We start from the raw sequence: 69,797 nt of genomic DNA on the forward strand, positions 1-69,797 counted from the left end.
AAACTTGCTTGTATTTAAGTGGAGGGTTGGAGGAAGGGCTTGCTCCTCTTGGAAGCATCATATGAAGAGTGAAGGTTCATGACTACTCATACTAGTCCTGTACTTACAGATGCATCTGTGTTTCTAATTATTTTAAGTTATCATCATCACATTATAAGGACCTATATTGCAAAGAACCAGAAGCTTCTACAGAAGCCCCTACACCTTCTTATTCTACACTGTAGGTTAAAATTTACAGCTCAGAAGACCCGTCTGACAAACCTGAGTTGGTGCATCCATACGCTGTTGGTCATCATCTCCTACCCGAAGGGAGCCTGGGGACTCATGTATACCATGACATGCGTTTCCCGTTATTTTTGCTGTGGCTGTTCTTGACTGGAGAAGTTGGAGAAGAATTCCTTCCCCACCAGCACTGCAAGAACAGTCTCACTGCTGGGCTCACCTCTCAGGCACAGCCAAGCGACTCCTGGAGACCCTGTTTTCTCTCCAGAAAAGCTGCAGCAGCAGAAGGGCACATGCATATACAGTTCTCTGCAGCCAAGCTATGCATGCTTCTATGTTTGGAAGAAACCATCTATGATTTCTCTAATCTATTCACAGAGATCTTTCTCTAAGTGGTGGTTGCGGTTCGCACTTTTCATTTACACTACGAGAGGAGGCACCCCTGAGTTGGTCATAACTAGATTATGATTTCAGTGTTTCTTTCAGAATCACAGGCCTGAAAATTTGATTCTTAATTCTTGAATACAAACCTGAGATTTTTATAAAAATGCATAGTTCCAGGATATGGGGCCCAGGAACCTGCATGTAGTAACTATGCTTGAATCCCAGGCTAGAAAAGGTAAGTTCTCAATGTCCAAGAAGAACTTAAGAAAACATTACTTAGATTGGGTAGATTTTCTAACGTGTTACTTAATAGGCTGAAAACAAGACATTATGATGGGCACTGGTACTTACTGGTAGTTGTTCCTTAATTTTTCCCAAATTTTGTATTTAGACACTGAAATAAGGAAATAATATTCCAATCTTAGATCTCCATTATAAACTTGTCTATCCTAAGATTATCCTCTTCTACTTGATAGGAACAGAGTACAAGACCACAGTTGCACATGACAATCAATCTCTTTCTAGCAGATCTACTAGCACTGGATCAGAAACATTGCAGCAAATGATGCAAAGTTCTGAGCTTGTACATACTTTTCAATGTAAAAAAAAAAAAAAAAAAAGTGAAGGTTAGCTTTGTCCTCGAAGATTTGATTATATGACCAAGCTGCTTTTACTTTATGCTGAATCAGGTATCTCTTGTGCTTTTACAGACAGTAGAAAAGACAATAGTCACTATGAAAGCTATCAGCTGCTTTGGTGGTGTGACAGAAATGCCATGCTGCATTCATGTTTGATCTGTTTTAAACATGTAAGGTGATCCACTATACAAACTTGGAGCCACATGTCCAAAGGTTTCTTCTGATATTTCTTCTTCTGATGTTCCAGTAAAGACCAGGATGCCGATTGCCCTTACAATACACTCATCATAACAGCTAGTAGATTTACTTAATTACAACACTATTCATGTAAAACATCCCATTTGTCATTTTTTTCCCAGAAGTTTTAAAAGTTGAAGACAAGATAAGATAGAAATAGATGCTTTTGAAGCAAGATCCCTAAGATCCAGATCCTACAAGGTATTTGTTTATCAAACTCCCATTCTAAATAACTTGAATATTTTGGGTTGAAGCAAATCAATGCTGTGAAACAAAAGAGTATTTTTTTCTGACTCATCTGGAAATCAGAACTATGGGCATCTAATTCACTCAATAAAACTATTAAAGTCTAAAGATAGTCTTTAAATAAAGATACAATTTTACAACTGTAGTGGCAGAGTTTCTACAGATAAGATTAAACTGAGTTGCACATTTATCTATAGTATGAACCAACGTATTTTAGTAAAATAATCAAGAACCTGGGATATTCATCACAGCTTCAAATGAGTAAATGGTGATATTTAATGTTCTGTCTCAAAAATCAGTTGGGCAATCAGTTTTTCACAGTTATTCCCAGAAAGACTCTGACAACTTTTTCTGGGAGGTGGGTAGAAATGGATTTGTAGTTGTATCTAAATACAAAATTTGAGACCCTGCATTGCCTGGGACACCCTTTGCTTGGAACAGTAGGTACGTTCACCAGGCTCTCTTTGTAGCGTGGATAGTTTGGCAACCAGTTCCTACGCAGATCCACACAGATCTTTAAACCTGCCGGATGTAGACAAACGCAAGGTAGAACAGATACGCCTTTTTACAATCCAAAACTCACAGCGGCAGCCTCCAAGAATATCAGGTAAGTGGACTGATGGATACTTTTCCTTCTCTGTTGTTTTACAGCTGGCACGGTGTGATGACATCTGAACCATTTGTTTTTCTATAATTTTAGTTTAATTTTATAAATTGACACTGTAATTCCTATCATTTTACCTAAAGTAATTTTGCCTACCAAGAAGACTTGTGCCATCTGTGAAAGTATTTCTTCATGGAGACTATTCAATTTTGGTCCCTCCTTGCTCTTTGATATCTCACTGCCTTTAATGTGAAAACAGTTACCGATTTATGCAAACTATCTGGAAAGCAAGTTTTACGGTTCTGTCTCTTTTACACAAGTTTAGAAAAAGAATCTTAGTTGGCTTTGATGGTCTTGCTGCATTCCTCTGCATGATGGGTACCTTTTCCATGTTTTTACAATGTCCTCATTTTTTGTCAATTCCTTTTTGTTCTGTTTGCCCCTCTGATGCTGGAACATGTCTATTGGGAAAAGTAGAAGATTTGTATCGGAATATGGAATATATTTTTATTTCTTCATGAGCTAAAACTTTTATCATATTGTCAAAATTATTTGCATCTAAGGATGCTAAAATAGGCTTCCCTCAAGTGGTTCTGAAACGCATAAAGAATGTTTTAGAACAGCGAATACAGTGCTTCTCACAGGCAGCTCTTGTCTAGGTTAAACACCGTCTGGATGGACTGTAGTCAGTGTTCACAGTGTTCACAGATTTATGCTTATTTTTCAAATAAAGTACCACCCATTTTGCACAGTATGGCCTTCTCAAAGTTTGCTTGGCAAAAGACAGTTCTTGCTAAGTGTAAAGTGTGAAATCTGGCAATAAAATTTTAAATTAAACCCAGCATTTTTCATCCTACATCCTGGCAACTGCTGTATAACTAAAAAGTAGCAATGTGTAACAAGCACTATGTGCAGAGGTGTGTGCGGAAAATTTCGCTGTCAAGAACTGAATGTCCAAAAGAAGACAAAGGAGTCCTAAAACTTTATTCGAATAAAGGGAGAGTCCACCAGGCATATCCTGGTGGGGTCTCTCCAATTGCTGGAGGACGCAGTCCCCCTTTTATCCTAATTTCCCGGCCAAGGGACGCCCTCTCCTTTTCCCCATTGGCCAAGGTACTCAGAAGTTACAGCCTTCCCGGCCCGCCTACACCGAACTCCGGCCTCCCGCCATCTGTTCTCACCTGAGCTCACCAACTCCTTTGTCCCCCTTGCTGAAGAATGTGGGGGAATTCCCCTATTTCCCTCCCTTGTAAAGGCCCCATCTCCTTGCAGGTGGCTCTTTTTGTCCCACTCGGCTCATGGCTCCGCTCAGTCTCCCCTCCCTTTGTCCTGCTCTTCAGCCAAACTGTGGAGAAGTCCCCTTATTGATGAATACATAAACTTGAGCATTCCGCTCAGGTGTAAGAGGGTGTAAAGGAGTGTTTGTCTTGCTGCATTTATTAATATATATTTTAATAACAAGTTTTAAGATCTTATAATGCAATACTCTGTACTTGTATTGGTAACAGAAATCCCAATAATGTAACAATTGGCTTAATATTTTACACTGAGATATCATTAAGAGTATCACATAGCTCCATTGTACTGATGAGTTTATAAACATCTTAATACCTGTTCCAAAGAGTTCACGTCTTAACTATAGTCAGTTTAACTTTATAGAGCTTTAATATACTAATGAATTTAGGGCTTAAAATGATTTCCAAGAAATAATACCTATTGGAAAATATATTGCAATTATAGTTTTAAATGAAATTAAGTGTTAGAAATTGTGTAAAAGAGAGCATGTGTAGTCACGTAACAGCTAACTCAGTTGTAGGATTTAGAAAGACTCAGTTAGTTGAGATTTCTAAATCTATCCCTAACCTAATGCTTACTTACCTTCCCTAATGCACTCATTGCTTTTCTCCTGTACTCTCAAAATTATTTTGAGAAAACCTTTAAAAAAAAGATAGCTAATATTATTAATATTACAATTAATAATATTACTGTTATCTGCTTTACTTCAAAACATAATTCCAATGTAGGTCATTAGCTAAAAATTAACTAAATAATAAGCATATAAAACATTGTAATTTATTTTTCTGTGAACCTTTAGAAATTCAAATAGCTGGCATCATCTTCTGGTTATAAAACCGTGGCACATTTTATGAAAGTATGCAAACAAGTAAGGTGGGGAATACAGGAGTGAGTAGTCACCCATCTGCCAGGTCAAGGCAGTCAGGGACAACCTCAGATCCGTAGCAGGAGACCTGAAGCGCCTTTATTTATTCATCTATTTATTAATATGTGGTGCTGGGCTTAGAAAGGGCCAGGCCTCAATGCAGGCGTCTCTGCAGGTGCCACTTGTTTACCAAAGAAAAGTATCAAGATGTCACTACCTCCTTCTTGAGTACAGAGCAAATTATAAGGCTGTGTAAATCAACTGCTTAGATTAGAAGTTAGAATTGATACAAACTGTAGTTTTTTTATATATATACCGTCTATAAATGTCCTAAATTTTGTCCCAGTGTCTTGAGCGGAATGCTCAAGTTTATGTATTCATCAATGAGGGTATTTCCCCACAGTCTGGCAGAAGAGCAGGACAAAGGGAGGGGAGACTGAGCGGAGCCATGAGCGACTGGGACAAAAAGAGCCACCTGCAAGGAGATGGGGCCTTTACAAGGGAGGGAAATAGGGGAATTCCCCCACATTCTTCAGCAAGGGGGACAAAGGAGTCAGGTGACCATAGGTGAGAACAGATGGCGGGAGGCCGGAGTTCGGTGTAGGCGGGCCAGGAAGGCTGCAACTTCTGAGTACCTTGGCCAATGGGGAAAAGGAGAGGGCATCCCTCGGTCAGGAATTTAGGATAAAAGGGGGACTGCGTCCTCCAGCAATTGGAGAGACCCCACAGGGATAGGCCCGGTGGACTCTCCCTTTATTTGAATAAAGTTTTAGGACTCCTTTGTCTTCTTTTTGGACGTTCAGTTCTTGACAGCGAGATTTTCCACACAGTCTCAATAAGACAGACATTTCAGACAGACATTGTTTAAAATCACTGGAATCTTATGTTATTTTAGCTGAAGCTTAAATTTGAAGTCTTTTTTACTTAATGGTCGTTTTCTTCTCTTCCATAACTCAAAGTTTTGCTCTCCCCATGCATTGGAAATGCTCTTAGACACGCCATCTCGGGCGCCCTCTTTAAAAATGGCAGTCAGGTGTCATTGTTCTCAACAGCGGTGAAGCCGCCTGCGCCCTCGGGCCTCCATTTTGAGAGTGGCGGCGCCAGTGGGCGCGGCGCAGGGCCTCCGGGCTGTGCGGTCGCCTCGGCCAGGCGGCCGCGCCGGGTAGGGAGCGGGGGTCTCTGGTTTCCTGTCCTTGAGGGGATTGCAATAGGGAGCCATTATTCATGGGGTGGCTTAAGGCCACTGAGAGCTGACGGATGAACCTTCCAGTTTTCTCCAGTTGAGAGACAAAAAAAAAAAAAAGTAATAGTAAAAAAATTAGTTAAACCATCGGTGCTGAAGAGGTATTAAAAACAAACAAGCAAATAATGGTAACACATCTAAAAGAAAGGCAGAGATAAGCATGTGTGTTCCTATGGTAGGCATATGGATGTGGAATAAGGGACAGATTTGCCAAATGCACATGTGCAAGTGTGTTTTGTAGCATATATTGAGCAGTGGCACAAAAAGAATTCACCTTTAGATACCAAACTGGCTCCCTATTGCACCTGCAGCCAGGCATGCTGCTGTTGGCATAGCCATCACCCTCCTCTAAGCTCTTCTTTCCTGTGCCTCCCCCTCCAGGTTTTGTGCCAACTGCAGCAGATATCCCCACTGCAGTTTATCCCTATGTCTTTCATGGAAGCACTTGCTGTGTGTTGGGATAGAGTCTTATGTTTTGATATTTTGAGGAGTTACCTCTTCTTCCTCCAAGCAGTCAGTCTTTGGTGGCTCCGGGTAACAGCAGAAACACAAAATAGCGAAGGTGGTCTTTCCACGCTGTCAGATATGCTGTTGTCCTTGCCGTTGACCTGTATCTGTATTTACCTGCATACGGTAAATTAGCTTGTATTTCTGCCCCGAAAGGTTGCCCTGGGCCACTGTTCAAGGTAACAAAGTGATAGCTGGACCCAGATAGTCTTAACCATGTGTGGTCACATTGGGTTCTCCTCTCGCTGATTATAGCAGAAAGTCCTAGCTTTACCTTCTCTCAATTCCAAGAACATACAATTCATATTTCTTTTGCTATTCTCATTCAAAGTGGGCATTGTTCTCCAGTTTCCCAATTAACAGCTTTAGCTAAATTTTAGCCCATGAAAGTATACATCTTCATGGTTTAAAATTGCTGAGTAGAGCTCCCATTCTCTATTTAGCTTTTGATATCAGCCTTGCAGTTGTCTTTACAACCAGCTTTGCTTGTGTTGACATTCTACTCAGTGCAACAGTGCTGTAATTTTGCTGCAGTATGTGGTGATACCTTTCCTGAACGTGGCCTTTCCAGCCCCAGCCACCAACGAGGTTGAGGTGACCTAGGCCACAGCTAGGTCACATAAAGATTCTCCCTGGTTATTTGAGAAAGCAAAAGTAAAAATAAACACAAATACATGATTATTTCTTATTTCTTCTGAGCCCTGCCAAATGCTGAGAAATAAAACTTTTTTTTTTTTTTTTTTTCCCCACAGAGAGCTCAGGCAAGAGTCAATCAGTTACTGGAAGCCAGACACGGCATCTTCTCTTACCAGTCCATTTTTCCATATTCAGGCTCAGATAGCAGTATTCCTTCACCCCCGGACCCCAGCCAGCCCACTGCTTCCTTCCCAGCCAGCTGAGCTGCCCTGTCCTTTTTTAGCGCTTCACTGAAGTCTGACATCTCTTTGAAGGTGCGTGACATGGCTGAGGAGGCTCCCCTGACTTTTCTGCCACCCATCACAGCCAGCAGAATGGGTCAGGACTGGGGTTGTTTGACAATTATTCTGGTCCTAGTTCTTCCCTAAGTATCTAAAAATTAATTTAATTTGAAAAAGAAAAGAAAAAAACAAGGCAAGTCAGTGACTCTTTGTGACCATATATTTCGTGTCTGGTTTGACTCTATGCAAGCATCACAGTGGAGTGTCACTGGGCTCCAAGTGCTTCTGGAGCATCACATCCTTTTCACACTTACTCTACGTGGTTTCACATACACTGAACAAGTGCTGTTTCACATCCCCCCTAAATGAGGTGTTCATCCCTAGCCAGGAGGCACATGTCCTGCCGTAGGCCCAGGCCCCTGTGTGTCCCACTGTGTAACTGCCTTGGGTTGTCACACGTGAGCTGCTTTGCACATTGTCCATCACAGTGTACGTTGCATTGAGATATCTCTTTGTTAGGCACCATCACATGAGCTGATCTGCAGGGTTGAAGTAGAGATATCTGGCTCATGTCTTTTTTTTTTTTTCTTTCAAATACTGTTCCTGCGTGTGGTACATGCAGTCCTCTGCTTGATAAAAGAAAAAAAAAAAAAAAAAAGTGACCACGCTGTCCCAATTTTTCTCAGAACTGGAGCACTAACTGAACATTATTTGTTTTGGGGATTTGTCCTGCTCACATTTCCACCATAGGATAACTGGGATTCTCTGTGTGATGATATGCTATTAACCATGGGAATATATACTTAAACAGTTCCTCCCATACGAGGATTCAGGGTGCTTAAAAGTTAATTCATACTACATTGTATTTATTACTCCTGTGAAGTAAGTAAATATTTTCACCAGTGCAGAAACAAATACTGAAATTAAGATTTCGTACACTATCATAGATGCCTATATAAAAATGGTCTTATTTTTGAAGGTACAAAGTACTTACAGTTTTCACTGAGTTTAGCATCTAATTTTAGTCATCTGCTTTTGAAAATATCAACTGAGATGAATTGTGTTGGATCCCAGGGTAACTGTAGGAAGTATCTGCCTCTGCTTGATTGGAAATTCAAAGAGAAACTCAACTTTAGCTTTCTTCACAGTCTATAACCTTCTCACATATCAAGAAAAAACAAAACAAAAAACACACACTGAGCTCATATATACAGTCTTTTCAAGAAGCTAGCAGAATATGACGCTATGTCTTCATTTTTTTTTTTTTTTTAAGAGACAGTACAATTCCTAACAGATTTCTTCATTGCTGGGCAACCAAGCAAGCTCACTGTGCTATGGATTTAACTCAGTAACTTGCCATACAACATGGCAGCACTGTATGGACCTGGGCGGGCAGCTTATTCTGCTCTGCAACTCAGTCCAGTGGTGAGGAAGCACTTCAGAATAACAATTCCCTGTAAATAGGCTTAAATGGGATCCCAACAGGAGCAGGAGTTGTGAGTGAAACACGTTTTCCCTGAGATGAGGCTGTCACTCATCTCAGGCTGCCTGCCCGAAGATATGTAGATAAATTATTATTACTTCTTGCTTGTTCAGTGGACTAATAACCTGCCCTTTCACTTTGTTTATCTAGGGATTAAAGCTCAGATGAGAGAGTTTAACTGAGGAGTTTGTGGCCTTATTTATGCTAGTCTGGAAAGAGAGATCAGTTTAGATGGCTTAAAACTTTGGGGGGGGGGGCGGGAAATGGCCTCAATGTAACCTTTTAACTAGGTTAAAAGTTTCTGACCGATTTGACTATAGCAATTCAATGTGTTAATCTCTCAGCTGTCTGCCTGGTAGCTGAGCTGCCTCCTTGCCAAGGAGCTTTACCTTAACCCCCAGAAGATCTGGCAGACAGAAGTAGGTGCCATGCCTCATTTGCTGCATTTTAGCCTCCTATGCTAGCTCAAGCCCACCTTCAGGAGCAGATTAATGCCAAGCTCTGTCCTTTAGCATGTGGTCCTTGCTGCCCAATGATCAGAAAGCTAGAAAGACTTGGAAATGGGTAAGACAGGCGTGAGAAACGGGTGAGAGAAGTTCTCAACCCCCAGAGCAAGATCTGCTGGTTTTCATCCTCAGGGGGCTTGTTCTAGGGCCAGGCTCTTTGTCATGCTCACACTGATGCATCCAACCGAGCTCCTGATACTGGTATCGCAGGAAACAGCTCTTTAGGGAATGTTTCTTCCCTCCCTTCAGGGAAGATGAAGCCTCCCCACCAAATGCCCTTTGAGACTAGCATGAAATGTACTATATTTACGTGCTAGCAGTACTCGCTTTGGGCTGGATTAATTCCCTGATCCAGTTCACACGTGCCTATGGAAGCAGCTGTTAAAATGAGTTCGTTACAGCAAAACTAATCCTGTATCTACCTCCTAGGCCAGGCAACACTTTGCTCTTAAACATCTGGCAACTAGCTGTCAAAATGATAGCAGGGTAAACTAGGAGAGCTTTGGCTTTTCAGTATTATGGCAGTTTCTAAAATCTTCTGTGCTATACTACAAACCACAATCTATCTTAAAAATAAGTAAGCAAAATAAAATTTAAAGTAAGTTTTTTTTAAAAAAAGTCAACATAGTGTTTCATTTAATCTGATAATTATTTCAGAGTTTAGGTAAAAATTTGAAGTTTTTGAATCTTTACTCTATTTCAAGATGGTAAAATATTTTGACCTGCTACAAATGCTGAAAGATTATAAATACTGTTTCTTGTCCAGATGTAAGAGTGATCAACAGATATGAGCAAAGTCAAAGACTTTTAGGTAAAAGTACTAGATAAACTGCCAAAAAATGAGTCCACATATTCCTGTTTCAGTTTAAATTTTTTCCTTTGCCAAACACAAATCCAGCAATTCTAGACTTAGAAAGCAAAAACTAAAAACACGGAGAAATGTCATATTTTTCAGGATTATGGTGAGCAGGTTCTTAAAACTGTTCAGATTTACAGAACATTTCCAGCTTCATTGAAGCTGTGGAGGAGCAAGTCAGTTCACAAAGAAATATTTGTATGCCCCGATTTTAAAAGGAACACAACAAACACACACACAAAAACGAAATAGCCCACGCTATATTGAGGTCTATTTTACCTCAACATCAACTCCCTAATTGCCAGGCATGTCTTGATCTTACGAAGCTTTGGTGCTTTAGAATCACAGACTCCTTAAGGTTGGAAGGGACCTCTAGAGATCATCTAGTCCAACCCCCCTGCACACGCAGGGACACCTAGAGCACGTGGCACAGGGCTGCGTCCAAGAGGGTTTGAAAGACCTCCAGAGAAGGAGACTCCACAGCCTCTCTGAGCAACCTGTTCCAGTGCTCCATCACCATCACTGTTAAGAAGTTTTTCCTTAAGTTCCTGTGGAACTTTTGGTATTTCAGTTTGTGACCATTAGATGCTATCTGTATCCTGGCATGTTTCACACATTTACGTGATACTCTCAAAATTGTCTTTTGGACCAAAGGCTCTCTGTCACTTCCTCTCTTGGTGCAATGCCACAGCCCTCTCCTACTCCGTGAACCAGTGCTCCAGATGTGGCAGGTCAGCACTTCCCTGCTCCCTGCAGCCAAACGAAGGAAAGCGGATTGTGGAGCAGGGGAGAGGTGTCCACCCTGCAGCAGGATCTGCCCTGCTTAGCAAGGTTCATCCTCAAAGATTGGTGGCATATTCCTGAGCTGCATCCCAGTGCCTTTGCTCTTCCCTTCTCATAAAATTCAGAAACAAATTCTTCATGAATTTTAAGTGCTGTCACAAGTATGGAAGAAGATACTTATGTATTTTTAAGTACCTAATGTCTTATCAATGGTATAGCTCAATTTTGAGTGATTCCAGTAGTGACTCTGCTGTTCCCGTGGCCTTGGTGTTAGTCAGTCAGTTGCTGTCCGGTAGAGGCCATAGCCACGGACAGGCTGGTGGATTCTCTGTGCAGTGCAAAATATGGGATCGAAAATAGCAGGCAGTTCTCTGTCATTTGGCAGTGCAGTTTTCACCATCTCTTTTGAGGGTTAAAGTGTCAGAAACTGGTTAAAATTTGTCCACGTCACGTGTCCTTCCTTCAGAGGAAGAGATAGGCTTTCTTGCTGGGGTCAGGAAAAGACAAACATGCACTAAGGGAAGTGCAAAGGGGAAGGCCTCAGGCACCTGCAGGCTATTTTAGTTGGGGTGATTTGCAACTGCTTGGGTTTGTGTTAAACGGCTCTGCAGAAAATGGCCTGAGATGGGTGGGATAGTGTTTTCCTTCTTGCTTGGAAGCTCCGGGCTTTAGAGTTATTTTTAGGTCTGTCCTGGTCACTTAAACAAGCTGCTCCTAGGGCCTTTCCCTCAGGAACCTTTTCTGTATCAAATGCTGATAACAAACTGAATGACTGTTCAAAAACAATTTAAGAGCTGAATTATACTTGGGGAATGCTTCCTCCAGGCCTTAACTTTCCTGTTTGGTTAGCAGTTAATTACTGCTCTTTTAGAGACTAGACAAAGAATATAAGCTGAAAAACTTTTGAAATGCATTTTGTTGTATACATTGATTATATTAGTGAGCAAAGTAGATTTGGAAAAGACAGGGAATATTTGCCAAGCCTGTATGACGGTCTGACAATCACACTTTCATCTTTGACTCCAGTGTTATTTTAAAGAATAATGCTGACTTAGATATCTAAGTCAGAAATGGCTTTTCATTCACTTAAAAATTTATTAATATGGCATGTATATAGGTGTTTAGCAACTGTATAAGGTTAGGGTTTATAGATTGTTTTACAAACGTGATTCATGCATATTTTTCTCCACATAAATACAATAAATTCACGTTGATGAATTGTGCTAATACTGAGGAGAACAGAGAAAAGAGGTCTGCCCACCTAGATTAAAAATAGAAAATCCAAGTCATCCTATCCATGTGGGACCAGAAGAGAGATAATTGTAGTGTAGTTTTTCCATGTTTCTTTTCACTCAATTTAAGGTTCTAATGATAATTCCAGTACTTGTCACCAGATGGCACTTCAGTGACATTATATTGTAACCACTCTTAATGCCCCAAGCGGTATTACGATGAGGTAGTATGGAAAAGACTTGCGTATTTATAGAGCACACATCACTTCAGATGACATGAAGCAATCCTTTTTCCACACACCGCTTGTGTTTATACCAGCAGGTTTGCTGGCACAGCCATGTTAGCTAGTCTTTTTTATTTTTATTTTTTTAATTCTTAAGTAATTTAACTTTGTAGGCAAAACTCTGAAGTCCTGCACTAAGCTACATTTGTCCAGATATTGCCATGAGTCGTATTTCAGGCAAACGCTGTCTTTGGTGGCTAGAGATGAAGAGCAGCAGCGATGCCCACCTCTGTGTCAGGTCGTGCCCATCTGAAAGCGGAGAGGTGCCTCTGTTCCCTGCACAGCCCCATCCCTTCGGAGGAGCATCCCAACTCCAGGCTGTCACTGTCCTCTTGTAGGCCCCATATTTCATTTTTTTTGCTTCAATGCAGAACTCCAGCCCCACGCTCTCCCTTGTTTCCTGCTTTCTCCTACCGTCTAAGTCCAAACGGGATCCCCTGTCCATGCCCTAATCTAGCTCATCACAGTTCTGACACTCCCTGGCTTATTCCATCATGATGCCAGAGTTTGAGTTAAAAGTTCCAGTCTTAATCTTGACTCATTACAGACTCTAGGATGCAGAAAAAATAAATTAGGGAGTGGAGAGGTATGTTGGGTGGCTAGTTAACTGCTAATCATCTCAGGCACGGTCCTTGCCATTGTAAAGAAGCTTTTTTTGGTGTTGACACAGCTGCACTGTGGAGTGAAACCGAGAGCTACTATTGCTGCTGTTATCTGAGCAATCATTTCAAGCGTGTTCCAGTGGTAAATACACATAGTTCAGGGTCTTTACACAGGTCAAGGTGTGTGGCATTTATAAGCTTGCAATACAAAGTTACTCTCACAACTTTTTTATTTGTTTTGTCAGACACCCCCCTGATTTTCATCAGGACCATAATACTTGATGATATTTGGCAGGGGAGTAATCCTGGGATATAGTTAGTCAAAAGCTAGCAGTCATTTTGTTTCTGACTGTTGTGTATGGCACCATGCTGTGTGGTGTGTATTTTGGAAGTTTACCCATGTGCCCTGTTAGTGATAACACACTTTAGCATACACCAAACACAACCTTCTTCTGTAGTAGGCAAAAGGAAAAGTACTGGTACTTTTCATAATTCTGCTCCTGTTTTCTTCCATTAAAATGTCTCTTTCCTTAAGAAAATAGTGATTATACCAAAGACAGTGCATATGCAGAATACGCTACTGATGTTAATAAATACTTCAACATCCATTTAATACTTCAACAAATACTTAAACATCCACTTGCAAATCATAATCCAAGGCCATGCTTGCTTCAGAAAATGAGTCTGGTAGTATGTATATGGTCAGTATATTATGAATACCAAGCAAACAGCCGAAAAACTTTTAATGTCTTAAAATTCTATGGCAAAGAAAACTTTGTTAGTACAAAATTAGGGTTGTCTGTTGTGGCCTTTTTACAGGGTGAAAGCAAATTACCATATGATCATAACTATTGCTCCCCATGACTTTCATGCAGTTTAGCTGCTTTCACACTATTAAACATAACTGCACTAAATGTACAGTAGCTTGAACAGTTTGGTAAAACTCTTCTGTGATATAAGGTGGAATAAGTAAGTCAAAACAATTTAAATTAAAGTTTTAAGAAGAAAGAAAACATTGGAACATCATCTTTGTGGGTCCATCTTGCTGCTTTTCAAAACCGTTTTCATTATCTGATGTCGGTGGTAAAGTATAGCGAGGTAGGAAATGAACTGCCCATGATTGTGATGATGAAGGAGCAATAGCCAAGTGTTAGATGATACAGTGTAAATGAAGGTGAGAGAGATTAAATATAGCATAATTCAGGTTCCTTGAGTATGGCCCTGTAAAACGTTTGACAGTAGGACTTCAGCAAAGCTTAAAAACAGAAGGCAGGTACGTGTGTTATACTGTGACTCGACTAATGAAGGCAAGTTAAGGATGCATGAGCATCCTGTATGAAATAACTATCTGTTTTTGGATATCTATTTATCATTTCATTGTTTCTGAAAGTTGGAATTTTTATTAGTGTGAGATAATTTTTGATCTTTTTTAATTAAGCCTTTTATCAAGCAAATTCCTAGAGTTTGTTTTTATTAAAAAAAAAAAAAGAAAAACCAAGAGAAATGTTTCTTCTAGCAGTCAGTAATCATTTGCTATTGAGACGTTGCTGTAGCTACAGAAATGTAAAAATGTTACGGAATTTCTACACACCCCTTTGTCCATTCTGTTCATTTCTTACAATACATAGAAAATTATTGTTTTGTATTTAAGTACTTGCAAATTTTATTACTAACATGATTTGGAAGACTGTGTCTGAAAATCTTGGCAATTTTTTTAGACAGTAGTGGCAATAATACTATGCATCTCCTTTTTTCTCACTTACTGTAGTGCACTTTCTATAGTGCATAGTCCCATCACTATTTCTAACATTCCCTCAACTCCTCTTACTTTTTTATTGGAACCAACCAATACATTGCAAATTACAGTTTTTTGGACAGTCAAGGTAATAGGAGTTTCATCCTGTTCTTCTGTATCCCTCTTGTATCTCTGCTACAGCCTGACTTCCTGCCTTTACTTGGAGTAACTATCCTTCCTCTCTAAAGGATAAATATTTTCTGATTTTCAGAGCTTTACATCTTTGTTCATTTCACTACTTTATGCCTAGGAGTCTCTACTTCAGAACAGGTGGTCTGAGAAAGAGACACTGTTTGGGGAACCCATGGTTTCTCCAGATCCTGATACACGCTTACAGAAATAGAGGAAGGTGATTGAGATTCTTTCTTGTACCTCAGGTGGAAAACAGGCAGAAAAAAAATAGAGCATTTCCCAAGAGACGAGGAAGTCCCTAAGCAACAGGTTGATACCTGACTGGTCTGCTAACAGGCGTCATGAGGCCCATTTCCACTCAGATTCATCTCGCACATCTAGCCCGACAGCTCCTTTCGTGCAGCGTCCCCGTATCCCCAGGGAGAAGGACGGGGCCGGGAAACGCCCGCCCGCCCCAGCCCTCAGCGCCGCCCCAGCCCCAGCGCCGCCCCAGCCCCCAGCGCCGCCGGGCAGCGACAGCCGGGGCAGAGCCCCCGCGCATGCGCACACCGCCCCCAAGCGGCCGGGCGGGCGGCCAGTGCGCAGGCGCAGCGGCCGTTGGCAGCGCGGCCGTTGGCGGGCGGGGCTTCGCTGCGGGACGTTACAACTCGTCGAGGTTGGCGGCGGCGCCATTTTGAACTGGCTGCGGGTTGGAGGTGGTGGTTGCCGAGCGTGGCTCTGCGTCCCTCGAGAAAAGCGGCGAGAAGGAAGGGAGCGAGGCCTGAATATGGCAGCAAATAGGAACTTGAAGCAAGTGCGGATTGAGAATAGCTCCCCAGCGACGCCGCTGGGCATGGTGGGTGGTGGCGGCAGCCTGAAGGGATTGCGGGGCCTAGAGACGGAGAGCGAGGCGGCGGCGGCAGCCATGGCGGTAGTGCCGGTCAAAGAAGAAGCTGGCGACGAAGAGCAGGAGGTCGGGTTCACCATCGACATTAAGAGCTTTCTCAAGCCGGGGGAGAAGAGCTACACGCAGCGCTGCCGGCTCTTCGTGGGGAACCTGCCTACCGACATCACTGAAGAGGATTTCAAACGCCTCTTCGAACGCTACGGGGAGCCCAGCGAGGTCTTCATTAACCGCGACCGAGGCTTCGGCTTCATCCGCCTGGTGAGGGCTCGTGGGGGCTGCCTTTGTACGTGGGAGATGCTTCCTTCCACTGCCTCCCCCACTGCCTCCTCCTTTCCCTGCTGACATCAGTTAAGAGGACAGGGTCTGCCCGGCATTCTTGTCCTCCCTTTGCCACTAATGCAGCTTTCTTGGCTTCCTCTTCCTTCCCCTTTTTGCCTCCACGCAACACGCCTGCCTTTTAGCAGCCTTCCCAAGCTTCTGGCCTTTAGGCTTCTGCCTCACTACTCGGCATCTCCGCTGGTTTCAGCGTGTCTCTGTCAATTACCGTTTTCATGCTGCTACCACGGGTGCTCCTGTGGCTCTGGCATGAATGATAGTAAGTGGGAGAAGTGTTTGCACAATCTCCTTGGTGTAACACTGTCACGTAATAAAATACGAAATTTTGCATTAAACGCATTTAATTGGGAGTCTCTAACAGTACTTAAAAAATGGAAGCTTTCTTTTGTAGTGAAGTAAATTTCAGCCCTGTATGGTTTACTATCAATATAGATTGCAGTGTATGAAAAAAACAGATAAATTTTAAAAGCCCTTGAGCAAAGGGGGTATAATGTTGTTTTAAAATATTGCTGCTTAGGCAAGCAACTGTTTATCAATTTAATGTGCAGGATTACTTTCTATGGCTTCCATGTTGAAAATGCATTGATTTATATTGTTACAGGAAAAGCCTTACAATGCTTTGGGTGTCTCTAGTTAGGATTTTTGCTATGCTACCCTATTTAGCTTTTTTGTTTAGTTGTCATTTTAGTGATGATTTCAGAAATGTTGCTGTATGATTTCTCTTGACAATCCCCTGGTCTCAAAGGGTTTTTTTTTTTTTTTTTTAAGAAAGTGCAGTAGATTTACATGTGTTATTCACATGCATGTGTAATACAGATTGGGTATTGCGTTTATCTAAACTTCTCTTAATGGCAATTATATTTAGAGAATGGATTATTCTTTGACAAATTATCTAGTCAGATGAACTGCAGACAAAATGGCTATGATCTAAAGATTTTTTTCTTTAAGTCTAAACAGTTGCAGGTATCAAGCTAAGTGAAAAATCTCTGAAGTAAAACAAGGATAGTCATTAACGAAGACTGTCTCAAGGATCTGGGTGGAGAAAGTACATGTGTAGAAGAGTAAATTATTTGTTGATAAAATTTGAAATACATATCCATTAATGTTCATCCAGCAGAACTGATGTGTGATAATGCCAAAATAGTCATTCATTTAAAAAAATGAAATCTTAGATGCTTTTGTATAATGTTTCAAAACACTTCTTCCTGATATACAGAGATAAGGATGCAGGGTATGCACTTTTCAACTCTACTTAAAATGCTTTGCAAAGCAGAACACATGAAACTAATATACATAAAAGTAAGTTCATGAATGTGCAATTAACGTTTGTGCATAAGGCACTTTGAGTAAACATACAGAAACACAAGGGTCTATTTTTAATCACTGGAAAGAAATTTTTGAAAAATATTGTTGAATAACTTCAATGTGCTCAAGGTTAAAATATGCACGCACATGCACATATTTTCCTTGGGGGAGAGGGATTGCTGTTTGTTTTTTTTTTTTTTTTTTTTTTGAAAATAGTGCATAAAAATATTTTATATTTTGAAAAAGGAATCTAGGACACTGGCTGAAATAGCAAAAGCAGAACTTGATGGTACTATTTTGAAGAGCAGACCACTTCGAATTCGATTTGCCACACACGGAGCTGCCTTAACTGTGAAGAATCTTTCACCTGTGGTTTCTAACGAGCTGTTGGAACAAGCATTTTCTCAGTTTGGCCCGGTGGAAAGAGCTGTTGTTGTAGTAGATGATCGTGGCAGAGCTACAGGAAAAGGTTTTGTAGAATTTGCAGCAAAACCTCCAGCACGGAAAGCTCTAGAAAGATGCAGTGATGGCGCATTCTTGCTTACAACGTAAGTTCATAGTTTTTTATTTGAATTTGTGTATTTTGTTAACATGAAGAAAAGCAGCATTTGTGATTGTTCTCTACTTCTTCTATTTGCATCTCATGGAAGCAATGAGATGAGGAATTAAGGTGATGAATATTCATAATACTCCTAATTTTTGGTGACTTTAACTTACTATCTGTAAGTATTGTAATTACTGTGTGGAAGCCTGTCAGTGAAATTATTTTTTGTCAGCTTTTCTCTCTCTACATAATAGGGCTTTTTTGTTTTGTTTTTAATTTTTCATTGATTGTGCTATTTATCCTTATAAGATTGGGCAAAACAAATTATCTTCCTCTCCCTCTCTCTTGGTGTGAGACTGTGCACTGAGTTATTAATGATATTTTTGTGGACTCAGGAGTGTTTTTGCTTGCTTCTCTAAGTTCTCAAAGTTCTGCTTTTGACTTGCTAGGACATATTTATGTATTTTGAAAATGAAGACTTAGATTCTGTAGAAGTCAATGGCAGAGATCTTTGAAAAACTTTGTAATTTTAGGGCACACAATCTTGCACATTACAGCACTTATCTATATCTCATTTCTTGCTAAAGAGATACCAGTCTTAAGAACTATACTTTTATATTGACATGTCCAAATGCTTTCTTAAAGATTGTGTGAAATAATAGGTATTCAAGAATATATTTCACATTTAATGTTCTTTTTCTCACTTGGCAAAGTAAATTTGTGGTCCCATAGGATTGAAGATGCTCTGAGTAGTTGCTGCCATCCCATTGGGGGAAGTCCTGGTACTCCTCTTTCTGCCCTGATGGCGCTGTTGATATTTCCCCCTCTTGAGAACTGGGTTGGATAGTTGTATAAACTGCCTAAACTTCGGGAAACAACAGAAAACTGTTCATCTGTTTCTGTTGGTTTCATTTTCTCGTTGTTGCAGCAAGTGCAAGCAATACTACCTAACTCGGGTAGTATGAACATCAGGAGAAAAAAAGTTTGTTTGTTTTTTTTTTTTAAACTGGAGAAGATCGCAAGATAGCCATTGTGGAAAGGATCTGGTGCTCTTCTTTCTGATGCCAATGAGCTCTTAAATCTGGTCTGTCACTGAACTGCATCCTGATTATCTGGATCAGTGGCTGCATAGTAAATTTAATCTGAATAAGTCTCTCCTCATATCAAAAAGTACCAGCAATTTGCTCTTATCCCCAGATTTTCTTGGCATTAGTATTTGAATGGCAGCATGGTGAGCCAAAACAGGCAACAGATCTAGTTCAGTGAACACCAGTACTATGTGAATGTTATTGTTGGCATGAGGGATGTGGCGTGGGAGAAGCTAAGATGTAATGAGGACGCCATGTTTTCTTGGTTTAACTCCATGGTTGTGTTGGTTTGAAGTGACTGTCTAACCATGGCCTGGGTGAATAAGTTGCTGATCTCAGTCTTCCTTAGGAGACTGACATGTTCTGTAATGAACATTTTCAATATAATTAGTGTGATTCTGCTGGTGTAATATTTACTTGGATAATTTGCTTTGGAATCCAATATTTTACATTTTTAGCTTAAGTTCTAAGAGTCTTCTAATGTATGGACCAAATATATCAAACCCATGCATTTGAAACATTAATTTGGAGAGAGACTTGTTTTAATCGTAAACATACTAAATCTCCAGTTTAGCTGTATTTAAATGTCAGATTTTAAAGTTGTCATACTGATTATTTAAGAGCAGTAGCTGCTGAGATGAACTCTGGGTTTCCAGATTTCATTTTTTTTTAAACGTTCTTTAATGTCCAAGTGTTCTTCAAATGTATTGATGGCTTTTTTTTTTTAATCCTGTGAAGAAGTTTTGCAAAGTGATGTAAAGGTGTGGAATGCTATAATTTTGCTTTTGGTCAATACTTGCTCTGCTTCAAGAAAAGGAGGAAGGTGTTCTGCAAAGTGAATTGGGAAAATGGATTTGTGAGACTATGATAGTTCTCAGAATGGATTAAAAATAACTTAGAATTTTTTTTTTCTAATCATTGGAGTATTAGTGTTAAATTAGCGATCTGTTTTTATTTGTAGAATTATTTTTAAGAATAAGTAACATGCGCTATTCCATGTGACTATGAATATGGTAAGCGTTAGTCTGTTCTGGATTTCTTTGGCACTTCTCAATATAATTGTGGTTCAAACTACACTACCTCACCAATGAAAATAAAAAATAGTTCCTAAGTTTTTTGTAATTGTTTATAGAAGACTTGGAGTTTTTTTAATATACTCTTAAACATTCTTATATTTGACATCAGACAGAACTATATAATGGAAGAAAAATGTGTTTGCTAGGCAAATAGCTTATTTTGAATATAAAACAAATAGATTATAGATAATATTTGTAGTTACTTTTCTGGAGTACTTCCTCAAAATACTAAGGTAAATACTAATTAAACACTTTACAAAGTACTTAATTTATGAATCAATTATTCAATTGAAATTCTCTTGTAGAACACCTCGACCTGTTGTTGTAGAACCAATGGAGCAATTTGATGATGAAGATGGACTCCCAGAGAAGTTAATGCAGAAAACACAACAATATCACAAGTAAGTTTGGTATAGCTTTATTTTATAGAAGATGATTTACTTGGTTGACTTAAGAAATATATAGTAGTTTTGAATCTGTGGGGTAAAAGCAGATACAGTATTTGATTTGTAATGCTGTCCTGTGTCAGATGACTATAGGACCTTATCAAGATTTCCTAATTGTGCTAAAATTCAAACTTGTTTAGCGTTTACTGAAGTATTTTCATTTCTGGTATCCACTGAAATCATATGGAGCTTAGTGTCAGATAAAAATGGACTTTTGGGCGTTAAGGGTATGTGGTCTAATTTTGCAGATCTAATCTTGTGGTCTAATCTGTATACCCACAATTTTGTGTCTGGTGACTAGCCCCTTTATTTATTTATTTATTTTTTGTAAAGCTAATGGGATCCAAGTCTCTGTAGCTCCCTGGCTACAGATACAATTCTACTGAGTATGGTATGACAAAGAGTCTTGACTGTGAAGTGAAAAAGGGGATACCTAATTAATTTGAGAAAATTAATATTTAAATATTTGGCAGTTTGGTTTGAAGTCAGAACTGCAATCAAGATTGCTTAGAAATTCTTTGCCTGCTACTTTTATTGATCCAGGTGTATGATTCTGTACCTTTTAACTGCAATATTTTTGTTAGGGAAAGAGAACAACCTCCACGTTTTGCTCAGCCTGGAACGTTTGAGTTTGAATATGCTTCACGGTGGAAGGCTCTTGATGAAATGGAAAAACAACAGCGTGAGCAGGTTGACAGGAACATTAGAGAAGCCAAAGAGAAACTAGAGGCAGAAATGGAAGCAGCTAGACATGAACATCAGCTGATGCTGATGAGACAAGGTAAAAATGAGAACCTGTTGTTTGAAGTTTGTTTTGTCACGGATTTTCTTCATATAGCATATTGAACTGTTTGGTAAACTTAGTAGTCTTGCTAGACTACTTTAAATTGAATGCATAGAACAGAGAAGGGAAGTAATATTTCAGCTTAAGCATACTTGATTATTTGCAGAGATGGATTGAGAAACAGATACCTATAAAATAAACTGTAGGAAAACGCGATTCCACAGATTTATTTTCTTCACTTAAAAATCTGTCTAGTTTGAGTGGCATAGATGAAAAAAATGAAAGGTGATTTCACATTCATCAGTACAATTTGTTTTTCAATTTTACTGCTGTATTATGGTTCTAGACTGGACTAAGTAGTGTTTGTGGGCCCTGTGTAGGAAACCATGAAAAAATGGCTGGCACTTTTCATTACCGTTTTGTACACCTCTCAAAGATTTCAGAAGCTTATTTTGTAGGATCTTTCTCTTTTGAAATCCAAATGAAAAATCTCATACATGCAGGTAGGTGTAAAAATAGCTCAAGGGCATATTGTCATTAGTTTTGTTCATCCATGAAACTGCAAAACTCTGTATCCATCCATGGGCATGTTTTCTACCTCACTCCTACCCTTCCGAGCTTTGGGGCAAGCAAGCCCACTGGCAAATGCTTTTCAGCCATTGCCTTTGAAAATGGGACTGGGTGAAGTTTTTTTTCTTGGATGGAGATGAAGTAGCAGGGCAAGTAACTAGGAATCTGCTCCTTACCCTCCTCCCCAGAACTCTGTAGACTTGTAATTATTGCTTTTGACACCGTTTTCCACTTGAAAACCTTTGAGTTACTTCTTTGGTTACCCCATAAGACTTCAAGAACTGTAAGACTTTTGATTGGATGAAGGGATGTCAAGGCTTTTCGCACAAATGAAACACTGAAAGATTTTGTAATATGTTAAAATTTGTTAGATTATAAGACTAAGTGTACTAATTGGTGTGATAGGTTGAATTAAGAATACTTTGTCATTTTGAAAGGAATTTGAAATTCTTGTGATTGTAGGGAATGCATTTCAAGCCTTAAATCCAGATAACTAATATGTAAACTTCATATTACAGTTTTGCTTTACTTAATGGTTAGCTTTTAAGAAAGGATGTGTTGATAGTGCAGCTTTGATCTGTGGCTGATTTGTCTTCTTTTTTTTCCTTTTTTTTTATTATTATTTTTTCTGATGGCCTGATTTGCATATTGAAAATCTCCATATTGGCTGGATTAGCCTGGAGGCTTCAAAGAACCTAAATGTCTAGGTTACTTTGTTTATTTTTGGTTTTAAATTTTTGGGGTCTTACTCTTTTTTTAACTGAAAAAGTTTATACAACATATTTTAATTTTAATGAAATATGTAAATCTACTGCAGATGCAAGTTGTTATTTAAAAAAATTATTTTCCCTTTTCTAAATGGGGATGTTTGGTTTTTGTCAGAAACCTTAATGTTTATATAAGATCTTTTGCTGAAATACAAAGCAAATACTAAAAATTAATCAGCTGCTTTAAAATGACTTGATTATGTTCATTGCTGACATAACTAATTGTTAATATTTGATTGTTCAAATGATTCATACCACAATCAATACGACTAGTTTATTGGAATTTCTTCAGCAGTTGAAGGTAAAAGGATTATTTTCTCCTAAATCTTTGCGTGTGATACATGTTTTAAACTGAGACGAGAAGACTCTGACCTGCTTTGTTAAGATAGGAAGTCTGAACGGGAAAAGATGGGACAACAGCTATGTCCTGTGGATTTGGGGTTTTCCTTTAGGGACAACAGGGAAAAAAAATTCCAACTGCAAGAATTCCCTTTTTGAATATCTGCTAATCTTGTTTTGATATGATGGTGTGATAGTGGAAAATTATTTCTTAGAATATGGATGTTTTTGGTGCTGATATTAAGGGTGAAGAAACATGCTCCTTGCTAATGTGGAAATGATCCATTCCTTCCCCCACACCCTTTTCATTTTTGTTTAGGATATTTCACTTTGGTACTGAATAATTTGAATTTTTGTGCTTAGTTTCAGACATTAGCTTCTTCTAAATCTTTCTTGTTTCAACTGAGTACCTGGACCCAGGTAGTTAAGAACACACAAAGATGATCTATCACTATGAAGTTTTTCAAGAATGCGTCAATGAAACTTTTAAGCATCAGAACCTAGTATGAATATTTCTGTATACATAATGTCTATGTCACAGGTTTCGAAGTGTTTTGAAATAGTTGTCCTCAAATATGAAATGTAAAACTTCAATATTTTAAATGTCAGCAGCTAAAAAGAAGATAGGTGGATTGTAGTTTATATGTCTGCTGATGAAGCATAAAATAAGCTTTTGTTGAAATTACTTTTTCTGATTTAGAAGGACTAGGTCATGTTGACTTAAGTACTCTTGCTTTCTTGGCATATTGTTACTGAAGGTAGAGACTTCATTCTTTTGATAGGTGTAATTTTTCACTTCTGACTGTTTTGAAAGAATATGAGTCAGAAGTAATTTATAAAGCAGAATACATATTTCTAGGTATAAATAAATTGACATAATGTTTCTAGTCCACATATTGCTCAAATGCTTCCAAATTTTCTCAATATTTGCTCATACTGGATCGTTAGTTTAACAAAGTAGTAGGAAAGTGGTAGTGACCAAATTTAATCACAAATTTACTCTTTCTGAACCATATAGAAACTTGGCATTTGTTTTCTAGTTCTAGAACCTGAAAAAATCAGTTAATTTAAAAATTGTTTTGAAGTTGGTGATCCTGCTTACGGGATTAATTCCTCAGGTGCAAGTGTACTTTTACCTTCTGCACTCTTTGCTCTGCAGAAGATAAGAGTATAATCAATTGAGATTGCTGAGTATATATCAATTGAGATGGCATATATATATATATCTTTTTAAATACAAGATGCAAAAGCATCCTGTGCTTGCAATGCTTTCCCTCCCTCCCTCGTTTCCCAGATATCTGCTTTAGTGGTATTCCCTCTTGTTCAAAGTAGCGTGTGTTCAATATGAGTCAGTCCTGAACTATCAGCATTTCAGATCTCTTAATGTGTGTGGCTCTGTCCACAGCCTGAACTTCTGCATCTATATTTTTATTTGGTTAGCAGAGCTTTGTACTAACATTTTGCCGTGGTCAAATGATACTGAGTCATAAATTAATACGTTGAGTTTGAGAGTACTGACAATTCCAGGAAAGGCAAGAATTCTTTTGCCATGAAAATACTGGGAAGGAATTGAAAAAAATAATTGAAGTATACACCTTAGAATAAAGGGGAGGAAATGATAAATTCATAGCAATAAATGTAGAGATATAGTAGGAGATGCTGTTTTCATGTATAGCACAAGGAGTGTGCTATATAAAGGAATAAAGGAAATAAAAATTGAGAAGGAGTAAAGGCAGAATTGCAAAGGAAACTGCTTGTCCCAAGTGTTTATGGTGCTGTCCAAGTAAAAGGATAATTGTGGTCAACTGGTAAATGAAGTACTATTGAAAAGAAATAGCCTCAGATTTTGTCATTTGAGTGCATACTCAATATAACCATTATTCTATTAGTTAGTTTTGCAGAGCAGCTGGGAAAAAGAAGCCTGCAACATTTCCTTACAAAAATAAGATAAAAGTCAGTAAGATAAAAATCTGGGAATCTTATTTGTTAGAAAATAAAAGCAATGCACAGGATTTTTGTTAGAATGTACTGGCCATTGTAGTTTTTGGATAGTAAAGGACAAGGTCAAATTGTAATGTGTGCTGATGGAGGTTTGAAAATAGTCATGTGCATAGCTGGTAAAGATGCGTTAGAGGAGCTAAGAAATACATAGAGCAGTGGTATGATAGACTGGTGTGGTGGAACTTTCCTCATGGTGTCCAAAAAAACCACCATGTTGCTGAAGTCCTGTGAAGACAGGGAAATAAACTTTCTGGTCCATATCCTGCTTTGGAAGCAGTGTCTGTCCTGTGCCTTTCCATGCATGCCTTCAATCCTAGTGTGTTTTCTCATATGCCTGTCCTCCCAGTTCCTTTCCATGAAGTTAAATAATATCAGTTAAAGGCACTGAGAAATTTCATTAGTTCCGAGATTGAATTTCAGGACTGTAGGCTGATGGTAACAGCAATTTTTGTTGTGTTCCAATATTGACTGGTAACTTTTGTCTTTATTGCCTTTTTAATGCTTTCAGATCTCATGCGTCGCCAAGAAGAGTTGAGGCGTTTGGAAGAACTTCGGAATCAAGAACTTCAAAAACGCAAACAGATACAACTGAGGTACTTTCTCTTGTGCTGTGTAAATTTGTGACAATATTTAAAACACGTAACTAGTGCAGGTTTGCATTCAAATATTCCGGCTCCTAGAGCTAGATACCTTTGATACCACTATAAACATTTCTGTTATTTAAGATTTTTTTTATATACTCTCAGTTTTTCCTTTCAGAACTGGTTTGCAGTTATTTTCAGACATCCGATAAATTTTAAAAAATAGAACACATAGCTAGTTTGTTTATGAAAATACTTTTTGTGGCAAATGCTTTTCAAATTAAATAATAAAAGAAAAGCATATGAGAAGAAAAAGAAGAAAAAAGAAGATGATAAGGCCAAACACTTTGCAGAATTAACAATGTGGCCTTTGGGAGTATTGAAATATTTTACTCTGTAGTGTCATGTGCCCCCACACCTCCCCCTCTCCAAAGAAACAACAAAATCCTAGTGCTTTAATATTTAACTAGAAATGGCAGGTGCATAATTATTAGTGCTGTGAATAGCTTGCTGTGCACTGTATAGAATTTTTAACAATTAGTATTATTATGATTGATGTCATGCTCACCCAATAAAAGCTTGAAGAAGTCAGGAGTCTAAATGACTTTATTTTCTGAAATATCTTGTAGACATGAAGAAGAACATCGGCGTCGAGAAGAGGAGATGCTGCGCCAGAGGGAACAGGAGGAATTAAGACGACAGCAGGAGGGCGGATTTAAGCCGAATTTCATGGACAACGTAAGTAGAGTTCTATCTGATTGAAGTCCAAATTGTAAAAGACTATTTTCCATGGTTATGTTTTTGTGTATATTCTAGGAGAAGTCTATTGAGCTGCCTTCCTCTCTTTTTAAGTGTTTTCCTTCAGGATTTCATCATTTTCTTAGTGGAATAGTACGAAAGTTAGTGGTGTAGCTCTTTTCTTGTATCATGAAATCACTATTTTTTCCCTCTCACACAAGCTGGTGATGCGTGATTTAAGCTAAGTAAAGATCTTCAGAAAATTCTTTGTCTTTTTAATTCAGAAAGTTAAATTGCTGATTTTGTCAAAAAAACTTTCTTTGTAGGAGGTCATATAAATATATTATGTCCTGATGACGTAACCTAGTTTGATTGAAGATAGACATTTTAAACCAGTTTAGTTTGGGTTGGTGGTGGAAGCTTGTTGAAAATTACTTTGTTTTAAACTTCAAAAGCAAATTGGGCAGTCAACTGCATATGGAGCTTAATTACTGTCTACCTTAATTCTACTGTAAAAGTGATGAGGAAAATCTCTAGGCTGTTACTAAAGAAAAGATAATTTACAAAGAAAAATTTGGCATTTACACTATTTATATCAGTACGTTAGATCTCTTCTACCTCTGAAGACTTATCCTGAAGACTTAGCAGAACCGTGGTATCAGAGGTGTTAACAGATTAACACGAAATTAAAAGAGATTTTTGGTGTAAAGTGTTGTTTTGTTTTGCTTTCCTAAAAAACAAAGCAGTTAAATTAGCACAACCTGTATTTGAAATGCTTCAGTAGAAAGGATGCTTTTTACTGTTAAGTCTCTTTTTGGGGTGGAAGGAATGGATAAGCTATACCCACAAGGGTTTTTAATACTGCTAAAATTATAGCTATTGTAGGGAATTATGCTACAGTTTAGAAGTAAATTTCACGTATGAAAGAATAAAAAATAAACCGTTGGTTTATCAGCTACTTTCTGATTGTTATGCAGAACAAATACTTTATGTTCTGTGCCATTATATATATGTTCTGTACAATTGCAACCTCCTAAGAGACCTCCAAAGAAAAGCTGGAAAATAGATTTCCTGCCCTCGGAAGGAATTATTTTCTACCATCCCATCTCCCTTAGGGTTTGTAGTAAAGATAGGTAGGAGAAGTCTTCCTCTGATATTGCTACCTGCTGTCGGTTCATTTTGAGGATTGTACTTAAGCTTGCAATAGAAAAGTCAATCATTGACTTATGTACATGCTTACACTATGAAAAAGAAAACTGTTTCGACCTTGAGTTTTCTATGGAGTGATGAAGATCTCAAAATAAAAGCTTATACTACCAGTTAGTACATACCAACATATTAAGCTGTAAGTAATATTTTCTGAAATAACATCTTAATAATTGTCCGGTGTGATTTAGGAATAGCGTTTAGCGATTGTGACTTTCCTAATACCAAACTTGAAGCTTCATTTTATTTTACTCTTCTAACAGAGAATCTTTGGGATTGGCAAAACTTCCTGACTCTCTGAACTGTGTGTGAAGTTATTATTTGGCTAGGAGCCGTGAGAGCCCTGCTACTCACTCGAGAGAGCTGCGGGGAAGGGAATGAGATGGCAGGAGTACTCTCAAATCCACTGATCTGTTACATGATATCAATGGCCTATACCTTTCAGCATGGGTGCTTGCAAAACTAGATCATGTTGGTCATGGCACCTTTTTCTGGTTTACTTCTTGCAGCTATATGGAGTCACCTTACTTAGGTTGCTTGAACTGCTGTTTGGCTGCCCTGCTGCTTATCTACATAATGTAGTTAAATTCTTAGACCTGAGTAGACAGTGTTCATGCCAGTATGTCTGACATTTCAAAAACGTGATGTAAGAAGGAAAGAGGAGTGGTTGAAGTGGAAAGCACTTCAGTTACCTGAATAATTCTTGTGATTTCTATATGATGAAATTTTGGGGAGGAGGTGAGAGTGGGAGAATTCAAAATGTTTTGGAAGAATTTAAGTAGTTCTCCTACCAAATTGCCTCATTGGAATTGTATGTTCATCTCCAACAGTACACTGCAAGAATATATAGATACAGCTGCATAGTGACAACCCTGCCAAAAATGGTATAAATTATATGTAGTAATATATAGCATAACTTTTACTGGATTTTTTAATGTCAAGTGTACTTAAAATGGCATTTACAACAATTTAAACTGTTATCTCTCTAGTCTTAAGATTTTTTTTCTGTTCTGGTCATGCGTAGACTTCTGTTTTAATGTCTTCTGCACTTTAAAAGAGGAAGAATTAAAAAGGAATTATTTCCTTTTTTAGCAACAATTTCTTATAAGGTCAGTTGTGAAACTCTTGAAGGTGGCGTATTATTTTGTAAGCATTTATTATAACATGCTTAGATAACTATTTAAGTTATAATATGTGATTGGAACTTCGAAAATACCTTTGTTTTGGAGCAGACTAGAAATGTAAAACATTTGTGGATGCATCTATTTTTCAATTTAATAGAACTTTTATTACCCAGTTAAAATTTTTATTCATTATTTCTAATACCTTTTTGCTGCAGGGCTTCCATCTGCCAGTTCTTTCTAGTCTCAGATTGCCATCATACAAATTGTGAAGTTACTCCTCTCTTTTAAAAGTTTAAACCTTGCCTCTCTACAAAACTATTTCATAATATTAATGGATAGTATTTACCATGTCAGGACTTGGTATGCTATTAATTTTGGATAATCCCTGTAATATTTTATAGTCGTCTGCCAACCTCATATGTAGAAAGAAAATAATTTTCTAATAATTGTTTTTGTTTCTTAAAAGCTTTGAAAACTGTTTCCTTCACTTTTATCCTATCCTTTTTTTACTGTTCAGGATAAAAGGAGGGCATAACTGGTAAGTGCAGTGGCAGCTGGAATTCGAAGCCCAGGCTCCCATGTTTTAAGTTTTTTTCCTTTGTCTTTCTCAATGTGTTAAAACTTTGATGTTTGACTTAGACTTCTTCTGAAAAATGTCTTTCAAATTTAAAAGGAAAAAAAAGTCCTAGTAAGCACATCAGAATCAGTCTTTTTTCTTGGTCTAGTTACAATTGGCTTTTTTAAAATTATTGTTATATGAGGATGTTCTTTTCCTGAAGCTATTTTTGAAGACCTAGTTCATAGTGATGCTGCATTTTTTTAATGATTGAACTCAGATTTAATGGCCTAAGGCATTTATTATGCCAAGTGTATGATCTCTACTAGATAGAGTTTTTTTTCTTGTTGAAACTCTCCATATTGGTTAGGGTTTTCTTTTTTTTCTAAAAGTTGGTTAGATGAAATCTGCTGGTGTATAGCTCAATATTTCAATTCCAAATGAGCTTAATAAGTAAATGTTTTTTTTCATGTAATGCTTTGCTAATTGTAATTTTGCATACATACTATTTTTTGCTAAAGTGGAAACTTAGTCATAGATATTGCAAGCAATGTTTTCTGTGTGGCACAAGTATCTTTTTAACCAAAAATGTAGTAGTGTTAAGTGCTAGTAATATTTTAAGCAGCTAAACAGTACAGTGGCTAGTAGCCAATTGCGAATGGCTTACACAGATTAATTTTGTATTCATTTTTTATACCAAATCATTCATTCCCAGTACATGGGAATTATTTTTGTGTCAGTGATCTAGGGAAGTGGAAGGTTAATGATTTGGATTTACTGGTGTTAAAATCATTTTTCTCTATCTACAAAATAAATCAAAATAGTCAGGAATTTTATTCTTGGAGTTTTATGTTGCACAGGTATTTTTCATTAGTAACATTGTAAGATAGTCAGGTGGTTATTGTAGTAAATTAAAAGAATATCGTAACTGTTGGTTTACGATACTGCCTTTACAGATTTTACTGATGATTTTAAAAGGGAATGAGCCTTTTGGTCTCTCTCTGCCCAAGTCCCCAAAATAATTCTGTCCCTTTTTTCAAATGTAATTTGGACTATGAGAAACTCTTTCTCCAAAGCTCTTGAGTTCATACTTCCGAATGATTTCTCTTCTCTCAAGTCAGATTGTCTCTTGAGTACATGCATTTCTTTTGTTTCTTATTGGTTTTTAAAAATCAAGTAGATGTTCATTTTACTTTCATCTTTGTTTTTTTAAAGAAAGCTCTACTATTCAGGTGTCTTGGCAAGTATCAGTCAGAAGACCCCCCCAAATTTTGGTCTTCTATGATTTTTTGTTCTTATTTAGAGGAGTTTATAAATGCAACTTCCACTTCCCTTACTACTTTGAGCCTATTGAGGCACATCTTATTTCTTGTACATTTAAGTACAACGGATAAAGCAGATACTTTTTTGAAAAGAGGATCACTTACATTTCCTTAGACTTCTGTAATCCAAATTTGTGCTTCCTGAATCTTGAGCAGAACGGTCTGTTAGACTTTTAAATCTTTTATGCTTCAAAAGCTGCAATTAAAAAAGAATTTTAAATTCTTACTCAATATGCTATTTCTTACCTTGTTCAAAACAGTTAAAGAAACTTCCAGTAATAAATTCATTAACTAAAAATCTGCTAAGATCTTTTAAAATTTGATCTGTTTTCCACTAGTGATAAATTCTGGTCATATCTTTATCTTGGCAGCCTAGTGTACTTAATAAAGCTGACTGCAATGTAATCTGCAAGATAATCCCTAACAGACTGCTGTAAAGTTAAAAAAAATTACCTAATAAAAGCGCTTTTGAAGCGGTTGGTTGGCAAAGATGATTTTCCTCCTTACTGCAGTCTAGTATACATGTTTGTCAAAAAGAAGCAGTTAATGTTTGACACCTTAAATGACTTCTGAAGATAAAAGCATCTTGGTGAAATGCAATTCATTAAATGTAAGAAAAGGATCATAAAACTGTAGTGTTTACTGCAGTGATCAAGATTTTTCCTACTAGTATAGCAACTTGGATTAGGAGATTTTATTATAGGCAGTCTGTGTTTGTGTGTCTTGGTTTTGGCAATGAGGTTTTTTATTTTTGCACATTGCAGTGATGCATACTGTTAGGCAGATGTTTAAATCTTGATCTTGCATTTCTTTTGTGCCCCAAACAGCATCTGAAACATTATATTTGATGTCTTAAACAAGAATTGTAATGCCTTAACAGGCTTCAAAATATTCCCATTGATGTTTTCAGAAACTAAATAAATTAGTTTTGAGATCTGGCAACAAAATAAAGGCTGGAAATAACTATGCTGTCATATATGCTTATAGTATAAAAAGATGTTGCATGAAAATCGTCTTTAACCATCTTTGTATAGAATACTATGTTTTATGTATATGTTTTTCATACCAAAGTTATTTTTGAAATCAGATAACTTTTGGGAAATAATTAGAATTTTTGTTCTGACCTTAAGTTGGTTCATAACTGAGTTTCCAGATTTCTTTAGTGTGTACGAAGGAGAGTATAAATTTTTCAGTAAAGCAGCAAATAATTGTTACAGTGTTAGCATCATTTCTAATTTTGTATTGCAGTATATGTAAACTGTGACTATTTAAGGTACAGCGATTAACTTCCCTTATTTTAAGTCATAATGTATATATTTGGGAAATACATTTTGACCTTTTAATTCTGTTGCAATCAAATTTTAATGTCTGCACAAACTCTTCAGAATATACTATGGTTTGTTTATCTTGAAATTGTAAACAGAGTAAGTGACCACTTGTAAATAATTCTGTGTCCGTCAATGTGCTGCAAGATGTGCATAAATCTCCAGTATGAATTCAGGTGGTGCAGTACTGCTAAGCAGCTCCAGGTTTGTTCTGTTCCACAATAATTGATTCTTGCACATGTCATTTTAGATTATCTGGTTTTGTTTAGAAATTAGTTTTCTTTCAGTAAGAATGGTGGTTGAAGAAACTAGAAATATCCCTCTGAAAATGTTTCTATATGGTGGCAAAATTGCCATCAGCCCTTGCCAGCCGTAGTGTATTTCATTAGGCTTCGCATGCACGTAATGCCATTTTTGTTGAACTATTTATTGAAAGCCCTCAAGTGCACTTCGTGTGCTTGTTTATAGAATATCCCATTTGTTTGCTTAGTTTCTCATGCTTTACTGATTTTACAGATGCAAATAAAAGTTCTATTCCCCATTAAAGAGCAGTTTTAATTTGAATGCAGTTCCTTTCCATATCTTTAATGTCCTTTGTGAATATTGTTACAGCTGGCAAGCTAAAAAATACATAAGTTAAATCAAACTTCTTCAAATATTGAGTTCTTCATTTTTTCCTCCTCTGGCAAGTAAGAATGAGGCTTCTATTATATAAGGTTCTCATTTACTAAAGTAACTGTTTTGATGATGAATGTTGTATGTATTTTGAAGAAGCTAAAGTTAATATTTGCCTTAATCATTTTCATTTTCTTTTCCTCAGCTACTGGAATTAATGTTTGACTTGGAGTTTGTACTTGTATTTATCCAGACTAAGAAGAGATTAACTTTCAGTCCTAGATCTTGTCTACTTGCTATCTGGTTTGAACTGGTGTCTGCCTATCTGAATCACGAGGTCTTACTTGATGGCATTGAGAGCTGCAGCCAAGATAAGCTACTGTACCTAGAAAGGGTTACTGGTTTTGAAAGGCTTCTTTCCTTTTTAAATTAAAGAAAACCAAATGCCCAAGGAGTTAGGAACTCTTTTTTTTTTTTTTTTTAATGTGTGTAATTCTGTCAGTGGATCTGAGTGAATTGGTGAGTGTGAGAAAATCTCATTTTTAGGTCTGGTTGCTTTCTGCCAAGATGCAGTACCTTCTGAGGAAATTTTCCTTTCTTGGTGTGAGCAGTAAGCTTTGACCTTTTGAGTGGTCTCTAATGCTTTACACCAGCACCTTGAAGTATGGGAATTTGATGAGGTCTAGGACCTAGAAATGAGCCTGTCTTAATTGGATTGTCTGTCTTTTGACACCAGGCTCAGTGCTCTTCATTGATAAAAAAAATGTTTAATTTTTTTTTCATGAATCTTTGCAAATCTCATTTGTGTAGTGCTGTAGACATCAAATATATTTATCTGATTTCAGGAGCTATTTCTCTTTTGGATAATTAAAACTTCTATGAGCATAGGAAATTTAATTCTGATAGATCTGTTTCCCACTGAACATTTTGTTAATTTCATGTTAATTTTTCAAGGTTTTGCTGTTACTTTTAGGTTACTTAGTTTTTTTTTTAACATTGTTTTTTGGAGGGGGGAGAATTTCAGAAAAGTTTCTGAACAGCTTTTTCTTTAATTGTTCAAGTGGGGAATTTGATGGCTTGGTTGCTGTAAACAGATTTTTGAAGTTTCAAAGGAATGAACTAAATTCATTAAAGGTTTGATTTTTTTTTTTCTCCAAGTAGTTAATGGTTCCACAGTGGCTAAGGGCTCACTAATTTGTGCGACATGAGTTATTTATGTTGCCAAGACTTGATTGCACTGCTTTTACTAATGTTACTTAATGCAATTCTGCTGTTTGTTCTGTTAATGGAAAATCTTAGGGTTTTTTAGACAGAAAACGTATTTTTAGAAAAGATTTACTGATAAGAACACTCTAAGGTCAAAAATACACTCATCAAGCCTTCTTTCTCTTCTGCATGGGTTGTTGAAGCTTTTTAAAAAGTTGTTCCTTGTTCCCTCTCTGCATACCTCCTTTTCTGTTCTGAATTATTTAACATTTGTTCATGTGAACTTCTATGTTTTCAGCTAAGAATAAGCAACTTTTGTTTGTTCCTATTACATTCTGATTCCCACTATATTCCCTAATATGTTGCTGACTATGGCACCTATATGTGATACTGGGGTGGTGGGGGGGTTTTGTTTTTTGTTTGTTTTGTTTTGCTAAACTTCTTTGGAAGCAATCACTGTAGCAGGAAAAGTTACTGAATTGGGGATTGAAACATGAGGTTTAACTAGAAGCCAGTGTTTTTCTTACTCCGTTTGGATTTGTTCAAATGACGAGTTTCTTAAAGTTTTGGTTAAAATACTTCGGCAAAAATGAACTGCCTTTGATTGTTCTGACTTAGAACTGTTTAATTCAAATGATTGGTCACAATCTTCATTCAGCACTACTTAATCTCCCTCTTGTTCAATAGTAAATGGTCTCCAGGTTTTATAATAGTGCTGGCTGGAAAGCTTTGGAACAGTGCACGGGAGTGCCATTTTTTTTTGCCAGGAAGCTTCCTTCTTGCCAGGTACTCTGTTGTTTATGTTCTGTATTTGTAAATTCTGTATGTGTGACTGTCCAGAAATGTGCTAAGAAAATAGCTAAACACCAATCCACTCTGATCTTAAAAAACATTGGTAACTTGTATATAAAAGACTTGGATATTTTTATGTTAGAAGTTTCTTCTGCAGGATCTTTGTGTAGTGGTGAGAATGCACTTCCATTTCCATTTGAAAGTTTTGCTTTCAGTTCCTTTTGGCAAACACCTGCATTAATCACTTGGTGAATCAGGTCAGTTACAGAATAGTTTCTACAACTGGACTTGATATTTTTCAGGTGTTATAATATAATAAATATAGTATCTTCTTGTTAGAAGAAAAAAAAGTTATTTTAGGAGAATCTGGAAAATAATTATTTAATGTCATTATAGTTAGTGCTGCTGTTTTAATAACTTCAACTCATTTAGCAAGATTGTTAGATTTGATGTATTCTTCTTTGACTTCCAAGTATGTCTTGTCCACTTCATGTCATACTTGATCGTGAAGTTGAAGATAATTGTCTTTTTGAAATATGTAGTGTTATTCTATCAGTTTGGAGATTTACTTCGACTTGTTTCATGTGCAAAATACCCTCTATCCAAAATCTAAAATATCGCATTGTTTTATAATGCCCAATTTTCAGTTAAGTATTTTACTATATTTATTTTAGCGTCAACTCTTGTACAGTGGGTTCATTTGTTGTTGCTGATAAAACAGCCTTTCAACTCTACAGCCACCAAGAAGTGAATTGTGGAGTAATGTCTTAAATGAGCTGATTTGCAACTTGTTTTTGTGAAAGTATCTTCTATGCTTCCAATGATGCATCTCTTTTACTTTGATGTTTAAGTATTCTCATGCCATTCATTTAGCTAAAATAAAAATAGAATGACTCTTAAGATGAGCTTCAACACAAAATCCTCTTATGCTTCATGAACTGGGATTATATTGCAAATGTAATGTGAACTTGGTGATGTGGTGGACGTAGCTTTCAGAAAATAGCTTTACAGGTAAGTCAAGACTTAAATGTCTGAAATTGCTTTTTTAGTTTGTTGGAGGAAAATATTTGCATTATGTTCAGCTATTGAACTGCATTTAACTTGTGTCTTTCATTATTCCCATTCATTAAACGAAGCTAATATGGAATGGGCAAAGCAATTTTAAATATTGATTCCATCTTAGGCAGATTTTGACTCCTGATAAACCAAGTTCCTTAACAGAATGTCTTAGCGAGCAATTGACTATCACGAGTTATTGTGAAAAATTCTTAATTTTTAAGTGACTTTCAGATTTGTGAAACTATTTACTTGTTCTGACCTTCTCTGTCCTCTGAAAAGTTTTAATTTGAAATATTTCCAAATTTTATCTTTTAATGGAGAAGCAACATTTTATTTTTGTTGCAAGTAGTAGTTAGAATTTAGGGCAAGATTTGACTAGTTTAAATACCTCTGATTTTAGCTGGTAGATAATGTTTGCTGTAAGTTGTGAGAAAATAAACTACGACTAATTCACCTTTTTCATTGAGTTTTATTCTGTGTTGCTTTATGCGAGAGGAAATAGGTAGTGAGAAAATGTCAGAAATTAATGATGTCTTAAGGCAGAACTTTAAACAGTATTTGTCAAAATACAGAGAAAACATCAAGTAACTGCAAGGCAAAAAGGCAAAAAAACCAAAATATACAGAAGAGCTAAATTTCAATAGGGAGTGAAGTTGTATGCTTAAAGTAGGCTTTACTCTAAATATTTGCTATTTTTAGGTTATTATGTATTTTAACAATCTTACAGGTTGTCATTTGATTTTTTTCGCCATAGTGAAACATTCTCAAAATATGAGTTCTGTGTATAGTGAAGTTTTAAGTCATGAAAAATTTTCATCTCTGTATGTAACTTGCATAGACTCAGATTTTCCTCATATCTGGTAAAATGTCTGAAGAAAGAATTATTTTTTATAATAAAAATGATTTCATTGGTCTTTTTAGTCAAGTTGCTGAGATTTCAGATTTTTCTGAAGAAGGCTGCAGTTGCCAAGCTTTGTTTCTGAGGTCGCTACAAAATGGCGTTTAGAAAAACCTGTTATATAGACAACTTCTGTAGTAGCAATGGCCATTTTTTAATATTGGAGAGAGAGGAATATTTCTGCATGCTAATTGGTGAATTCTCAATTGACTCTATAATAAAATTGGGATCCCAAGTAGTGATTGATGAACATCTTCTATGAAAGTTTTATATTACTATTTTCTGCTTTAAGCGTTCTGTTCACTTGCTCTGACTTTTTTTTTTTTTTTGGTGACAGCTGTTCGCTTTTTTCATGTTGAGGTTGTCTTGTCTTCTGTAGCTTACTTGCCACACTTCATATACTTAGAAAAGTGGCTATAATCTCCTTCTCGCTAGGCACCAGTGAGAAGGTTTCTCAAAGCGTAGAAGCTTCCTAAGCATAGGTTTCTTCTGGTCCATTTCCTAATTCGGTTTCTGACTCTGTTAGCCCTTACACTAAAACTTCGAAAAGCTCATTTGTTGACAGTTACTTTAATAATCTACTGACAGTAATTCCACACTACAAAGAGGGTTCACTCTAAAATAGTAGCAAGTTTTAGTTGATTCTTGAAAGAATTTCGGCCAGCTCTTAAGTTGTCATCTTGCATCAGCGTATGTTTGTTTGTTTACCAGATTTTTTTTTTGGTGTGTGCTCTGTGAATCAGTAGCTGAAAAATACTTCCAACCAGGAATAAGACCAATGTGCCCAAAATACGGGATTCAATTCCAGCATAGCAGTGGTATTTGGGAGTTCTCACTGTTTGACAAAGATACTATTTCCTCTCTGATGATATTTTAGTCCACATCTTGTGTAAAGAAATGATATCTCTGATCTAGTTTTCAGTTTTGATTGTAAAGGAATATGTATATTTGTGTTCTTCCAGATGTTACAGCCTCTCTTATAGATAAAATATTTTGCATTTAAAAGGAATCAAATAATAGATAGTGATATGAAAAAAATCTGGTTGATGAACTAATGGCTTCTAGGCATTACGAAGAAGATGAAAGAGCATGTGGACTACTGTCTCTTAGAAAAACTGTATCTAGAAAGTATGAAATATAATATTTCTTGGGCAGAACACAAGAACAGCAAGTATACTGTGTTAATAAACTCAAGAGACTGGTGTTGGGTTAGACTCTGAGGACAACCTAAAATCTTACAAATCATATTAAAGATCTTAGAAAAGATGGTTTACAGCCAGCTCTGAGGCAATAGCAATATAAGGATTCTTGAATATTATCAGTACTTGCGATTACATTGCATTAATAAAACTTCAGCTGTGATAGATGGCTAATTTTGAGCGTTAAAATGTACTTCTGGCTTTTAAGTGTTTGGTTAATGAAGTAGTGTCCATTGAGTAGTGTGATAGCTTATCAAAAAATGACATGTAGAATGTACTAGTATGTGTTACAAAGCATGTAAAAACTAACATTTTTATATGATGCTGTTAGTTGCCTTGCATGTTGCTAACATAAACTTAATTTTTCTTTGGTTTCTCTTTTAATACATATGATATGCCTGCACAGAATAGATGCACAGAAATCTTGCATGTTGAAATTAGGTCAGTGTTTTTCATTTACAGTTATTTAAAGTTGCTTCCTTTAGGATGGTTGGAACTATTTTTGGTTACTGCAGCTTTAGAGATTTTGCATGCAAGTCCTAATATATGAGTAAAAGCTGAGAGTGAAAGATAAAATGAGGGGAGGAGGTAGCTTTTTCACTTTTACTCCTAACTGGTAGCTTAACTTTTAATGAACTAGTACCGGTAGAAGAAATTCTAAAGAAAACATACATCATGTGTATTCAAAACTATCTCATACATTCTAGTTTTTTGGTCTGAACAGTGATTTTAACAGCTTCTGTGATTCATGTCTTGAAAATAGAACACCCTTACAGTAAATTACAGTGTTGTATGAATCAGTAGCTGGTAGTTACTGTTCTCGTCTGTTAGTCTATTGTGGAAGGGAAGAAAATTATGATTAAAGAAAGCTAAATGAAAATTAGTTGTGCTCCCTAGAAAGACGTTTGGAAATAGCTTTTCTTACCTGGAAAGACTTAATGAAGTAAACCAATCTTAGAAGAAGAAAACACATTATTATAAGAGGTACATAAGTGTCAAATATATTTTGTCAAATAAGAAGTTTGCTAGAAAGCAAATTCAGGTTCCACCTAATGAAAACAGGTAACAAAAAAAAAAATCAGTGGTGTGAATTAATATTTTCTGCTGAATACAGAACTTTAACTGTGCTAATTTATGAGGTTACTGGTTTTTCTTTAACATATAAATTACGCATTACATAGGAAATGTGTTTTAATTAGGTTTTTTTTGATGCCGTGTCTTATTTTGGCCACCATTTCTTAGAGTAGATAGCCTTACATGAATCAGGAATTGCATTTCTGAGCCACAAACACTTGAAGGGAACTGTATAATCTGTCTTCTGGTATGAACAGATACTTAGTATTTCTGTTGATATCTTTTTCATTTTCAAAAGTTATTCAGTGGTACATACCCATTTAATTTTTTTTTGACAGTTGTATTACAATAAATACTTTATCATTTGTAGACAAGGTTTTTAATTTCTTTGGGCGCCAGAAATTACAAGGCCTGTTCCCAGAAATAAAAAAGTCATGTTAAATGATCAAAAGAATGTCAGTGATGTTGATTTAAAAGCAAGAATTTGTCAGTTTTGTAACTACTTGTGTTTTCATTTTCAATGCAAGAGAGGAATGGTGTCTGCTGAAAGCTCCCCTGTATGTCATCCAGGATACTTTTCAAAACTAATAAATTTTATGATGTTATGGGGAAGCGGATTCAAGATTGTACTAGTATTTTTTTTAAAAAAAATCATCAACCTGGCAGTTTTCTGTTTGCTTAGACTGCCGGTGTCAATCCTGATTGAAATGTAAGAACATTGTTATGCATAATACATGTATTGAGTGTCAAGAAATCTAATTTACAGTGCCTGTAAAAGGCAGAATCCATAAAACATAAAATGTACAATGTTTATGCAATTCGAAAACTGGGAATATTCAGTATTTCAATGTAGATCTAGTTTCTACAGTTAGCATTAAAAGACATTGAAAATGGGAGGAAATCTCACTTATTTTTAGTACATGCATCTAAATAACTAGCAAGTACAATGCTGTGGGTAGTTGCGATGGTATCAAGTTTTCTAAAAGCAAATTGTTCAGATGTCAGACCGTTTTGAGATTTGCTGGTACTGAGTTCTAAAGCATCTTATTAGAATCATGCAGAAGAGAAGTTTGTAGGAAATTTGGCTTTTGGCTTGTGTGAAGCTTTATATTACACTTTATTACTTTGTCTTTCATGTTTTAATTTCCCTCCTGTAATTGTCTATTATCAATTCTTCTTGTTCTCTTCCAGTTTGCATCATTTTACCAGTCACTATGCAACTTCAGAGGTTTTTAACCATCTCCCTATTTCTCTAGTAACAATTTAACCCTCTTCTTTCTAGCTGCTCATTTTTAACTCTCTTATAGCTACTTAACCGGTGGCTTCAGGAAAAGGGCTGGAGCAGACTAGTACTCAAGAATCACACAGTGAGAAAAGAAGCCTTGAGAAGAATATCCAGTTTTATCCTTGTGTTTCACAAAGGGTTTGAGTGTCTTAGAGGAGAATCTTCAGGTAGGCTAGAATATCAGCTGGCCATGGCTCACCTGCTTTACTCTGCCTGGCTAGTGGTATTCCCTTCTTGGTGGTGTTTTAGATAAATGCATCAGAATGATGAGCTTAACTGAAGTAACTTGTTCATACCCCTGTAGGAAATGGTTATTTAGGTCACAATTTGTGTGGGACAGAACTGAGGCTTTTTTGTTAGCATAGGGCTCATTTCAAATATGAGGTTTTGTAAATAATCTTATTCAAATATTTTTTCATAATTACTGTGTCAAATGTTTATTTTAATCCTGTATGTTCTCAGTTGACATCTGAAGCTATTTCTTTTGATTAGGGTTTTATCTTACTAATTCAGTGTTAATTTTATAGATGAAGAAATTCCCTATGCTAAAAATTCAACAATGCTACAAATTGTGAAAATACAACAATAGGAAAAGAAGAATGGAATAAGAGTTTTTAGTAGGCACATTGCCAGATTAATAATCATCTGAGATCATGAGGTACTTCAGTGGATCTTGATTCTAAAGCTGAAGTGTTTTTTAGATCCTAATAAGTCAACACCAGAGTTAAAGATGCAAAATGGCAAATACCTTGGCTTATTGTTACGAAGATTAAGTTAGTGGGAGGAAAGTAAAAATTCCTACAGTCCTCCATGCCTTTCATTCCCTTTTCCCTCACATTTATTGTACTTATGTTTGATTGAAATCTTAGAGAATTTCTGGCAAACTGAGAAGTTAAGTGTGCATCCAAGGTTACCAATGCCGCTATCCTTCACAAAGAAAACTAGTTAAGTTTAGTAATTAGTACCCTTCTATACCTCTCTATTTAATATTCTTCTCTGCCTGGTTTTGTACTACCTGGCCCTGCCTTGTGTAGCATCTCACAAGTACTGTGCAGTGCAATCTGACACACTTAAATTCCTGAAGAATTGAAAATGTCCCAAATTAGATTATAGGCAGTAATTCGAAATTGAATCCAGTGAGTTATAGTAAAGAATGGCCCTTGTGGCTTCTCTGAGGTAATTGATTTATACACACTCAAATGCTTGAATATCCATGATAGATGCAAATAGCCATGGCTGAGATAAGGATTGGTGAAGAAACTCTACATTTTTTCCTTCAATCTCCTAATGTGAGGTTGAGGTATAATAATAGACTGATAACAACAAACTTGTATGCTGATTTTTGTAACTAACTAGCTAGTATCAATTTATGGATGTGATTGGCCTTTGCCAGGGATATTGCTGCTACGTAAATGCTAGTAGACATTGCTCTGAAAAGTTTGCATGATTCTTTGGGATGGAAAATTGCGTGGTTCTTGAGGACAAAAAGGCTTAAGTTGGGTTATTGGATTGGAAGAGGAAGTCCATAAGATGTTCAGCAATTGACTTCACAGCACGACCTGAAAACCTATTTCTGTCTTTAGTTATGAGCCCTACCTTTTGCTCTCTTCATTAAATAGCATTTCATCCAAAACAGAGTTTAATCATTATCCTTACTATTAAATACATTTACTCGGCTAATATGGTTTACCGAAGCAAAACTATTGACTGAGAACCTTTTGTCATGTACGTGATGACAATTTCCTATACCAGAATATATTTACAAAACTATTTATTCCTTTCTGTCATTGTGATGGTTGTTGCTTTAAATGTGTGAAGGTAGAAGACTCTCAGATTTGTCATCCAAAACATGATTGAATGAGAAAGGACCTTTGTGAAACAGTAGAAATACTCTGACTGGATTTCGAAATGGTAAATAAAAGAAGTTTAAAAGTTATTTTAGCAAGACTGCTCGAGTTGCTCGGGATAATGGAGCTCGATTCAAAGGGGTAAATCATAAATGGAATGATTTTCAGAAAATCAGGTAATATTTGTCTTTTCACATATGCTTATTGTCAGGGTGCATGTGTGTGTTCACTCAAGGGTGGAATACACTTTGGCATTTTTGTGGAAGATTTTAATTAAGAAAAAATGTTACTTTTTTGGTACTAATTAAATTATTTTTTCATTTTGAACTGTGAAATTTGTTATATTGAAATTGTCTAGAATTTTGATTATCCGTGATAGGTATACCTTGTTCTCCCCTAAGTGATTTTTGCCATTCTAGTTCTACTTTTAGTTCTGAGTATCATTGTATTGCGGGCCGTGGTTCATGATCAGGGCTGTCAGAAATCTTTTTTTCTGGTGGGTAATTGAGAATCAGTTGAATCTGGATCAGTTCAGTGTGTCACATTGTACTTCTCTGTTTAGCATAAATGCATGTTACATGGCTTGATGCTGCCTTTTATGCCAACTGCAAGAAGAGGGTCACTGATCTGGCATAACAGTAGCATGGTTTAAGCAATTCATCAAAAACTCAGTGCCACCACTGAGTTAATAGGCAAAATTATTCGATTATTTAATCTGGCAGATTGACTTTATATGCTATAGTATAATCCATGTATTTGTTGGTTTCAAACTACAAAGCGTTCTTGAGTCAAAAAGCCAGATTGACTGTATTAATGAACCACGGCCATTAGGCAACATGGTTACAAGAAATCTTTATTTACCTGTCAATGCATAAATATACTGCTTTTTATTAATGAAAATAGTGAATTTGGTCGTATTATTTTTTGGAAATTTAGATGGCTTCATCTGATAAACTTGTGATAATATTCTCCTTTAGCATTGAGCAAAAATGCAGATTGTTCTGTTGAACTTAATACTTCCATTTTGTAAAATTAGGGGAATATATTTATCTTGTGCACTTTTGTAATCAATGGAAACTTTTAAAACTTGAAATTCTTTTATTTTCGTGGAGTAAATTGGAATGTTTAAGTTCTAAGAATCCTAGGTTGACCATGAAAACTTATGTTTGCTTTCAGAGAGAACAGGAAATGAGAATGGGTGATATGGGTCCTCGTGGAGCAATAAACATGGGAGGTAGGGATCTGAAGGAAAAAGGCTTCTGTAATTTAAAATTTAATTTCTTTGGGACTGTACATGTTACTCATAGGTGCTATTAATTTGTGACAAGTACTGGTTAAAAGAAATACAGAGTTTCGTATTAGGAATTACAAAATCTCACTTATGTTGGTTCCAAACTGCTGATTTTTTTTGAGTGAACGTCTGCTTGTTGGTATATTATTTTGAATACATGGAGAAATTTTGATACACAAGCTGGAAAAATAAACAGGCTAGAAAAGATGGGAAGGGGGCTCTTGAATTCCTCCGATCTGATATCTGCCTTAGCTGGTACAGATATCTGCATATCTGATATCTAAATCTTCTGTTGCTTAAGAACGGTTCAGAGTTGCTTTGGGGGACTGCCCAGTCAGAAAAATCATGACAGTAATTGCATGTTTTGAAATGGTTTAGAATTTAAAATAGGTCATTTCTTGCTGACATACTCATCCAAAGGTTAATGAATAATGAGACTAGTATAGTTATTACTGGTATACTAATTTATTTGTACTTGCAAATATTCTCAGTTAGCTTTCGTGATTTATAGTATTGTCACTGCTAAAAACTGGTACTGTGAAGGCTCAGTATGTTCCTAACAATTAGCACTTGTTCCATATATTAAGACTGAAATGATTAGGTGTTTTTTTGTTTAATCATAATATCTGCTTTTAAACAATACTGAACTTAGAATACTTCTTGAAAAACAATATTGGAAGGATTTCTGATGTTTATAAAAACAACTTAAAATTGCGGACTTAAGAAAAGTTAGTATTGTTCTTGTGTATAATAAATTTGAATGTATATGTGAGGTTTAAGTGCTATGGCTTAACTTAGCTAATGTGAGTTTATACGTTAGTGTATTTGTTCAGCCTGGATTTTAATATTCACTTTATGTTCACCAACAGCAGCACATTTACAAATGTGCAAAAAGTATTTTTTTTCTTTCTTTTGGAAAGTATTTTTGCAAGCTTAAAATTACTGGTCTTGCTTTTTAAAATAATGAGATAATATTTAGAAGCATGTATTTTCACTGGTATTTTTTACTGTATAGTTAATTTTTTCCTTATTATTTTCATATGCTCTACTTGAAAATTCACATTTAATGGAAAAACTTAAAATATTGATATTGTGGAGTCTCCTAGTGCCAGTTTTCCAGATCTGCCTTATATGTCTTTATATATGTATATATACGCATACACATATATATATAGAAAACATATACATATATGTGTATATATTCTAAATCTTTCTAGATGCATGTGTATTTATAGCAGTCAGTTCATTGCCCTTCACTTTTCTTACCATATTTTAATGTTTAAGTCCATCATAGATTTACTTGGAAGGTTTTGATTATGACTTTCAATATAAACGTATTAAAAATGATTGCTTTAGAAATAAATATGTAATTCCAAAAGAAGTTATAGTAACAGCTAATCTTTTTTTCTAAAAGGGTAAGATATCATAGTAAGTGGTGCTTAAAGGTGGTGCTTTTTCCACAGTATATAGTTTTTAAATTAATTTGTTCTAGATTATGTTTGTTCTTTTAAGTCCAATAAAAGCACTGATGTTACATTATACCTTTAAGCAGTAGGTCCTAGTGTATATTTACGATTTCTCCTGAAACCATTATTTTTAGCTGGGTTTACGCGTACTGCTTGCTGGGACAGTGGGGAACAGGGTTACTGGAAAGCAAGGTACCTTTGTGCTGCTTTCAGTTCTTGTACAGCACTCACCTAGACTAGCTTTTTGTCTGCAGCCAACAAGCTCTGAGAGGCCACGTGATAGCTTGCACTGGATGTGCAGTGTTGGGTCCATCTTAATAAACCTTTCTCTAATATGAAGAATGACTTTATGATAATTGTCTCCCCTTTGGGGATTGCTGACTGTGGCTTCTTGCAGCTGTGTCAGCCCTTGGTGCGTGCAGTGTAGATATTTACAGTGTATGTAACAGTAGAAGAGTAACTGGACATGAATACGTGTGGCCAGCTGAGCTCTGCCAAGTTTAATTAGTGCCCTGATAAATGTGCTATAGAAAATAGTGAGGACTGGTTTCAGTTAGCTGCAGTACAAACCCTGAGCACTGCCATTGTGGTAGTCACGCTGGGCACTTTTAACCTCTGAAAACAAAGGTTTTTATTTATGTTCATAGTCTGTACTTCTCTCCATTTTTGTCCATATTTAGTCCTCAGTGGATGGCACTAAAACCAGTTTTATCAGGTAGTCAACTATAGTTTTCTCTTGGATTGCAGAACCTGTACCATGAACACATTTATGGGTATATAAGAAGCACCTAACTACACAGGCTTTGACTGCCTTGGTGTTACAGGGAGAGGTTTTGGAGAAACAACTTGGGGCAAAACTCAAAAGTGAGTTTTGCTTTTTGATGGTTAATAAAACTGTGTAGTACTTAATCCATGCAACACAGTGCTATATGTTATTTTTTACTACACTGCCTGCAGTGGGCACTTTTGTAGATGATTTGGCCTAGATCTGCAATTTTAGTGGTGGTATTGGATGTAGTGATTGACTGACTGCTGCAATACTTATGCTCAGTGCAGGTTATAAAGGTGCAGTTTTGCATGTGTGCAGATGGTCAAAACCTGTATTTAAGCTAGATGACCTGCTTACAGTGATATTCACTTCTATATTCATTACTGGAAAAATAGTAGTTCTCATGAGATATTGGTTTTTGGTATGGAAATGATGATTAGGTTTTAGTCTGGCAATGTCTATTATGTCTTGAGTGGGTTCAGGTGTTGCCATGACTTAACGCAGGCTAGATCCTCAAGGCACATTTTCTGTTTCCAAATTATGGATGCACACTCTCAGTTGATTAGGATGGATTATCAGTGTGGAAATAGAATCTTAAAAGTTGATGACCTCTCATAATAGCAGGCATTAACGTGATCTATATAACAAGACCTTTTATTTTTTATAACATTATAAAATGTCACACATGCAGTTTTACTTATGAGTATATTAGTAGGTATTGGCAAAGTGTTCCTTAGCAGATTAAGGTGTCCTACTAAATATTGTAACTAACTTATCTTCTCAAAGGATATTTTTGAGTTTTTCTACCTCTTGCTGTGAGTCAGAATTTTGCAGGAAGCTGTGTTTCTTTTTAAATTCACTTTTAAAGTCACTTTCAATTATATCAAAACTTTCTTTAATCTTCTGGTATTTTTACTGTAATAATCAGATTTAAATGCTAGATTTCTTTGTCCATCTTGTAAATCATGTATTGTAAAGTCGACTCACTTCTACTGTTGCTTTTACATATTAGACTAATATCCTGTAACACAGAATACACTTAACGTTAATATTGGTCGAATAGTTCTTTTGTATTCAGTAGGACATAATAATCTTGACAGAACTGACAGGTTGTTCAGCTGACACTTCTCACTTGTGGTATGGACAGTGCATATATGTGAAAACCTAAATTCACTCAAATTCTAGTGCAAAAATGGTACAGCTATATTTGGCTGCAAAATTCAAGATTCTCAAGTAAAGAAGGCACATTATATAGTACAAAATAAAGGGATTAATGAAAATCTGTTTAAAAGCAGATGATCGAGATAAATGTACAGTCTCAAAGAATAAAGTTTTTTATATATTTCAAATATTGGATGTCTTGGCTTCCAGTAAGGCTTTTAAAAATACTGTAAAGGTTTTTTAAATACTGTAAATTGTTTGTTTATTCTTGTAAAATTCAGATAGGACAGCTCTAAGTATAGATTGTTTTGCATAGATGCGTTTAGCCCAGCACCTGCTGGTAACCAAGGCCCTCCTCCAATGATGGGTATGAATATGAACAACAGAGGAACTTTACCTGGCCCTGCAATGGGTCCTGGTCCTTCCATGGGACCAGAAGGAGCTGCAAATATGGGAACGCCAATGATGCCAGATAATGGAGCAGTGGTAACGTATCACAAATTTAATTACTTTGAGCAGCTGTCATATCTCATGGCACATTTTTGCTACCAAAGATATTTTCACACTAAACACGTGTGTGTTGTATGTTTTGGGGCTACTTAAAAGTAATTGGTAAGAAATTATTTGCAATGGAGAAGGGAAACCTTTATGTGATATTAGAAGAAAAGTGTGAAAATCCTGTCGCCTCAGGAGTGGGGCAAGCTCTTTGGTCAGTAACCAGACTCCAATTGAAGATGGAAGGCACCATGCTTCTGGTAAAATTTTGCATGTGTTCTGTCATGCAAAGCTCTTATTGGTGCAAGGAATTCACTTTTGTGAAATGTAGAAAGAATACTATTCCCGAGTAAGATGTAAATTTAGGTATTTGCCATTTTTTTCTTTTGTGAAATTGTATGTGCAAGCCTGTTTTTCCCCTAATCAAGTGATCAGTTAGATGTTAGAAGCTCTGTGTAGTGTGAAGATATCTTTGTGTAAACTACTAATTTTTAAGTGACTTTAGTGTTCACGTATTTCCTTTCTAACAGTGTACTGAATGCACCAGTAGATAGTGTGATAGTAATTACTCCCCTTAGAGAATCATGATACCAAAATCTGTTAGGGGTGATGGCTCTATCAACATAAGAATATTGCCTAATTACCAAGGGCAAGTAGGAAAGTGCTGTTGACATCTGAAACTTAGTTATCAAGAGCAGATATACTGATAGCACTAGCTATTTTCACCCTATTTTCATGGCCATTCGTTTTTCCTATCTGTAATGTCTCATGTGGAGAAACAACTATCTTGTTTTAAATACTTGATTTTTACATATTCTCAATATTCTTTTGCAAACAGGTATCGGTGATGTTCTGGTGATAGTGTGATAAAAGGGGTATAGGGAGTAAACAGTGATTCTGTAAGCTTTAATGGAACACTGTAGCACTTCATAGATTACATTAGATTTAATCTGTAATAATATAAATTTAATCTATACATTATAGATTAAATTTCTTCTGTATATCCTACCTCAAAAAAAAAAAAAAACAGAATCAGTGAGTTAGTGGCCCATACTATGAGGTCATGGTAAAACACTTGGATCCTTTAGGGAAACTGCAGTTCTGGCAGAGTAAAAAATATTGAATCTGGTCTTTACCAGTTAAAGAATCTCACTTCACATCATAAGAACAAGCTCATTTTATCGGTTGAATCATTTCTCAAAAAAGGCAGGGGAGGAAGTACTGTTGTCAGAGATGCTGGAAGCTGCTATCTCCCTGCACTGAGTCATTTCAAAACTACCCCCCTGCCACTCCCCCCAATATTTCTTCCTAGTTTTGGTGGAGACAGCAGGGGGAGGTTGTCTTTTCAGACAAAGAAGTGTAGATAAAATTACTAGTGCAGTTTTATAAGACTGAGGATTTGATAAGTTAATTTTGATGCATCTGGTCATCCCTGAAACATTTTCTTGTAAGTGTGAAATAAGGAAAGAATGTGGGTTCTTAAATTTCAAATAGTTGTTTTTCTACAAACAGTCATTTCAGATATGGAAATGTTGGAAATTTACTGACATCCCGAATGGCTGGGTAGAGCGATGTCCAAAATGTCCAAAAATAATTCGACTTGCATTTTATTTATGCATGTCACTGAAGAACAAATTAAATGGATGCTTGTCTTACTTTCATTCAAGGTTTCCAATTTGGAGGGTAGGTTTCTACAGAAAGGCAGGGCCATCTAGTGTTTTTGCTGTTGTTGGAAAGACCGTCTTAAATCCTTTGAGGGCAATCTCCTAAAATGCTCTTATGATATTTTTTTTTTGTTTCCATTGAGAGAAAATAGACGAAGGAGTTGCAGACAGTGAAGAAATGTAGTTTCCTCTTTCTTATGCCATGTGTTTTTAATTTCTTCTTACTATTAGTTTTATTTTTGCTCTTAAATTCTGGTCATACTATGAAGAAAAAGCAGTCCACAGCTACCTTCTTGCCTTCAAAAATTGAGGCTTTTTTTTTTCCACTGCTGTTTTTTGACACAGAAGACTTCGAAATTTTAAAAGATTTAAAAGATAGCATTTCTCATGCTTTATTGTAGATAGTTAATCACTGCAGTTTTCAGCTGGAGAGAGAAGTCGTTGGTTAAAATAGTTGTCCTTTGTCCAGAAGTTAAACCCTAAAAATCATTAGGAGTAAGTAATTAGCTATTTGTTCATCATTGTTCATCTCCATTGCTAGCAGGCAGGTATAAGTTAGACAGTTCTTACATATTCAGTGCTGTATTTTTTAAGGCAGTTTGGGATGACAGTAGATCTTTATGCTGCTGTTGAACTAGTATAAACCTAAACCATACATTTCCCTGGACAATGTTGACTTTTTAACAACGTGTTAATTATGTGTATATATGTATGCAACATATATGTAATATATATAATTTAATATATGTATAATATGTATATACACACGCACATATTGTCTAAATTCTATATAATTATTTTATCTAAGTAGACATAATAAAACCCTGCTTTAAAATAAATTGATAGTATTAAACTTTAGAACCGAACTCTGCTACTATGATTGAAATTATATTTTCAAAAGAATTATTTTGATTCCAACTTACACAGCGGTAATCTTTGCTTGTTCTGGTTGAAGTTTTTATGCCTGGGCAGCGAATATAGGTCCCTGTATAGAAAAAAATTTATTTTGAAAGTCTAGCTGTTCTGAAGAGCTGAATAATGGATTGACTTCCTGTCTGCCCTATATATGTATCTTTAATAGCTTATATTATATTGAGGTATTACTTTAGATTTCATCATGTGAGGTTTTATTTTTAAATATTTTCAAAAGTGCTGAACAATAAGTGCTCACAGGAGTATTTGCTGTTTTGAGTTTTAGCTTTGCTATTGTTATAGCAAAATCTATGTTACTGGGCACAGAACTAAGGAGAATCAGAAGTGCACAACGTTAACTGGATTTTTCTTCTTACATAGATATTTCAGGTTAAGCTTTAGGTACTAAGGAATTTTTAAACTAAGCATATTTGATTAATAATTTTATCAGTAGTTATATTCATTTGAGCTGGATTTTTAAAAGTCTGCTTAAATATTCCTAAAATGTTATACAGAAGATTGACTACTGATAGCATGTACTAAAATGCTTTGTCTGCAGAGCTTGGACATTTAAATTTTCAGCTTATATTGGTATATTAAATAAACTTGCAGACTTGAGAAATATAAAAGCTACAGATTTTTTTTTCTGACTTGAGAGTATTTGTGTTTAATTCCCTAAGTGAAGCATTGTAATAGGCAGAAGAGGATTCATAAAATTGCTTACCGTCTCTTCTGTTTTATATAGATTAAATACTGTTTTGTGTTCAGATATAATTGAAGGGATGAAGTTACATTGAACATCAGAGTTGGTCGTATTTTTAAGTTTTTAAGTTACTTTACAAAGTTGGAGCGTAACATTAGCAGTCTTTAATTTCTGGCTCCTTTTTAATAATAACTAATTGAATTGCTCCTTTCTTCCCTCTATGTGTGATCCTGATTCTGCTGGACTATCTGCTGAACTCCATGACAACATCACTTGTGGGTTTGCTTGTAACTTGCATTTGGCCTGTTGCCAATGGACTTGTGTTAGCATAATGAGCGGTTCCCTCAAGGAGGTCCAGCCCAGATGGGTTCCCCCCTGGTTAGTAGAACGGGCTCTGAAACTCCTCAGCCGCCAATGAGTGGTGTAGGTGCTGTCAGTGGTGGACCTGGTGGCTTTGGTAGAGGAAACCCTGGGGGCAACTTTGAAGGACCTAACAAGCGTCGCAGATATTAAAACTGACTTCATTCCCTGCTGTTTAAAAATTCCAGTAAAAATCTACAATGGTATGCCTTTATAATTTTAGCTGTTACCCAGAAACGGTTTTATTGTTATTGTAGTCTAAGCGGTTTCTTTTGTAAAACCTTTTTGTATTCAGTCATAGGCTTTGTAGCGTAGAGCAGAAATGATGCAGATCATTATGTAAGGCAATGTGTTTGTGACTTGGGCAAAATATGATGTGTGACTATGCTGTAAAACATGAGGTTATCTGATGACAATAAAATATAAAAATCACTTGAAAGGATTTGGGAAATGTTATTACTAATACTGGGCTTAGAATAATTTTATGCTGATTGTAAATGGTATCATTTTCATTCTTAATATGTAGTTGCTACTACGTGTCAAAAAATTCAATTCTTAATAGTGAACGTGTTCCGCTAGAACTGCATGTTGCAGTACATGTTATGAACAATTTACATTGCAACTTCTTACATTTGCTTTGACCTTTGAAGACCATCAGTTTCATACAAAGCGCTCTTGTATAAGGGTGTATATAAGGGTACTCTTGTCCCTGTATCTCAATTTCCCATTGCAGACTTAGTCACAAGAGACTTGTGAGCAGAGTCCATCTGCTTTTCAAATTATTTGAAAATTTAACTTGAGAAATATTTGAAAAACAAATCTGTATGTATGTATGTTTTATTTGTAACTGAATGAATGGATTTCAGTAAACTATATACAACATACTTGTGCAGAAGAAAAATCTGTTGCGACACCAGTGTGGTGTTCTTATGGTTCGGTATCCTGTCATCGCAAGGGAGAGGTATTTGTGCCAGCTGATTTTAAAACTTTGCACTGTGGGATGCATTATCGTATGTATATGTTTTTCCCATGTGTGGCTTGAAAAGAAACAACTGTTACCACTGGGTAACTGTCCAGTTTAAAGTCAAATGTGTGTTTTCATGTTAAAATAATTGTTTGCTTCTAATAGAATATTAATGTGCATTTAAAAGGAAATGAGCATAAGCATTCTGGGTAAATGGTTTGTAGAGTAAAAAAAAATTGAAAAGCACCCATTTCTAGCACAGTAACTCAGGCTGATTGAGTGATGCGATAAAACTGATCATAAAGCTACAAGGAAACATTATGATTCAGATTTTGTCAGTGATGGAAGATGATGGAAAAGGCCTATTAGTTCTAGTCCTCTAATGGCAAGAAAGTCAGCATGTTATTGATTAATGTTGCATTTTATTCTATACAAAATGGTTTCAAAATACTATTTTTTATTCTTGTCAGCTTACTCAAATTTTCATGAATTATTAAAATTCATCAGCATGAGTTGTAATGCTAAACTGAATTGATACAATAACGAACCCTAATTTTATCAGAACAATATATATATAGCTTAAGACATGGGATGCAAACTGCAGAGTGTGTATGTGTTTTTAATATACATATGTGGTGGTGTTACTGAATTAAAATGGGAATAATGGATATTAGGAAAAAAATAGACACATGACTGGCATTTTGGAATATTTGAAATGCCAGGGTTGTGTGGCTTAAGATAATAGCGGATTGTTTTGATAGAATTAGAGTTAATATGCTTGTGGGTCCTCACCTATCTTTTCCTAGTCTCTTAAGTTTTAATGCTACTGTCTTTTTTGCTTAATAATTTGAGTTAGAAAGCCCATTTTATAATTTGCAATGCAATAGTGAGATATAAAATCTGCCTGTTATTTGTAACATTACAACTCTCATTCTTTCAAGAAAGCTACAACTGGTTTTACTGAGCCCGATATCTTGAAAAAATAGCTGCTTTTTCATGAAGCACGGAGGTTTATGCTTAAGCTCTCCAGTTTGTTGCTGTGCACTCAGTTGAAGGATACATCACTGTCAGTGTCTAATTTACACATTTTTTCCCCACATGTTCTGTTTGTGGCATTTGCATTGGGATTGAAAAAACTACTGTGATTTATTTGGTAGTTGCCCACTGTAAAGCTGTAAGGTGACATCTTTAAAAAAAAAAAAATGTAATTTGAATTATAGAGGCCTGCTTTTGTTGGGTTTTGTGGGGTGTTTTTTGTGGCTTTTTTGAGGTGTTTCTCTTTTGTTTTTGCTCCAAAGGAGAACACTTATTTGGGGTATTTTATGTGTTCTAGGTAGATTCCTGGTACTTATCTCTGTAGTGTCTGTTTCAGCAGTTCCTTAAACATACCATATCTGTGAAAAATGATTCATTTTTTCCTTGTCAGCCTCATGGTATTTTAAATATGTTTTTTTTTTTCCTAGCAAATAGAAGGGTATTGTGTTTGTTTGCTTTGTTTTGAAGGTTTTTATAGAGTTTAATGTTATAGTGATTTTCATTCCACAGTCTTTCTAAAACTCTCCAGCTTGGATAGGTCTGTCAATGCTAGCAGTGGGTTTGTCTTCTGTTACTACAGAATGTTATCTGATATTTTTAAAATACACATGAACAAAATCACTAAGTCCTTTAAAAAGGCAAATACTCAAATGTTGTTTTTGGACACACTTTAAAGCTCCCATAAAGAATGCTTTTTGTTGCTGAAGACAGGCTGCCAAGTTCTGATTATAATAAAAGCTTTCTTAGGGCTGCCTGCTGACGCTTATATTTGTATCTAGCTCAGTAGTAAGGCAGAGCTATGTTTTCCTATTTTTAGGGATAACTGACACTGGGTATACAGTGAATAATTATGTTAAAAGAAGAATGGTCCTAACTTCTTTAAAATAGTAGAAAAAAGTTTTTTTGTTTTGCTTCAATATACTGCTCATGTGCTGGTGGTGATTTACTTTCTTATTCCTTATCTGACTCACGGTGCGTTCTTCACTTTTTCCTGTGTACACACGTACTTGAGATGTACACTCCCCTCCTGTTCTGGCTGACTGGGGAGCACAGTGAGCTCCTGACTAATTTTCCTGCTTGCTGTCGTAGTACAAATAATAGTAATAACAAAAGATATGATATTGTTAACTGTAGCATGGTTACTGTACTACTGTACTTACTGTGATTTTTAGGATACTTCTGGAATTTCTGGGGAAAAAAGCTTGATTTTCATGTGAGGCACTGTCTCAGTACTCCCATGTTGTAAAGGTTTAGTCCACAAAACACAGACTACTTCATTCTGGAGTCAGGCAACTTAATCTCTGCACTACTTTATTAGCCTATGGTCCGTGAGCTCTGGTCACAATGACAGCAGAAGGTAGCTGCCAAAATATAAAATGAAAAACTGCATGTATTCATTTTTAAGTAAAAAGTGCGAAATAAATGTTCAGAGCGGTCTCTATATAGTAAAGGGCAAAAATATTCGAATGGATTTATGGGTATCTCTTCCCTTTTTAAGCCATTTTTTTTGAGCAGAAGGGAAGTAGTAGGAACACTTGGAATACTGTAAACACTGCTTCCGCGGTACAGTGATGTTCTGAATGGTCTGAGGTCCAGCATATAGAACTGCATTTGTATTTGTTGTGTCAGTTACTTAAAACGGAGCTTTTTGGCACTTCAAAAAAAAAAAAAAAAAAAAAAAAAAGTTTATGGGTACAATACTGTCTAGTTTCTTCTGTTCAGTGTCTTAGAGAAAGAGCATAACAACTTGCTGGTGATCCAGACACACTAAGCTGTATTTTCTAAGAGTGCTTAAAATATAATACAGTTTTTGTAAAAAGAAAATTCCTTAACTTGAGATGTTTTATTGCCCGTATTTCTGTTTTAAACTGAAATGCATTTGGACCTTAAAATAAGTTGGAGACCAAATCTTTGAACCTCCTTTTGCTGGAACAAAGTAGTGAAATAGAAAATGGAAAAGAACACAATATGAACTAAATGAGTTTAAATTTAACCATAATGCAATAGAATTTCATAGTACGCATTCTGGGAGTAGAATTCTAATACAGATTGCATTGTCATATCTTAAAAATCTATAGAAAACTTCTTTTTGTATTTTCACTTTCAATCCTAAATTTTTGACAGTTAAAAATAGAATCATTTGCAATTACAGCTTCTTTTTATAAAATTATTACAAGAATGCACTACCAATTATGAATTACTACTTACTAATCAGTTAAATAACTAATCTAAGTGAAAATACCCCAACCCTAAAGATTTTTAAAGGCAGAATATGCTTGGAAGTTGGAGATTCAGCCAAATGAGTTTTGTTCTCTCATGGCCCAAGGCTCATATTACTTAAACATACTGTACAAAAGCAATTTTTTGTGAAGCTTTTTTTTTTAATTTAATTTTATTTTTGTTGTTGTTGTTTGGTTTTGTTAGGGTTTTTTTGTAAGAAAGATAAATGGCAGTGCCCCTGTTTGGTTAAATTGAAATAAAATTTAAATTGGTGAAATAAACACTGAACTATTTTAAAGCAAGTGAGGTCAGGCAGCGGCTGACGGGGTTAGTTTAGGTTGGACCAAAAATATGAAGTGATTCTCAGTCCCATTCCAGAAACTTGGAATCGTCCATATATCCACAGGTAGTTCTACAGAGTGTGCATCTCATATGACTACTTAGACTGTGCCCTAAATTTATTAATTTGGGCGCTATGCTATGCAAACAGGTAGTCTCATCTTGGAGTTTGACATATTGCATGGGCTTTTGGCTCTTTTGGGATTAATATTCCTTCCTGTTAAAATTTCCTGATTCTTGAAGGATTAATTGAAAATGAGACAGTGGTGTGTAGAAAATCCAGAGATTTGTTGTTACTTTTTTAGATTATTGGTTATTCCGTAGTATCTTAATGGTAACTTGGGACTTCTTCTAGCATCATTTATTTCATTGAAATCAATTTGCTGTAGTAGGAGGACTTGATATTTAATAATAGGATTGGGTAAATAACCTGCAGTACTTTGCAGGGTTTTTTTGTTTTGTTTTGTTTGTCTAAAACCTGTGTTTTAGTGATGGTGAAATAAACTGAATATTGAATTTTCTCAAAACCAATACTTCTGAAACAAGCTCTTTTATGTTCTTTTTCAGTGGGATAGATCCAATAGGTCTTTTCCATCTTAAACTTCCTTAAGCTACAATGAAAATTAATATAGTTAAAATTTGGAGGTTTTCACATTACACAGCTTCAGCCTTACCAAGTCTGACAGATAGATCAGATGTCCTTTTTTAGCAAGCAGGAAGAGGCAGGTTTCTTCAGAAGAGCAGTGCCGAGTAGGTGCTCGGAATGAACCATTCTAAGTTTAAGGTTAGAGATAAACATAACCTTCGGACAGGTAAAGATCACTTTAAAACTGCTTTCACAGAATGATTCTATTTTTACATGCAGTCATATTAAAAGAAAAAATAAGTCCCTGTAGATCTGGATAAACTTAATGAAGTGGCGAACAAAATGCTGTTCATAGGAGGTATGAAATTCCAAAGAAGCTGAATCGTGTTGCTGCATACACGTGTTGTGTGGGTTTTTTACTTCGTTTTGCTACACGGCTTGACTACAGTTTCTGTTCCTAGCTTTACTAGTGCTTTTGTATCTGTTTTTTGTAGAGTAACATATAGCTGTATAAGTTTGTTTGAATTTCCATGTGTGCTTATTGTATTTGGAACATTGGTGCTTGACTTAAAAGTGCAGTGAGAATAAAAATACTGTTCTTGCTTTTAATCCCTAAGTAAAAAAGATTACACAGAAGCAGGAATAAGTGTCCTGTGTGTAAACTGAAAAAAGTGGGAGCAAAAAAATAAAGTAACATAATGAAAATGGGAAGATTGTCGCTTACTTTTGTACATTTGGTATAAATACAAAATTATCTTGAAAGGTGGTTGTTATGAAAAACCTTGGAAACAAATATTAATGGAAAAGATAGAAGTACCAGTTACATTAATATCTTGAATTTTTATGAACTTCATGTTTAGCATTATACATATTGTCAGAGAACATTAGAATAATCAACTGAGTAACTGATATGGGTTAATTATGTGAAGGTGATTTAAACATGTTGGGAAAATCAGACATTTTTTCCATGTTCTTAAACTGTTATGTAGGACTTAATTTTTGTGGGTGAATACAGTAGTTATATACAGTGTGCATGTCTTGTTTTTGTAAGTACAAAGTACCTGATTTTCATGTTGTTTTACTACTTGTCCAATTTTTGTAGAGTTAAAAGCTTACTTAAAAAATTACACCAATGCATCACAGCCAAAGAAGCGACAAAGAACATTGCAAGAATAACAGTGGGAAGTTCTGTTTTAATTACTTTCCTGGACAGGGTTAGAGTATTGTCATGAACCTGTTCTTGTCTTACTTTAATGGGCTTTTTATTTTAAATTATGTGTTAGGAAAAATGGTTTTATTCTCCATAAGTATTTCATAGAGCTAAAGAAAAAGTTTTTGTATTCTAAGTAATCAGATATACTTAACCAAGGTAAAAAAGGGAGCCTAAAAAATCTGTAAAAACATGCCAGGAATATTTGTTATAAATTTTTCTATAGGTGACCGTTCTTGCTGTTTGGGCATTTTAATGTGCTGTAATTTTAGTGTGTGTAATTAAAAATAATTTTAATGTGTGTAATTTTACGCTACCTACCATAGTGATTAGGTAGATAAACAATTAAAAAATAGTTCTGTCTGGCTGAAGTAACCCATTTCCAAATTTTAAGTGTTGTCCATTAAGCAAGGTTTTTGCTGGTGCAGTGATTATTGAAAACTGGTAGTTGAAACTAATCTTTTGAATATTTTTGTCATGTATCATCCATATTGGTAGTATCTTTTCCTGATTATTTGCTATAAAATAATTTATTCTGCAGTATAAAGCAGAATAGCTTTAAATATTTTTATCTGATGTAAACTTAAAAGAAAAAGAAACTGTAAGGCAGTGACTGCAGTACTGTAGCATGCAGTCTGAGTGCAGTGCAGGCTGAAAGTTGCTTGTAAAAGTTTTAAATGCTTGTATGCTGACAGGAAAGCCTGAACAAATTTGAATTCTGAAAATCGAAATATTGTTTAGGTAGCATAGCTCAATCGTGTATTAAAAAGAATTCAGTACATGTATTTGTGCAGATAGGAACGATCCTTCCTTTTGTCCTGCTTGCTGCTGCTCTGGGCTGTGCTTGCAGGGAGCAGGAGCAGCAGGAGCAGCGAGGGTGCCCACTTGAGCAGGACTCCATGCGGGTATAGGCCAGTGTGTACTGTAGCTACATACTGCAAAGAGAACATCGTCTTACATGTGTTCACAGCTGTCTTTTACACTTCATTATACCTGGCAAAGAGGGCAAGAATTTGAAGTAACAATTAACTTACTGCTAAAAGGTTTTGCCATATAGTATGTGAGCTTGATTCATCTCTTCATTTTCTGCGGTCATTTTAGCAGGCAACATGTAAGCCAATAGTCATGGAAAACAATGCTCTTCACAGCTTGTCCAAGAAAAGTAATATGCACAGTTGCTTTAGAGAAGCAAATCTTTTCACTTTGTGTTTTTTTTTCTTTGAAGAAAATATATGCAGTTACAAAGACTGGAAATGGTGTGTCTTTAAAAATGCGAACTTCTTCCCTGTTTGATACAGCATCACCGTGTTGTTCCTTATATTAATGTAAGCGCTTAAGGGCTAGAGCATGTGGAAGGTGAGCTGCAGCTCCATCTTTAAACAACCTTGGATGAAAAGCCTTTTCCAGAAGACACAGAAAGAAAACAGTGTATTTGCAAAACAACAGTTTATCTTCTGTTTTGCTGCTTGGTGCAGCATCAGGCTTCTCAGACTTCTGGTATTGTGCAAATAGCTGTTCTACATCTGAGATTTTCAGAACCAGAGCTGTGCCAAATAATGCAAATAAAGTTTCTGACTAAACTGGGTGGATAATGCAATTATCACATTTCAGACACTGAACTTTCAGAGTTTTGAAATTATAAAATAATTGTGGTATATTGAATTAATGGTTTACAAGTGTCAAGTTGCTTGGCATTAAGGGTTGGCCATTTTTTTTAGAACTACCATGTTTTATTTGTCAATTGATTGTTGCTGTGTTATCTTTTGTGTAGCTTTTGTAATGTCACTTCAGAACATGCATTCATGTTTTGTCTCATTAATTTCTAAATCACAGTTGTCTATATCTCGTGTTTATTCACCCTCACTTCTCAGTGCAAATGCCTGTCTACAAGGAAGATACTAGAATATTTATTTATTATGTAACTATAAAATTCAGGAGTCTATTGCTAAGCTTGTTCACTCTTCATGCTTTGTTCAAAAGCTACTTTTGCTACCTCTTACAGGGGGAAAGTATCAAGCCATTAAAATGGGTTTCTTAGGAAAGTAAGCTGAAGTCACCTTATATTGTTTCTACAATGACTGGCTTAGAATGAAACCCCTCGATCCATCTTTCTGCATGATTATGTCTAGATTCTATTCTACTTATGGGCCATTTCAATATTTATAAAATATTCTTTCTGAGTTAAATCTTGATAGATAATGTTCTGTTTTTAATATGTAGGCACAAGCATCACAAACGTGTAAAAGTGAATTAATAAAAATTCTTTATTTTTTGGTCTGAATGTTACTAAGTTTCCAGAGTGTGTAAAACATAACTTCCTGATTTTTAAAGTGAAAATTAAAAAAATGTATTGAGGGGGAGTAAGACAATCGACTGCATTTAAGAGCAGTTTCTGTGTATGATTTGTGGAGAAACGTTGCTCTTGATTGGGTTGCATTGTGTTAATGGACATGTAGTTGTTTACACAGTTTTCCCAATTGAAAGAGTAAAAATTATTCATTCTGCTGAATTAAACTACTGTTGGTGTTAATTTTAGCCAGCTTTAGACCTAATTCACTATGTCAGCATCTTAACAGTAGGATTGGTGAGATTAGACAAGTGTGGTGTGGATTTAGCTTTGCAGTAAGAATATGTGAAATGGAAAAACTCAAGTGACGGCATTTACTGAAGAGTGATACTATGTTTTGCTTTTAAGCCCACTCAGATAAAAGCTGATCTTAGTTTAGCATTATGCTTATTGCCTTTTAACTGGAATCTTTCTTGTGTCTTTTTCCACTTCCAGTTATTCATAAACCTGAATTTTCTAGATGTCTCATACTTGGAGGGAAATAAACACTAACTTAAAAATGTTGCCCACAACTCTGATACTAATATTTGCACTTGTACTTCATTGCTCTAGTAATTGTAGAAGTATTCACAAGTTTACAAATTGTATTTTTAGATTTTGGAGGGAGAAAAAGGATTGATTAATTGCTTATTGCTTACTACCAGAGGCCTCAAATGGGAAAAAAAAAAAAAAAAGTTTTTTCAGAAACATAATACTGTTGTAAAAAACTTACTTTTTTAAAAATGATTTTTAAACAATTATGAATCCTCAAAATCACTCAATGTGAAGGAAGCTGATTAGTACATCTTTTCAAGAAAATGGGAGGACTTTCTATTTTTAGCAGGTATTTTAAATGTTTGTGAAGTATTAGAGTGCTAAAGACTTTCCTGGACTGCCATGGGGTATGTGGAATCCCAGCCTTCGGTTAGTATTACTCTGAAAATTCACATTTTCTCACTTTCCCCAAAACTTTAAAGGAAGCAGTATGAGGAAGTAATGTGGTGTCCAGGCTAAAGTATTGGACTGAATCTTGCATCTTCGAAGACTTTTTCAGTCACCTGCTGTGGGTATCCTGATTCTTTCCCTGCAGATTTTCATTTCCAGTTCTGTGTGTGGGGACTTCTCTTTATTGTGAGTGGCTTTGATGTTTCCTGATGATACAAGCTGTGTAAAACTTCATTCAGAAGGCTTTAGTACTAAATTTGACAGAAAGAGATAAGTTATCAGATGCAGAGTAAAAATAAAAATAGTTCTTCATCTGATTCTGTGTTTTCTCACATCTCCCCACATGTATTTTGTTAGTGTGTGAATGCTTCATGTTTTAATGTATTGTCATGTTAAAACGAGGATCTTTCAGCACTTTGAGAAAGTCTCATGTCAGTTCTGGTTTCATTTCTTGTTAAAGTTTCTCAGTAGTGCAAATATACAAGAATTAAGTGAATACAATAAAATTTAGATAAATGCCCTCCTACTCATAGACATGGAGATAACAATATGAAAAAATACAAGTAAACCTTCGCTTCTGGATTTTACAGATGTGGGAGATACTAATATGGAAAAAATATGAATGATTGACCTTATTTTTCAGTTTCTCAACCTTTTTTCACCTTCACCTTTCAAAATTGTGGAAACTACCATTAAGATTAAAAAATGCGAATTTCTGACTGCTGTTTCAGAGTTCTGCTAAAAATGAAAATTATGTAAATGTATCCTTTGATGGACAAAAATAACCTGAAAGCCTGTGTTTCTTTAAGATATAGAGAACAAGAATAATGACAAAGTAGACTTGGCTAGTTTCCTAATTTTTTTTCTAGTTTTGTCTATTTTTTTTTAGTTTTCCTAAGTTTTATCTAAATAAGTTAAAAGCAACCAAGATGGAAATCTACTGATGCAAGCAAATGCTGATAATATTGATATGAGGAGGAGAGGGGGAAAAAAAGAAAAGTATAAGTTGATTCTTTTATTTCTTCTAATGGAGAAGTGCATGCTGAGTCATGAATCACAGAGCTGCTGTTCAGAAACAACTGCTGCACAGCCTTGGTCTTGCTGTAGTTGCAGGAATGTTTTGTCTTTGCAAGGGTAGGCCTGGCAGTGACAAACAGCAAGAACAGAACCACCAGGATTTACATTTGTGAAGGATGTGATTCTCTTGGCAAAGTGATAAATCTTGGTAATGAATAGTTCTGCAGTCAACACGTGAGGTAGCTTGTCTGTTGATTGGATGTGTTTGCAGCTATATTTTTTCCCATTTCTTTGAATCCAGTAATGCCTTTGGTTATTTCAGGAGCTTCTCTTCCAGCCTCAATTACAGTGTTAATTTTTTAAGAGTGTTTCCCTATCTCCTGCTCTGCTTAGTGAATTTAAGTTGCACAGTGGCAGCTACTGTACCTTGTGGGAGAGGAGAGGTCATAGGTATGGAGAACATAAGGTGGGATGGAGTATGTGAGTTGGCTCTTGCTCGGGTCAGCTGCAGGCTGCTTGGCTTTATGCTTCCTTGGGGGATCATTGTGCTGCACCTCCCCTGGTCACTTGCATGACATAAAAACACGGTGCTCTCAAGGTGCTGATGTGAGCAAGCGTGAATAGCAGCTTAACAGTGTCATATGCAAAATTGGAGGAAAAAAACACTATACTTCTACTATGAACAAGACAGATTCCTTTAATATTTCAGTATGTACTGCGGAAAACAAATACGTTGGATGGTTGTTTTGGTCTCAAGTCACTCCTTTTCTAATGAAGCAGTTGTCCCAGTTCTGCCTTTGTCTCCCAGCGCTCCCTTTGAGCTTTTTAACTGCTGGACATGTGTTTTAGTTTACATGGTGTGGTGTGAGCTAGAATCACCTATGCTCTGTGAGAGCACTTTGAAGTGACCAGATGCAGTGTTTGATAGAGCTCAGAATTGAGCAAAATTGGCCAAGATAGGTTTTAAATTCCATGAGAGTCCCATTAAGAGGAAGCAGTAGGAGGATAGGAGGGCTAATCATAAATTATGCTCTTTGATGCTGTTCCATTAAAAACAGTGGAAGGATCTGGTAACAAGTAAATGTTCTTTCTGCCTTTCGAAGAAAGTGATGTATCAAGTGCACAGAACTTTGGAGTTGAAATATGGACTTCATCTGAGGAACATGGAGCTTCTTTTCAAGACATAGTAGAGGATGTTTGTAGCGTATTAGAATGGATTTTTTTTTCCTTTTCTACATCAGAAGTTACAAACAGGTAACTATGAATCACTAGCTTTTATATTTTAGTCTATTCATAAGCATTTTCTCATTAATGTGTTATTTAAAAAATTGTCATTCAACGTTTACCTTTCACTTATATATGTGCATTTTTAATACATGAGCATTTTAGTATGGGCTTGCCTCTTGAAATCTGAATGAACCCCGTGTATGATTAAAATTATTGCTAGTTGTCTGATTCAGAATAACTCTGTGTTGAAGATGAGGCCAACTGATCTTATTTGGATAATATGCAAGATGACAGCAAAAGGAATTTCTCTATTTCTTACCATGTGGTCTTAGCCTAGTCTTGTGCAAAAGTGGTTTGAAGTATCTTTTAAGAAATAAAAAAGGTTAACCTTAATCATAGAATGCTTAAGGTTGGAAGGGACCTGTAGAGGTCATCTAGTGCAACCCCCAAGTGATAGTCCTAAAGCACAATGGCAGTTCAGTCTGTTATCCAAACTTGAAAATACTGCTAGTATCTTGCTTTTCTTCGGTCCTTTTTATTACATAGGTACTTTGTTAGCTATACGAGAGCTCAGGCTTGATATCCTATTGATATTTTTATCTACTTGATATTTAGAACTATTTCACATCAGGTAGGAACAATGTCTTCTGTAGGAATTGGTCCCTATTTAAATTACAATGAGAAGGGGAAGCTGAGATATATCCTTGTGGAGTGTCGGTTCAGCTGTACAAGGACAAAGACACGTCCGAGTCCCAGCTTGCCGGTTGGTAAATCTTGCATAGTGATAGGAAGCTGGGAATCTCTGCACTAATCCTAGATAGCTGAATTGAAAGAATATTGTGTCTTACAAGCGTGTCACAGTTCTTGGCATTACTGTGTGGGACTGCAGCGCAGGTCTCAGTAGCTGCTTAGACTAGGCTGCTTAGTCTAGGCAGTCTTTTGTTTACTGTGAAGGCTACATACGTAATATTGAAACACATAGGTAAATTACTTTATGGCTACAAAACAAGTCTTCATGAGAACTGTCACCTTTATTCAACATTCTCTTGTTTTTTTTTGTAAACAGGTCTGATTTCAATGGACCCATACAGCATTTGCAGGATACACTGCAAATTAACGCTGTGTTTTCATCTGTGTGAAATACAGATTGTTTCCTGTGTTTTTCCACTCCAATGCGAGATAATCTGTCTTTTACTTTTTTTTTTTGTTTTTTTCCCTAGAAATTACAATTCTACTGTTTCTCTACAATAAATGGTATTTATTACAGTAGAGGTAGCTGCTTTGTATTTGTCATGGTGAAGCTATCTGAGGTATGAAAAGCCAGTGTTCCTGCAGTAGAATTGAGTATAGGAAAGGAATTATTTAATTGCAAAAAAGTAACTATCGAATCTAAGTAAAACTTTAATGATCTGTATGAATTAACATAAGCTATGTTAAGCTATGCTTAGCTACTGAATGCTTCCTCACCAAGAAACCTGCATGTGTTGTTCAGCATTGTTATATGTTATGTTTTCAAATGAAGCACTTGAGAGATGAAGGCTCAGAGTGAAACTTGAGTTGTTGCACAGGCTGCCCTTCCCTTTCCCCCAACGCAATCATATGGCTTAAGAAGTTTTAGTCCCACAGAGATTTTTTTTTCAATTCAGCTGTCATTACTTTGGAAGAGGAAGGTAGGACACTGGCCTTACTTGGCACCTGCTTCAGAAATGACAGGTAAGGAATCTTACAGGAGGGAAGGGGGAGGTTTGAGGTAAACTTCTGTAAAGCAGCGTTACTAATGCTTATTTTGAAATAATATTCTGTACCTCAGTTAGTTTTGCAGTTCCTTAGTAATGCAGCTTTTGGAGTTAAAGAGAAAGTTGAGTTATGCAAAATCCAGGAAGTTTCCCTTGAAACTAGAGTGTCTTTTTCCTGTTTTTTGGAAGAATGAAATATCCTCGAACTGCTGAGGTCCTTGCATTTCAACTATACGCAAATATTCTTCTAATTGCAAAGGCTGCAGTGATTTTCATTGGTGTTACAAAAGTAAAATCCGAAAACCATCTCTTAAACTTTACTTGTATTCATCTTTTGCTTTTTAAAAACATTTTTTAAAAGTCCAAATAAAAATTGATAATAAAAATATGCACTCATATTTATATCTCTATTTTAGTGGTGAACTTAGATGGCATAGTTGTAAACTGTTCACACAGTGCATAGCACAAAAATATTCTGCCTTTTGGATCAGTGCTAGAGTAGATGTATACATAATACTTGGATTTGTGCTAGGTATGTTGGTTTAACTACATGCAGTTTTCCACTACTGAACTGTAGTTTAAGTTAACTTTACTCCCAAGTTCTGTGTTTAAACACAAGCTGTAAATGTCTCTGATTAGATGAACTAATGCAAAGTTCCTGAAAAGTGGCTTAAACAGCTTATGAAATGTTAGCTGTAATATTAATGCGGAGTGATACCACTGGGTTTGGGATTCTTTTGATCTGTCAGGGGTTTTTTTTCGTTTTTTTTTCTTTAACTCCTGTCTTCAGTGTTTCTAGGTGAAAAAGAGGATGAGGGTTAGGGGTTTCCATGCTCTTTCAGCAATTTTTACTTCATAGCTGTTCATGATAAGGTAAAATCATAAAATGCTCATGAACTTATAAACTGTGTTAAGCGACTTCTGAAGGGAGAAAGCTGCTATTACTTCACTCTCAGTATGGACGTGGCCATAGAAAGTAGAAGTCTGGACATCAGAAGGAACCCTCTGCTGTTCTAATGCCAGCAGATACAGGATGGAAAATTATGAAAATCACTTGCTTTTTAGCCACTATTCCTCAACTTGATGTAGGGATATTAGTGTATATAGAGATTGGGACAGTAATGCAAAATCTCTGATTGTGTTGTTTCATGTAGGAGTATGTTAATATTTATAGGTACAACATTTCATTAAAAAATGTAATAATGTATAATGTAGTAAACAATTTCACTCTATTCTGGCATAGAAATATGGGTGATAGTTAAGAACTTAATTGCCTTTCTATTGCAAATACAAAGCTCCTTGAAACCACTTTAAGTCCTTAATTTCTACTCAGGCATTGAGCTTCCTTATTAAATGTGCAGTATTACATCTGAGAAAGCAGACCCCCCCCCCCCCCCAACCTACTATCATGAATTTTACAGTGTACTTGCAAATTTCAGTGTATTCAAATTTGTGCCTTAAGCTGCATACTTGGGTAAAATCTCTGCAGTTTTTGTTTAAAAGTTGAAATATTTTCAAACATATCCATCATCCCCCTTATATTTAGTATTTAATTTGACTCCTGTATGAGTGAAATCTTGTATTACAGACAAAGTGGAAGAGATGTGTACCTTGAAAGTAATACTGTCACTGGTACTACTTCCTTGTCTAGCCAGTACCAACTGCCCCTGTCTCTTTTTGGAAATCTGATTCCAGAAGAGGGATATTAACCTGTTCACATTCCTCTTTCCTTTCAAGATACATAACAACCTGTAAATTGAAAATCATGCAATAGATCTAAGGAGTTTTTAGTCATCTTCTAGATGAAGAATACCTTGTTGGCTTAGTTAAGTAGTATTTGTTCTTCTTTATAGGAACTTAATTTGCCTTTGTGACCCTCATTTTGGTGGTGTTTCTTTTCTGCCTGAAGTGTCTGCAAGTACATGTCCTTAAGGAAATTTTGGGGAACGTAGGATCGGAAAAGAATATTTTAAAGTTAATCTCCTGTAATCTCTGGCAACTGTGCAGTGATGTCCAGCTGATATTCAACCATTGAACCTCTGATAGTTCTGTTGTTGCTAATGTACACTTCTGGCTTCAGCAGGGTCTGCCTGTGGTTAAGGTGAGCAAGGTTCAACAGACTTGAGTAAAAACTAAGAAAAAGGAGGAGGATGTGTTTGATCATGTAAATATGTTTAACACTATCTCCTATTAGTACTTTCACAGCCAATGTTGTTGTCTGTTACCTTTTGATAGGAGGTCCTGACCAAATGCAAATAGGAACACAGCCCTGCAGATCATCTGTTTTGGGGGTTCCCTTTGCTACCCCCCAATAAATGGCCACAAGACATTTTGTGTTATCCTGAGAGCACCTCGGAACTGGAATTCGTCCTTTCAGTGTGATGGATAGTGGGCATGCCACTCGCAAAGGGATACGTATGCCTGCTGATGCTAAATGTCCTGTGGGCTGCCTCAGTGGAAGTCAAAACTTACCTATGCTGCTGTTCTGTGCCACTAGGTAATTTTTTTGAAGTAGACATTAAAGGGAAGGGAAAAGCTTGTTACAGTAGTAATTTACAAAGTAAATCCTCTTAATTGGAAGGGAGAAAAAAGCCGGGAGGGGTAAGTTACCTGTTACCTTGTCAAGCTGGTAAGGCTGCTGAGCAGTGTATGCGAAGGAAGCTTCCAGTGTATCAAAGCGTGCAAGATAAATCTAACATGTGCTTTGGTGTTGTCTTGTCATTGCTTTCTGTTCCTGCGTGCTGTGTTGCTGTGGCATTCTGGAGCTTGTCCTGCATACCAGCTTTGTGCTGGAAAGAAGGGGAATAGTGTGTTGAACTGAATAACTTGTGAAGAGCTAGTAATGAAGAGCTGCCTTTCATTTTTTTTCCCCTTCATAGTGGTACAATATATGCACAATACTGTATTGCTTCATCTTACGTCCTTGCAAAGCAGTATGTGTGTTCTCTTCAGAATACATCCGTTTATCAAGCCGTCAGCCTTCCGGAATATTTTCAGATATATTTTAACAAGCACCTAATCCACCTACTGAGCTTTAGTTATTTTTTTAGAATAATTAAGTTTTATCATGAATGAAGAAGATTCCGTGTCTGTTACTTTGACAACGGCTGTTTGGCTGTGTTCCTCCTCACTCGCACATTTCCCAGCATTAGCTGCTAGGTTATATTCAGGTTTAAGAGTAAGTACAGTTAATTAAAGTGTCTCATGATTTGGAGCAGAGAGATTGGAATGATCTTTCATTTCTTGTGGGAATACATTTATGAAGAAAAATATAGCAGTGAATACATGTTCTTAAAAGTTATTCTGTAATTGCTTTGTGCACATTAAATAATGGTGAATGGGGGAATCAGCGCTGCCGTGTGGTACTGCTGGGTCGTTTTCACAAGCATCGCAAGAGGACTTGTGTGAGAGGTTATCTACAACCCTTCCGCTTGCCTCTTCATGTCAGTCACAAGAATCCAGCTCTGTGTTCTCTACAGTAAGTCTGAGTGGCCAAGGAAGAGAAAACAAAACAAGAACACGGGAACGAGAGCAATGGCATTAATGGCAGAGCTGGAGAGGGTGTGAGCTGCGTATTCGGGGGGGTTTAGCTGATGGTGGATTTGGGGCGAGAGGGGGATGCCTAATACCAGTCTTTTTGCATAATACTGACTGAACATTTGTCAGTTTGTGCTTTTCTTTTAGGTAGCATACATTTAATTTTCAGTCACTGAAGGAATTTCTCCATGTGGACATGTCGTCTCTGGAAACCATGTCCACGTACGACTAACATTTGTTCTGACAGCCGTGCTAGCCTCGTGCCCGAGTTTGGCAGTCGGAGCTTATGGCTGTTCTGTACCTGGCCTATTAACAGACCTTAGCAGTACCTGCAGAATGATAGCTCTAGCTATGAAGATCAGAATAGTGTGCTCTGTAATATGTGCTTTTAAGAAGCCGAAACTCTGTGCTGGTGACTGGGTGAGGGAGTTTGAAGTGGGATACTTCCAGCTCTGGAAACCTTGGCAGGTGGTGAAGGAAGCCCTGCCCCAGGAGCTGAGCCAGCTCTGCAGTCCTCTCACCTGAGCTGCTCATCACGGCCGTTCCCTGCCATGTCTGCTTGGGGATGTTGTCCTTTGCTGCGAGCGCTGTCTGCACCGGCCCATTCTGTGGGGCTTCCTGAGGCTGCTGTAAAGCGGAGGGAGCCCTGGGGGGCAAGGGGCCGTGTGACAGAATGGGGAGCTGAGGCTCAAGGTGTTGGTAAATGCTTCTAACAAGTCTGACCAGAGAGCAGCGAGGGCCACGCTCGTGCTGCCGTCACGATCGGAGGCTCTCGGGTCACGCTGCCCCTGTCTGGAGGTTTCTTCAGGGCTCCTGGGCTCTGCACTGTGTTTCTGTTTCTCCAGCTTGAGTTACGGGTTGGGTTAAACCCATCAAATGTCAACACTAATTGTGGATTCATTTAAACTTGAAGTACTCGTGAAGAAGACGCAGTTTAGTAGGGGAGCAAGGGAACGTGTGTGCTTAAGTGAAGGCTGTTTTGAAGCCTGAATGAGTGGGAGAGGGAGCTGAGGAAGCTTAGATGCTCGAATTACTATTTTGGGTGTAGGAGCTGGAGGGAGACCCCCAGAGCTCACGACGGATACTCTTAATCAACATAGTCCTTATGTAGAGCTCCATTCGAATATACTTAGTCATTTTAATATATATATTTATCAAAGGTAGGAATAAAATTATATTCTTGACTTGCTCGAATTGTAGCCACATCTGCTATAAATGTAAGGAAGTTACTAGAGATTTAATATGGCAAATCCTTACTTCTCACATCAATTTCTAACCCTTTTTAGCTTTTAGTATTGAAATATATTTTAGCAACACGCATGCAAATCTGCCCTCAGTTGTTATAAAGCAGCACTTTTTCCTCAATTCCTATCTCATGTAATTCAGGTTTTTTTTTTTTTTTTCATAGATAGTTTACCTATTTTAAGTATTTAGTAACAGTATGGACCACAGTTGGCTGAGGAATGTGGAAAAGAGTATTGCTGCTGTCAGACCTTCCAGACAACTATGAGAGCAGTTACCCTGCATTTTGTTAACAACACTTAGGTGTAGGGATCCAAATCTTTCAGTAGCAAAGCATGAGAGGGGGATCTTTGGTCTTGGGTACTGACGAACTGAGGAGAAAGCAATTTTGTCTGAGCATATGTGTCATTAAAACCCTCCAAAGAGAAGGTGGAACTTAGGACAAGAGTCAGGAGTGGATTTTTTCAGAACAGGGCTACACTGGCTGCAGTTTGCGCTCAAGTCTGTGTGGAACCTTGTTGGGGTTCTTGCTCCCTAACGTTTCGCAGCCACAGTTGGTTCAAGAGTAGAAAACCCTGTGTACATGAAACTGCCGGGTAAGAGTAGCTAGAAAGTAGGTGGATTTGTCTGATATTTTAAAGATTCATTAAGAGCTATTTCCATGTTAATAAGTGGATATTTGAGGGGAAAAAAAAAAGAACAAAAACTCAACTTGTATTTTCTACTTGGTTTAAAGTGTTCTGGTTATTTACTGTCTTTTTATTTTTTAGGATACTATTAGAGTATTAAAA

At 36.5% G+C, this 69,797-nt stretch overlaps 1 protein-coding gene across 2 annotated transcripts; it reads left to right on the forward strand.

Annotated features, from left to right (window-relative positions):
* Positions 1 to 15,482: 15,482 nt before the first annotated feature.
* Positions 15,483 to 51,061, forward strand: PSPC1 (paraspeckle component 1). Of its 2 annotated transcripts, XM_088522257.1 has the most exons (9): positions 15,483 to 15,976; positions 17,606 to 17,907; positions 20,373 to 20,468; positions 21,098 to 21,294; positions 25,483 to 25,567; positions 26,185 to 26,293; positions 42,978 to 43,035; positions 46,805 to 46,974; positions 50,590 to 51,061. In XM_088522257.1, the coding sequence occupies exons 1-9, from the start codon at positions 15,599 to 15,601 to the stop codon at positions 50,773 to 50,775; spliced, it is 1,581 nt and encodes a 526-aa protein (XP_088378383.1). In that variant the 5' UTR covers positions 15,483 to 15,598; the 3' UTR covers positions 50,776 to 51,061. The 2 variants fall into 2 exon arrangements, with proteins under 2 accessions (XP_088378383.1, XP_088378384.1); XM_088522258.1 differs by lacking the exons at positions 42,978 to 43,035; positions 46,805 to 46,974.
* The last annotated feature ends 18,736 nt before the right edge of the window (positions 51,062 to 69,797 follow it).

Source organism: Tinamus guttatus, unplaced genomic scaffold (genome assembly GCF_059628265.1).
Source record: "Tinamus guttatus ecotype Peru unplaced genomic scaffold, ASM5962826v1 Tinamus_guttatus_pri_ptg000150l, whole genome shotgun sequence".
Classification (NCBI taxonomy): Eukaryota; Metazoa; Chordata; class Aves; order Tinamiformes; family Tinamidae; genus Tinamus; species Tinamus guttatus.

Bases quoted from the DNA above. Each gene is read 5' to 3' on its own strand.
- PSPC1 (XM_088522257.1), top strand. From the start codon at position 15,599: ATGGCAGCAAATAGGAACTTGAAGCAAGTGCGGATTGAGAATAGCTCC. The intron at 15,977-17,605 runs GTGAGGGCTCGT...ATTTTGAAAAAG, and splicing joins GCTTCGGCTTCATCCGCCTG to GAATCTAGGACACTGGCTGA. The intron at 25,568-26,184 runs GTACTTTCTCTT...AATATCTTGTAG, and splicing joins CGCAAACAGATACAACTGAG to ACATGAAGAAGAACATCGGC.